The 72,089-nt window shown below is 23.9% G+C and overlaps 5 protein-coding genes and 1 long non-coding RNA gene across 6 annotated transcripts; 3 read left to right on the top strand and 3 right to left on the bottom strand.

Annotated features, from left to right (window-relative positions):
* Positions 1–5,547: 5,547 nt before the first annotated feature.
* On the bottom strand, positions 5,548–8,032 carry cactin (cactin, spliceosome C complex subunit). The gene is made up of 5 exons (XM_011504000.1): positions 7,231–8,032; positions 6,926–7,102; positions 6,650–6,851; positions 6,004–6,457; positions 5,548–5,768 (listed from the first exon to the last, which is right to left on the bottom strand). Exons 1-5 carry the CDS (start codon positions 7,922–7,924, stop codon positions 5,580–5,582), a joined length of 1,716 nt encoding a protein of 571 aa, XP_011502302.1. The 5' UTR covers positions 7,925–8,032; the 3' UTR covers positions 5,548–5,579.
* Positions 8,033–10,234: 2,202 nt separating this feature from the next.
* On the top strand, positions 10,235–46,176 carry Pgant2 (polypeptide N-acetylgalactosaminyltransferase 2). The gene is made up of 10 exons (XM_011504001.1): positions 10,235–10,920; positions 32,987–33,156; positions 33,645–33,764; positions 37,685–37,783; positions 39,587–39,654; positions 39,866–40,117; positions 41,614–41,829; positions 44,378–44,597; positions 45,094–45,304; positions 45,786–46,176. Exons 1-10 carry the CDS (start codon positions 10,831–10,833, stop codon positions 46,053–46,055), a joined length of 1,716 nt encoding a protein of 571 aa, XP_011502303.1. The 5' UTR covers positions 10,235–10,830; the 3' UTR covers positions 46,056–46,176.
* A 3,608-nt stretch (positions 46,177–49,784) lies between these two features.
* On the bottom strand, positions 49,785–50,814 carry dbe (KRR1 small subunit processome component homolog dbe). Its single transcript, XM_011504002.1, has one exon. It carries the CDS (start codon positions 50,805–50,807, stop codon positions 49,785–49,787), a length of 1,023 nt encoding a protein of 340 aa, XP_011502304.1. The 5' UTR covers positions 50,808–50,814.
* Positions 50,815–59,065: 8,251 nt separating this feature from the next.
* LOC105365765 (leucine-rich repeat protein shoc-2) lies at positions 59,066–62,644 on the top strand. Its single transcript, XM_011504003.1, has 2 exons — positions 59,066–59,303; positions 60,900–62,644. The coding sequence occupies exons 1-2, from the start codon at positions 59,196–59,198 to the stop codon at positions 62,523–62,525; spliced, it is 1,734 nt and encodes a 577-aa protein (XP_011502305.1). The 5' UTR covers positions 59,066–59,195; the 3' UTR covers positions 62,526–62,644.
* Positions 62,645–66,237: 3,593 nt separating this feature from the next.
* On the top strand, positions 66,238–66,879 carry LOC105365766 (uncharacterized). Its single transcript, XR_912979.1, has 2 exons — positions 66,238–66,418; positions 66,638–66,879. It is a non-coding gene; the product is annotated as an uncharacterized LOC105365766 (long non-coding RNA).
* A 769-nt stretch (positions 66,880–67,648) lies between these two features.
* Mcm2 (DNA replication licensing factor Mcm2) lies at positions 67,649–72,081 on the bottom strand. The gene is made up of 15 exons (XM_011504078.1): positions 72,031–72,081; positions 71,511–71,671; positions 71,137–71,300; positions 70,914–70,993; positions 70,661–70,843; positions 70,390–70,601; positions 70,115–70,307; positions 69,778–69,981; positions 69,367–69,598; positions 69,051–69,301; positions 68,790–68,954; positions 68,399–68,719; positions 68,134–68,316; positions 67,902–68,057; positions 67,649–67,793 (listed from the first exon to the last, which is right to left on the bottom strand). Exons 1-15 carry the CDS (start codon positions 72,079–72,081, stop codon positions 67,665–67,667), a joined length of 2,685 nt encoding a protein of 894 aa, XP_011502380.1. The 3' UTR covers positions 67,649–67,664.
* Positions 72,082–72,089: the final 8 nt, after the last annotated feature.

Consider the following 72,089-nt stretch of genomic DNA (forward strand, 5'->3'; position numbering starts at 1 on the left):
CTGATGTTTGTTACCATGACGATATTGGTCGTGACGTCATCATGACATAGTCAAGAACGTTCGTTGCTAGTATTTTGTTTAACAACTGAATTGCGCTTTCATACCTCTCCCACTTTTGACTTTCAATTTTTTTGTCCGTAACACAAATGTATTTATTGTTACTTCTTTAGTTCATTGTTTATACGTTGTCAATATGAGTTCGTTCTCAATTTTTGAAATCTCTTAAATTAATTTTTAAATAAATTGCAACTTTAAATTAATAAAAATCATTTTTTAATAATTAAATAAAGACTTTATAAATTTTTTTTCTTCTACATATGTTCGGGTTTTGAGCAATTTATAAATTTAAAAAAAAAGAAACAAACTCTCTGACTCTTATTACTATACGCTTATACTATACGTTATATTACTTGGCCATTATCATCAACCTCCAATCGTGATTACTTCACTAAGAGTGCATTTGGTGAAGAACTACAGTGCTACACCATAGCAAAAACAATTATCAAGAGGCTATGTTATGACTTGGGTGAGCCAACAAAGACTGCAATTAGATCAGATGAGCCACCTCCAACTGTAGGAGAATCCAGGGAGATGGCCTGTCTCCCTGACATCCCAATCCCAAAATTTTCAGGAAATCATTCAGCCTGGCCAATGTACAAGTTATCTGTTTCAATCTATAATTCTAAAGAGCAGCAAATTAAGTGATGCACAAAAACTACATTATTTATGAACATCACTTGAAGGTCTAGCAGCAAGAATTATATCAAGCATATCTTTATAGAACCCTCCCTCGCCATTGCCTTGAAAAAATTGACAAAGAAGTACAACTCCCCTCGACTGACTCTTAAATCCCACCTACAACTACTCCTCACCACCTCAACACCAATCATAAAAACAGCCCCTGAAATTGAAAAATTAGTGAACAAGATAAGTGATATACTGGAAGCATTGATGTTATTTGATATCCCGAATGCATGGGACTACATGGCAGTCCGCCTAGCTTTGAGACAATTTGATAACAACACAAGAACTGAGTGGGAACGATCACTCTGTGACTCCATCTCGTATCAAAAATTTGCACAATTAAAATCCTTCTTGATGGCGCAAGTGACTGCACTAAACTATGTAGATGAACTTAAGGAGCCATGGGGTCCATCCCAGACTCAACCATCAATCTATAAACCGGTAAGGGTGTGTCAGTCCTTCATAAGGACTGACTACAAGAGCACTCACACTCCAACCAACCTATACTAGAAAAATGCAACAACTGCCAGAAAGACCGTGCACTAACGGCATGTAAAAAATTTGAAGAATTGTGAATTAACGAATGGAAGGTCTTTGCAATGGAACGCCGTTTGTGTTTCAACTGTCTGAAGACCCACTTCTGGAGATTATGCACGAACTAACCATGTTGCCTGAATGATCAGAAACGGTACCACTCAATGTACACGAGGAATAATGCCTTACTTCAACAAATTGCAATTCATCATCGTCATCACACATAAAATGACTAAACCGAGCAATCGTCAACTCACTCAGGCGAGGATCATTAGCAACTCTATTGGTCGCTGTCTTGGTTAAATTGATGGCATCATCAACCACATTACAAGTCGTCTCCTAATCGTCACTGGTTCGGAAATCACGCTCGTTACTGAGAATTTGGTAAGTAAGCTTAACACAACACAACAATCTACCGTCCTTATCTATGGAATTGGAGGATCCTTATCAACTCAGGTACAAGGTTCTGTATATCTTACTCTTCAGTCAACTTATTCAACTTCCTCAATCACAGTCACTGTTCATATCCTTAAGTCATTGACAATACTACTTCCGTCCTACAACACACCGCGACGTACTTGACCACACCTACAGGTTCTAACCTTAGCTGACCCAGAATTATACTAAACCAAGACCAGTGGACAATGTCCTTGGAGCGGACCAATATGGACAAATTATTAAACCCAACATTATTAAAAACTCCTCATCCATGCCCATAGTTCAACTATCCATCTTCGGATGGCGAGTGGTTGGCCCTATCAGTGAGAAAACCACGACAACAGCATCAGTTCTCACGTCCACCCAGGAACAAGAAGACCTATCCAAATTATATACCTGTCAATTCTCAACTCCATTAACAAGAATGTTGCCTTTGTGTGCTCCAAAACCAAGGTAAATCCACTCAAGTAAATCAGTGTCCCCAGGTTGGAGTGGCAGCCGCCCTACTACTATCCAAACTTACGTTATATGTCAAGACCACACGGAGCATGAATGTAAAGGCAATATACTTATGGACGGATCCTCGGATAATCCTAACATGGATTAAATCTCATGCATCAAGATGGAAGGAATTCGTTTGCAATAGGGTCACTCAAATTCAGGAACTTACTTAAGATGCATAATGGAAATATGTGCTCGGCACATCGAACCCTGCAGATTGCGCCTTCCGAGGCTAACGACTAGTCAACTTCAAGATCACTCACTATGGTGGACTGAACCACTATGGATAAATTCACCTCTGACTCTTGGCCAACACAGCCTAAACAAAGTGATGAACAATGCGAACAAGAAACTCACCTTGGCGTTTCATTAATGGCCACAATTCACAAGTCAGACTATCACTGGGACATTATTCGCAAATACTCATCACTCAAGAAGTTATTGAGGCTAACTGCCCTATATTTCAGATTCCTTGCACGGCTGAGAAGAAAGCATGAGTCACCTTCAATCGACCAATTAATCCAAATGGACTTAGAACAAGCAAGAAATTATTGGATAAAGGAAACTCAAGCCGTCTACTTTTCCCATAAATTAAAATTACTATACGCTTCCCACCACACATACATTTCATCGACTTACAGCATACATCGATGCACAAGGAATCATTAGAGTCGATGGAAGACTAATGAACGCATCGATAATGAGAGAATACAAGCACCCGGCCATCTTGCCAAGAAAATCACAATTTTCCAATCTTATCATTGCTCACGCCCATCTCAGAACCCTTCACGGAGGTACCCAACTCACACTAGCAAACACCTGCCAACTGTATTGGATTGTTGGAGGACGGTCATCTATGAAATCTTATATATTACGATGTATTATTTGTTCTCGACAAAGAGGAATCCGTGCTCGCCAATTAATGGGTCAACTACTTCTTGCTCAAGTCACGCCTTCTCGACCATTCACCACACTAGTATTGAATACCGGCCCTTTAATCATAAAAACCTGGAAGGGGCGAGATGAAAAGACTCACAAAGCCTGGATTTGCGTTTTTGTGTGCTTAGCTTCAACCACTGTACACTTCGAAGTAGTTAACGACCACACATCAGAAGGATTCATCGCAGCATACCGAAGGTTCTCGATTCGCAGAGGCTTTCCCAATATATTACACTCATATTGTGGTACAACCTTCATCGGCGCGGACAAAGACATAAAGAAGTTATTTTCACAAGGCACAGTAGAATATCATCGAACTGCTATACTAGTCTCTGAAGATAGCGCACGATGGGAATTTAATCCACCTGCGGTACCTCACATGGGAGGAAAATAGGAAGCTGTAAAGAAATCCATGAAATTCTATGTGAAAGACTCAATTGTGGAGACCCTGCTTACCCTCGAAGAAATTATTACTCTACTGTCTCAGATTGAGGCCATCTTAAACTCACGACCCCTAGAGTCATTAATCGATGATCCAGATGACTGCTCCACTCTAATACCAGGCAATTTCCTCACTGGAGATTCTCTTACGACATTACCAGATTCTTCCCTAAATGACTTAGCAATCTCGAGACTATCCAGATGGCAATTTATACAACAGCAGTACAACAATTTTGTTCACAATAGTCAAAACACTACTTACAACAACTAACAACTTCCAAGTGGCATCATCCAGGGAATGATGTTAAGATCGGATCATTAATGCTTATCACGGACCAGCGACTTCATACTTGCAATTGGCCTCATGCCCGAGTTACTGAAATCTATCCTCGTAAGGATGAACTGACAAGAGTGGTCACACTAAAAACAGCTTCAACTACTATTATTAGGCGGTACTGCCAATCCGTGAATAAGAGAATATAAGAAACTGATCATCAAATAAATTGATGATGGCAGGCAGTATGTTCGGGATTAGAACAATTCGAAGAATTTAAAAAAAAAGCTTCCGGACGCTTATGTTTGTAAATATTGATTCTGCGAATTCTTGTAAATTCTCTTCTTGAAAATTCTCGAACCTTTCAAGATAGTGTCCTTTTGGACTTCTCGAACCTTCTGGAGCTTAGTTTCTGACGTCATCAAGACTTTCGACCTAGCAATAAACCCAAGCACTGTTGTCAGCGTTGTCAGCTGCCACACACCTGGGCTCACTGTATCTTTATCTATCATTCAGTCATCAGTTATTGCTCACTGTATTTTTATCAATCATTCAGTCATCAGTTATTGCTCACTGTATTTTTATCAATCATTCAGTCATCAGTTATTGCTCACTGTATTTTTATTAATCATTCAGACATCAGTTATTGCTCACTATATTTTTTCTCAGTTATTATTCAAACTGCCACGAAACTCCGCCCTATAACGGTCTATCAGTTTTACTAATATACCAAACATACTTCCGTCAGACTCAGCAATAATAAAATCGTAAACCAACAGCGTAGCCAAATAATTTATAACTAAGTTAAGTGTCACGGTTAAGCAGTCAAGAGTGGTAACTGCATTTCAAGAATAATTATTAAATACGAAGCGCACCACCTACGCACACCACACACGTGGGTAGGACATTGAACCTCTGTATTTACTATTCAAAAATTGAAAGTAAAAATTGAAACTTGGCAGTATGTGTATTTGCATTCGAAATTTAAACTTTGAAAATTAAATCTTGAAAATGTGAAACGTGACACTTAACATTGAAACTTGAAAATTATAGTTGACACTCGAAGTTGGTGCTATAGGCACTCGAAGAGTCAAACTTGAAACTTGAAAATTAAAACTTCTATATTAAACGTCGCTGTATTCGGGGCTGCTGTCTAGATTCAAGCACTAAGACGTTACTGTTATTGGAGCTGTACTCCAGAATAAGGGTCATACATGGCACTATACAAGGAATGTCAAGGATTTACGTCCTTGCATTTCTCAGTGTAGGAATTTGCACCAAGCGCACTTCAACAAGAGGACCCGGAGCTTTATAACCTTCACCTTGACTTGCAGTGAACGCTATCTCCACGTGAAATCACACAGGAACAGAGATGCCACAAGGTCTCAACACCATCTTTAAAACATATTATTGTGTAGTTTGCATATAAATACAGAGAAAAAATACCAAGTTACATTATGTGTTAAATATTGAATAAAAGCGCCATCCCCTACCACTTTCAACAATTCTCCCAGCGAACATCACTCGGAGTTTTTAGTCTAATCATAGATAATATATTATAATATTTTTATCATCAAAAATTTTAATTTTAGTATTTATACAATTATCGAAAACTTAAACTAGAATACTTATATTCATTACATAATTAATTTTATCTAATCATTTATATTTTTATGAATGAAATTTCTTATATTAAAAATATATAAAATTATCGACGATATCGGTATCTCTTGAAATGAAACCACAACTGGAAAATATTGTTATGAAATTGACAACGAAATCCTCGTTTATATGAATATTCCCATTCACGATTAACAATTTTGAATGCTATGTCTTCATATGGAGGTCCAGCTTTAAATCTAAGAATAGCAAAATCTTTATTATCTGTACATGGAGTCTGAAATAAAAAGTTTATTATGATTATTACCAACTGTGAAAATATCGAGTCATTAAACAATTATATAAATTCAAAATATTATTTCGTTTCTATAAAATAATTTAGAAAAGTTATGTTTAAAAACAAACTTAATTACAGTTAATTATATTCAAAATAAAGATGTATTTCATATTAACATATTAAATATAATTTCAATATTAAATCGAAACAGGACGTTACTTAAAAAAAATCGTACTAGAAAATATTCAGGAGTCACATTTTTATCTATTAAGTCTGGGTAGAAGATATTGAATTTATAGCCTTGTACGATTTTTGGTGGTGGATTGTCCATATCGTAATGAGTTTGATTATATTTGTTCCACTCAAAACCAGTATGTACTCTATTAAAGTAACGTGGTTTTCTCGGTCTGTATTTATCTGACCATAAATATATTTGAGCCTCAAGAGATGATTCAACACTAAATTGAGCTTCATCCAAGCCCATGTTTTTACTAACTTCTCTGCGCATTGCCTGTTCTTCTACAGTTAAAACATTTTGTATTTTATGACCAGTACTAACGACTTGATTCCTAGCAAATTCTAGACGTTGAGTATCTTCCTCTTCTAAAGTTATAATTGTTCCTGGTTCTAGTTCTGACTGCGGTATATACATGGGTGAATATGTTCCTAATTCGATATATTGTTCATCTCTAAAATAAATAATATAAATTCAATATTAATTGATTGTTTATCATTTATTAATGTGATTGACAAAATGTTATTTGAATCAAATGAAATCATTTGTGTATTTCAACATTAAATAATTCATTTAGTAAAAAACTTTTAAAAAATCATATAATGGTAGTATTTGTAAATCTAATTTATAATAAAATGGGTCTTACTCTGATTGATTTTCATCACTTCTTAAACAAGTTGCACTTGTAGATGGTTGTTGATCAGTTTGTACTTTAGTCTCATTAATAATTTGTGATTCGCATATTTCATTTTCTGTTTTTGCCACTCCTTGTTCAGCCATTAAAATGTTTAATTTCTTTTTTAAATTTTCTTGATGGCGATCCCTTAGTCGTGCTCTAGCCATATGTGCTATGGGTTTAGAACATTTTTTATCATTTTATTTCATAAAGATATTTCCTTAATTTTGTAATTTATTGTTTTACCTTTTAATTGAGAAAGTAAACTCTCCCAGTATCCAATATCAACACCTTCAGCTTTACCATTAATTTTTGATTCAATTCTTGATTGCAATGTTTCTAATTGAGTTGCAGATTTGCCTTTAAAAACTGCTGTTACATCTCTTGCTACAGACTCATGAATTCCTTCTCGTCTTCCAAGAGCTAAAATTATTAAATTTTCATGTTTAGACATTAGTATTTATTTAAAAATATTTTTAGATATGTACTTTTAAATAATAAAATATAAAATTTAATTTATATGTTAAATTAATTTTTAATAATTTACTTACCAACTTGATACTCGGTTTGTTGCATTTTTCTAAGTTTGTGAAGTTCATCTTCAACTATTATAGTTATATCATTCCAATAATCAAGATTTTTACCCCTTTCAAGTTCTTTATATACTTTAATATCAACAATAAGATCTTCTAAATCTTTTATGTGTAATCCCCTTAAATAGGTGTATGGTTCATGCATTTCAACTGCATCTACTTCATCTTCGGCACCAATATATTTAGCCAAAAGATCAATAGGTTTAGCTCTTCCATCTTGTATTCTAATACGAGATCTTAATCTAGCTTGTTCAAGATGAAACTGATCTTCTTGACGATGCCATTGTTCTAACTGTGCAGCCTCTTTACCTCTTTGCTGTAAAGCAGCTTCCTCTTCACGTTGTTGTCTTTGCAATTCTCGCTCTTGTCTACGCTTTTTTACTTTCTCTAATTCTCTCTTATTTTCTTCTTGTTTATATCTATTTCGCATTTCTATTTGTTCTCTACTAACTTCTAATAAACCTTCTTTTTCTAATTTCTTACCCCAAATAAAAGGTTGAAGTAAATGAGCATCACCAAAAGGATTGTCAGTATTTGTATAATGTAAATAATCATTATCCCAACCCATTCTTTCTTTGCGTTTACGTTCTTTTACTTCTTTTTTTTTCAATCTTCTTAGTCTCTTTTCTTCAGGAGTTTCTTTAGCTTTCATTAATTCCTTCAGATTTTTTTTTTCTTTCGCTTGTTTCAATCTTTGCTTATGCAACTTTTTTTGTAACTTAATAGATTTATTAGAAGAATTTGAAGATGATGAACAGGATGATGATCTGTATAATAAATGATTTATTATTAAAAATAAAAATAAATTAAATAATGAGACAGTAATATTTACCTTTTAGGTTTTTTATGGTTTAATAATGATCTAGGAAGTGACATTAATTGTTTTGGGTATTTTGATTTTTTTTTTTTCTTATTATTTTTATGTTTACAATTGTAAGAATATTCTAGTTTTTTGTCAATAGTTTTTTTTAAATGTTGACTTTTATCTTTGTCTCTATTCATATTTTATAAGTATTAAATATTACAAGTTTCTTGATTTATCGATATGAATTATAATACATATCAAAATATTTAGTTAAATAACTATGATTTGTGGAAAACTAATAAGCATTCTAAAAATAAACAAATTCATTTACATTATACAATTAGATATTATTATGTAAAATATTTGATCATTTATAATTTCAAATTTAACAATGAGATCAATTTAAATTTGTTTAAATATAATTTTATTTATATTCTTATACATAAATAATAATACTAAAAAAATGTATTTATATCAGTAAAAATAAAAATAAAAATAAACCAAATGAAATAATATGCTATCAAAATTTAAATGCCAAAAAATATTCTGATCAAAATATCTGAATCTTACTATTATTATTATTAAAAATATCCTAAAGCCTTTTTAAAATAAATAATAAAATTAATCCATAAATAGATAGGCGTTAATTACAAAAAGTACAAAGAACGGAATTATGTTATACCTAAGAATAAGAAACTAATAGAAAATATGGAAAAAAATTATTTTTGGCAATTTAATAAATAAAATGACAGGGTGGGCAATCATAATAACTATTTAATTACAAAATATGAGTAATTTACTCTTTTAATTACCGCACAAAAACACATTTAAGAAGATAAGCCAACTGATACTCATACTCAGTTTTTAATATCGAAATTTATATGCGAAATTGTAAAAATAATGTACGTAATTGGCCAACAAGTATGAAATACTTATATCTGTACTCAATGAAATATCGAAAATTGAATTATTTTGTCTGCGTGCTGAAAAAATTTAACGAGAACAATACAGGATAATGTATAATCAACTCGAAACTTCTTGTGGATTGTAATTTGTAACCTGAATTATATCCAAAAAAATATGTAGAATAAATTATAAAAATAAATAACAATGTAAATGCTACTACTTTTATGATATTCTCTGGTTTTTTAGAACATATTACAGTTGCATATAAAGATTAGAATGTGAAGGAAGTAAAATTTATATCTGTATAGGTTATGCTGGTGTTGAATTTTTTAAAATTTCTAAATTTGTTGTTGGCTATCAAATGTCATTAGCTAATGCCAAAATAACTATATGTAAACCATCGATAACATCATTTGCTTAAAGCGGAAAAAAAGTTTTTAATTTAGAAGAAACTCTGTTTAATGTAGTTGTAAGTGAATACGAATGTTCTAATTTAATAACGCTTATCTACTTACTTTTCTTTTATGTCATACAAGGCATGATAATAGGTATTCTAAAGTTTTTTTAATTTACGTCAGTAGTACAGAAAGTGATCGTAATAACCAATTGCTGCTAATCAGCTGTGCCATCATAGTCGGTTTTAATTTTAAAAGGCATTTCTAAGTTAACTACTCAGTAAAACATGCTCTTGTCACATTACTTTTTTATTAATATTTCTTATATTTATTATATGTTATTTCAAATTTTTTTTGTATTTTTAAAATTTTGTATCTTTTCAAAAGATATTGTATATAACATATTTTAGATTATTAAATTAGTTATGCTGAACACGAATATTAAAAAATTTAATATATTTTATATTTTTAATTAAAACAAATATATTTAATTTATTAAATAATTTATCTTATTAAAAAAAATAATAATATGAAAATACGAAATATTTAAAAATAAAAACTCAAATTTGTCACCACATTTTGTAAAAGTAGGTGGATTGTATTAAGTAGTTTTTAAGTAATTAATTTTATACTGTATATAAATATAATACGTTATTAATATTGTATTTCTGTATATTTTTGAATACTACTTTATATTTCAATACATATATTTTTCGTTAACAAAACAAATATATTTTAAATGTATTTAGTAAATATATCACCAATTAAATAATTAAGTAAATTAAAAATTGAAATAGAAAGAATATGACTAAAGGTGGGTCAGTATAATACGAAACAACTAGACCAATATAAATGTATACATTAGTTAATATTTTAGAAAGGCCGTACAAGACGAAAAAGCAAGAAAGAAAATTATCAGAAAATGGGATAATGACGCAATGACACTTGAAATTGGAATTCAGATTGATTGCTAACCTAATAGATGGTTGTACCATTTCAAAAATTAAATATACGGTGGCGTTTGAAAAGCTGCTTGATCGATAACGAAGAAACTTATATAAGAGCGAGAAAAAAAGAAAAAGTGAGAGAGAAAGAAGATATGCGCAGTCTCGCTGCAAAAGTTGGACTATGGTAGACAAACGGAAGGATCCTTCTATTCATCTCAGAATTCGCATTCCAGTATTTAGTGTAACTTCGCCTGCTGGCGGTTAATTAGTCTATGTTTCTCTGCTCTATTCGTGGAACTATCACGGTTATTGAGTGTATAAGAAATTATTACGGGCGCGTCATTGTTTCTCGAAAAAAATCGTATATTGGGGTAAGTCAAGGGCGATGTATGCATGAAATTCGTGGGTTTGCGAGACAGCCCCCATAAAAGCTGATTCCAGACGTTAAAAGACAGCGGAAACCGCGCGCATCAAATAAGGGCCTGAGAGTTGGCCTACTATAGACATGCGCAGAAATGTGAAAATAGTGCTACTGTTTTCGTGCGTTTGGATGTCTGGTTTTGTTTATTATTATCACAGCATCAAAGACAATAAGGTAAGGGTGTCACGTAATTGCCAGCGAGGAGTGGAGTGAAGAGATAAATGTATTTAAGGTCTTGAGGGTCAAACTTTTATTTAAAACTGAAACAGCTGGCATTATTTCCAAACTTATTTGAATACTTGCTTTTTGTTAGGGTCCAAGCTTAGTCAGTAGAATACTGCAATTATCTAATAGTTTTCTCATTCACTCTAAAGTTATTTTCTTTTATAAGACAATATGAAAATTATTACATTTTTTACAAATTAGTTTCGAGTTAATTAATAATGTTCGTTTATTTTTTTTTCAAAATAATATTAATTTAAAAATTATTATTGAAATACATACTGATAACTTCGTTTAATGATAAATATGTTTTTGAAAATCCATGTAAAAGGCATTAAAATAAAATTATTATTTATTTATTTTTATTATAATTTATTGAAATAATTATGTATATGATAAACTTACATAATTTATTTCTTAATATAGGGTAATATTCCATTTAAACCTATTAAATCTATTAAATCTTTATTATAATATTTTAAATAACATTTTAAACTGTATGTTTCAATTATATTATTATTAAAAATATAATAAATACAATGCTATTGTACTTTATAAATTATTTAATAAGTTTTAACTTCCATATTTGACGTAAGAATATAGTTTTATTTTAATGTTTCTTCAAAATCAGATTTTTCAATTAAAATTTTAAATTGAATCATACATATTTTATATAATGAAATTAAAATATGATTGTCAAGTTATCAAACTTAGAACGACAACAAATTTTAATAACATGTTAAATTTTATAATGGAAACAATATGAAATAAAATTTAAATAAGTATGAAGAATACAGGCTTAACAGTCATCTAATGTTTTATTCTCTGCTAAATAAGAAATTAATTATAATAGTCCAACAGGTTTATATTATTAATTCTTAAGACTTGTTCTAAATGAATGATTAATGTATTCTTTTGCAAAAATCAATGACTAATATCTAGTAAAAATTTGGATTATACAAATAAATTCCTGCCCATATTATTTTTGAGATTTAGGATATTTAAATTTGTTAAACTCTTTGGTTGTTACATGGTATTAGATGGCATGAATGAATGTTCGTATAATGATAGATGAATATATATATATATATATATATATATATATACATTTAGTTGTATGTAATAATGCGAACATTCACGGTAGGTAAATTTTATGCAATGCAATAATATTAATCGTTCGATTATTTTGTTAAAATACTAATGAAAGAGGAAAGCAAAACTAGGTTGGTTTTCTTATGATACTTGAAGTTCAAGTTATAAATTCAGATTACACAAATTTAGTTTTATTGTTGATATGTAGTATTTATTTAATTATGTATGTGATTCGATTATTATTTATGAAAAAATATTTTACTGTATATCTATAATGTTTTAAAGACAAGATATTGATTATTGTTACAATTATTAAACCAATCAATATTTCAAATTATATTTTAAGTTTAATATTATAATAAAATATTTATTATGATATCTTATGATTATTTCTATTCTTCACAAGTATATTATTTATAAACAACAATCTTCTATTACTATATTATAACTACTAACTATTTATATATAATTTCTTAAAATAAATAATTATTAGTAAACAAATTTTTTACATAAAACATTTTTTTGTTAAAATAAAAATTTCAAGTTATTTGTAATTTTATAAAGTATTTTAGAAAATTTTGTATAGAGTAAGAATATAATGCAATAGTAGAAAAATTTATGTTTTAATCAATTATTATATTTAATATAGCTTTTTATAATATTTCTATTATATTTAATATTATTTTTAATATAGGTAATATTAATTTTTATATATATAAAAATTCTATAACATTTATTTGTATTTATAACAAAAATTAATTTACCCTTTAATATTACATAAATAACAATGTACTCTATAATCTACTGTATCATACTATAATATAATGTTCGTAATATACTGAATAAATATGAACATTTTATAAATTAATATATGTATCCCCTACATATATTTTTATGTAACATATGTTTGATCCTACCAACAACATTTTTAATTAGTAATGTAGAAGGTATGAAAATTTTGGTTTCGTAAATTTCAGATTAATTTGACAAATTATAATTAATTTTATGTTTTCAATCGACTATCTCTATATTTTTTCTGCATCTTGATTTATTAACTAGACTCATTATCTGTGCGAAATTAACATTTGTGCATCCACACATATGTAAATACGTGCTACGCAGGACCATAAGTGCTACATTTGCTTGTATATTGTAACTGTGAGAAAATCATATCTACAATCTATGAAATCACATAATCACGATATTTATAAAAAAAGTTACTGAAATATGATACAAAAAGTAATTTTTATGATTTTATAGAAAATATTGGGAAGCAAAAACACGTAGATTAATATACAGATCCATATTAATACATTTAAAATTAAATAAAATACGCCTAATGCAAATGATTCAATTAATATCAAGAAGATATATAATAAAGTATTAAGCAGTAAATTTCAAAATCTGAATATAAATATATGGATGAATTATGGACATTATATTTTATTTTAATTATATTTTCTTTCCTAAAGATTACATGATATCGCAAAAGAATAATCGGGTAGCAGAAAATGTAAATATTCATATTTTTATGAAGGTTTTACAAAAATATTTCCTTATCTCATATAATTTATTTTTAAAAAAGAATAGATTGCATTGAACATTATTAAAAATAATTTTAATTACTTTAAATTAACCACAAACTATTACAGTTTTTAATTATAAAAAGGGAATAGTTATTTCAATAAAGTTATTAAATCTCTCCATACTGTTTAACATTATACTTCGGCAAAATATAATTATTTAATACAACAGTTTGTAAGTATAATATAAAAAGTTAAAAATTTTGTATATACTATAGTTATTGAAAGCAAAAACTTACTATTACGTTATTTGTGATTTCGTCTTATTTTTGTATTATATATATATTTTTATTTATTTGTTTATTTCGTGTTTTAATATTATTAATTTTTGTTATATTAATGATTAATACATTATATATTATTGATCAATGCATATTATAGTGTAAAAGTAATAAATTAATAACGTTTAGTTTCTTAATTTATGATATTTAGTTATTAAATTTGTATTTCGAACAATTTAAAATTTATACTGTAGTATATCTAAAGAATATTTTAATTAAACTTTCATATATATTTATTTCTTTTCTCTCCCGTATATAAAAAATTATAAAACAATTTTTAAACAGTAGTCATCAATTAAATTATTTTAATATACGTATTTCTAAATATATGTAATATATTTTATAAATTTAGAAATTCTAATATTCACTACAATTTGCTAAGATTGATATTTGATTTAATTTAAGAATTCTATTGAATTAGATATTAACTAATTAATTCATTGAATTTCAAAGAACAAATTTTTTTTTAATTAAATTATAGATGGAATAAAATAATTTACCGATAAACATTTGAAATGTAAAAGAAAATTTGTTTCATAATAAATCATTTTATACATAATCATTATATATTATGAGTTTGTAGCTATTTCACTTATACTTAAATGATGTTTCTATTATCTATTAAAAATTACTAATAAACTACAATTATGTTGGAAATTTAGATCAAATATATTTTAATGAAATATTTATTATTGTGTGAGTTTTGTAAAGAAAATTGTATTATATGAATTCAATTATGAATAGATTATTAAGCAAATGTAAAAGAAATTGAATGCCAATCACACATAAAAATGTAAATAAATACTATAAATAAAACTATTTTATCAAAATAAACATTATTTTTATTAACAAGATAATATAGTTTATTTTAGCTTGATTTTGCGAATAATTTCTTTATATATTTGATTATAGATTTGATTAATAATTTGATTATATGAAATAGATTTATAAATTTTGAATTATTTTAAAGTTTTTATCGGTCAACGTAAATATGAATATGTGAATTCGATTAAACTGTTAATAAAACTTGTTAATAAAATTTGTTTATTTAACTTGTTAAGTAGTACGGGCTTCGGCTAAGCTTTTATTGATTGTCATTTGTTGATCGACATTCAAAATTGAACTTGATATTATAACTTTTATTCATTTTGTTATTATATTGAAAAGTCGTTAAAAAATGGTTAGAATAAATTTTTTCGTGCATTATATATTCTCAGTAATTTGGTTGTACAATTATACATTTCATTTCATTTAATTACTAGCTAAATTGTTAAGATATTAATATGGATTGTAGTACATATTTGAAGTATTATTGAATTTGTATATTAAGGTACTAATACCGATACGCAAGTAATAGTTAAGTAAGACTTAATATTATGATTTTATAGATAGCTGAAAAATGATAATTGATATTTAATTATAATATTATATTTATTATTAAAATTATAAGTACTGTAGAAAACCGCTTGATTTTAACAAAAGATTAATTGAATTAAAAATTGTATTTATGAACTAACTCTAATTACTCTAATTACCACAGTTGCCGATTAAAAAGTAAAAATTTTTCTTATATAGACCTTATAGTCTAATATTAACTATTTTAGGTTGGCTATTGTATTTTCTTAATTCAGTTTATAAATTTAAATTATCAGTTAAAATTATCCAACATTTAATATCTAGTTTTTGTTGTATTTAGAATAAAACTAGTTTTGATTTTTTTTTTAATCTAAAGTATTTAATTCATTTTTATATCATGATCGCTAATGCTAAAATTTAACTTTAAACAATTTTTCTAGCCTCATAATTTTGTGTATTAATTTATATTTATACATATCTAAGTAATTACAATTATTATATGTCAAATGACTACGTATTCCATGAAGACCGTTATACATTAATCAAATACAAATTTCCTTATCTTTTTGTAAATTTATTAATGTTATGTTAATATAAATTTATTTATTATTATTGAAAATATACTTAAATATATTCATTGTAATTTTGATATTATTAGTTACACACGGGAAAGTATTAAATAAAAATCATATAAAAAGTTTCAAATATTAATTATATTTTTTATACGTTATATTATATTTTTCATTAGTCAGATTATTTATATATGAATTTTTATAATAAAACTTGGAAATGTTCTATAATAACATATCTTGTTTAATACTTTTAAAATTACAAATTGTTTTTATTGATTTAAAATTATTAAAATAATGTGAACTCACTTGTCGAAAATTATACATTAGTATAATCATTTCTTTAAACTTATTTATATAAAACTAGTATGAATGTAATACTTATAACATAGAGATTATAAAAGTAAAAAATGAAAAATGCGAAATTCTGTTTGATTAGTTTAATTATTTTTATATATCTTCATAAACGTTAAGAATAAATCTTTTTATACATTCTTGAATAAATATATTATATTTTGTACTTCAAGTATTATGTACTTCAACTGGCAGAAATTTTTGTACCAAAATAAAAATGAAAATTATAATAATTGAAATAATTTTATTTTAAATTATATGTATTATTGCCTCATTACATCTATATATATATGTTCGTTATTAAAATTTTCAACTTAAAATTTATAACATAGTGATAATTATTTAATCAATTAAAAATAGTAAAATCATACAAATGTATTACTTTTACTTTATTTATATATTTTAAAAATTATGTAAAATTAAAATTCAGCTAAATATTAGTTTTGTAATATCTAAAGTTTGCTGTATTCTTTGTGAACTAAATGTTATAAATGTATTTCCATATTATTTATAATTAAAGTAGAAATTGTTTCTTTATTTAAAAACAAGCTATAGAATAAACTCAAACTTAAAATTAGGTATTAAAAAAAAAGGAAGTTGTTTTGAAAATTTAGAAAATATTTTTATTTTATCTTTAACACGAAAAACATATAATATAATATAATTTATTATCATATTCTACGATTTACAAAATATTCATATAGTAGAGTTTAAAATAATATATTGTGCTATGAATAAAAATAATTTTTAAGTGTAATCTATTTCCAGACAACAACACAGAAAACACTATGATTGTAAGTATATAGACATGTAATATCAGTATTAAATCCTATAATCATAGGTTATTACATTATAATAATAAATACTACCGATTAAATAGGTTCTAATTCAATTTAAAAATGGATATGTATAGCAGTATATTACATGAATTATAAGATATGAATTACATAACTTTGCCGTTTCAAATTCACGTTTCTTTCTATAATTCTAAATGTAAGCGCATATATGGTTTAAAGGGTCCAAGAATTTTTATGAAAAAATCTCTATAAATTTTAATTTATTATTTAATATTGATGATTTGTTTTCTTGCTTAATTAATTTCAGTTTCAATGTAAGCTAAATTTTGCATTACTAAATTCCGATTTTTATATTAATTTGAAAGGATTTGTTTTACAATAAAACTTTTTATAAAAAAACAATAAAAACTAAAAAATAATAAAAATTTTAATCGTAATACCTTTTAATAAGTATATTTTCAATGTTATTTAAAACGTTGAATCAAATAGTAGATTTTTCTAATATCTACGTATATCATATCGTATTTCATTTATGCAATAAAATATTGAAAAACTTTTATTCAACCTAGAAATAAAAATATATATATATATCTTCTTTAAAAATAATTGATTCTGTATTATTATTTATATCAAGAGTTTATTTAATATAAAGTTCTAAAATTAATTAGAGATTAAATAATTTTTGTCAATTAAAATTTTATTTCCCTTGAAATGTATGTAATCGATTTTGAAAATCATAATCATTAAAATTATTTTCCATTTATATTTTAAAAAATCCTTCTACAAAAAATTAAAAAACTATTTTAAATATAAATAACTGGTTTATACTTTACTTCCTCTTTATAGCTGCTTTATGGTGTTTTAAGAAAATCTGTGTACTATATGACATGCACAGTTCGATTGTCTTTTTAATATTACATTAAATTATTTTTCTTTTATTTGTGATACCAAGTCGTCCAATTATTATTATAGTACAGTATCAAAAATGGGTTATGTTATGAGTTCTCATATGTATCCTCCACGGTAGTCGAGCAATTAAAGTATTATACTTGTAGTATTGTATATGCATGATTAAATAAAAATCTTTTATTGTATAACATTTATAATGTCTAATCTTCTGCTCAAACATTAATGATTACAATTGCGAATATAATAAAGAGAAATGTATATTTTATTACTTCAAAGGATATGCAAATATAAGAGAGAAAGCACTCAAATAACTATAACATTAAAAAAATTGGAATTCAAACAAATTTGTTAACTTCATATGGTTACTTTTCGTTATTTAAATGTTATTGAATTATTGAATACTACAATTGTTAATGTAAACTGAAAATAATCTGAAAAGCGAAAGTAAAACTACCTTTTATTTAGATAAAATTAGATTGAAATCAATTTAATATTCTGTATGTAAACAAACATCTTGTGAGATAGTACAAGTTATAGAATGTTTACGATTGAATCAAAATATGTGGAATTATATTGTTAGTAATTGTACAATTCGAAATTCATTTAATTGTTTAAAATTTTATTCTTATAAAAGTCACTCATTCTTTTCTTTCTCAGAATGAAGATTCTTTGTAAGAATGAAGCGTATTAAAGAAATTTCCATCTTAGATACTACCCATCCTATTTGAATTTATGAACATTTCATAAAATTAAATATTTTTTCCAGATTATTCTTCCATCCTTTTTTCATTTTATTTTCTATTCATATATTGGCATTATATTTTATTATGATTTATTATACTGCAATTAATTCATAATAAATTAGTTGTTGTTAAGTACAAATATTTTCAAATTAACGTTGCATTAGAAAAGCATTAAATATTGATTTTGATAATACAAAACTTTTGATAATTTTTATTCTAATGAAAATTTTTTATTATTTTCGGTTACTGTGTAATGATAAATAAATCATATTTTATGTTATTGAAAATAATTTTACGAATAATCTAAAATATCTTTCTTTATTGTATATTTTTTTAGTCACGTAATTTGTTTTAAATTGAAATTTGTTATAAGTATTACAACCATATAAAAATTAAACATATATTATAAGTACTAATTCGTAGTTTTCTAGAAAAAATATTTTGTATACTATTACATTATATTAATATTAATTTATTTATTGAATTTAAAATATATACAAATTTCTTTATTTAAAAAAGTAACTGGTTTTTTATTAATATGAAATAATTGAATTATTAAATTATTTCATTAATAAAGTATATTTTCAGGTGTAAATTTTTTACATTCTAAACAATACAAAACAGACAACAGTTTTAAAAGGGAAGTGCCTATATTCTTTATCATGATACATTTTTAATAGACTCTATTGTTCTTTCTATTTATATATTCTGATAGAAAAGAACTGTATTGTGAAATAATGTATACTTTATTATAATAAGTATCCTATAAAGTACAAGTATTGATGATAATTTCAGAATTCATTTTTAATTGTAAAAAATATTTTGTTTTTATATATTGACAGTTACAGTGAGTTAGTAATTTTTATTAATAAAATATTTGCAATATTGTAAAATGTTTTGACACTTACTATAGTACAATTTTATTAATAAAATAATATATAATTAATTTATTTTCAATGAATTATTTAAACTTAACTTAATATACAATTTTGAATTGAAATACATTTTTAAATATTTTGTACTGATTGATTTCCTATTTATTGATTTTTTTATTACATTATGTATTATATTAAATAGAATTCGTTGAAGAATATAATAATTGACTTTTGATATGTATTTTATTTATTTTTTTGTTACAGATGAGATTCATTTGAAAGGAATTCTTTAATGCACGCCTTCGTATTAAATATTATTAAATACAATAAGAATATTGTACTATAGCATACAACTCGAAACACGAAGATATGTTTAAAATGCAAATGTTTTAAGTTATAATATTTTTGTAATTTAAAAATTTCAAAAATACATAAATAAAATATTGACAAACTCGCTCACATTATGTTATATTCTTTTTAAGTATTATTCAAAATTTAAAACAACTTTTTATAACAATATAATCAATTCATTATTATTTTATGATATGATTAAATTTTTAATTATTACTTTTCAAAATAAAAATACATATTTTTTTAATACAGATTTTAATTATGCGTATATTTTTTATATACAATATAAATAATAGTTGAATATTTATAGTTTAACCGTAGTTATATATTAAAATTTAAATAGTATTAAAATTTATTATAGTTTTATAAAAAAAATCAATGCATTATCTGAGGTAAGAATATTAAAATATTATTATAAAAAAATTGATTTTTATGTTTGGTATATATATCATCGAAATGAAAATGAAAATATATTTAAATTTTTATCATTTAGAGTAGCTTCAGTGCTGTTGAATATTAAAAGTTATTATTTATTTAGATATTGTATTAAGATTTTTCGTATTTTAAATTTGCATTTTATCATAATTTTCAGATTTGAAATAATAAATATTTAATTATATTTATAGATACATTATTAGTATGATAAAATTTTTGGCACTGTAATTCGTTTGATTTAAAACATAAATATATTGTTTTAAAATCATAAAAAATGCAAACCTTAATACCAAATACAGTATTCTAAATTAAATTATAATAATAATTTAGTTGTCGATAAATTAATCTTACAATTTTCAAGATTTCATTTATATATAAAAACGAAATATAGCCAAAATTAAACAAGTATCTAATTCTATGTTTAATTTTATTATTCGAAAGTATAAATTCTATGATTATATGTTTAAAACTAGTTTAAAATAATATGAGAGTTTTTAAATTTTGTAATAACAACAAATTTAAATACAGTTTTACAATTTTCATCGGTATCACTTGAAAACTGAATTTAAAAAATTTTTATTATGTTCTCAAATCTATAGTGGTATATTTAAAATTTTAAAAGTAATACAAAATTTTGGAAATCATTACACAATTTTATCAAATGAATGTATATAGCTTATAGGTAAAGGGAAAATGTGGAACGGAAAACCGAACAATATTCGAAATATATACTATATATACTATATATATTCTTAATTACAAACTTAAAACTACTTTTGCTTTTTATTATACTTCCAAATAAAAGTATTGCAAATAGTCTTTGCGCGCATGACATTGTAAGCAGCCAAAGAATAACATTTACCCAATAACATTTACGCAATAACATTTACCCAGAAGTTAATAAACTGATCAAATATCAAAAATGACGAATCAAATTGTTAATTAATACAGAGACACGTCTATATTTATTCTTATATTTTTTAATTTTTTGCATTATTAGAATGTAGGTGTGTGTCCTTACCAATATTCAGTCGAACTCGAGTTGAATACTTGTATATAACTGATAATGTCTACTATTTAATCAACATAACATTTTATATTTAATACATAACGAAGTATCAAAAGCATTTATGGTACACCAGAAGAAGATACTTTTCATGAGAAACAATTTATTTATTTCTAAATGAATCTTATTTTACGACATCCTTAAAACATAAAAAGAAAAGATAAATAAAGTAAAGAGGCATGATGTAATATATGTATGTAAAAAATTTGATCACATTTAGGCTTATAAGTTTGTATTAGAGAAGTTGCCGATATATTCATGCGATAAAAGTAATATTTAAAATAATAAATTTTTTATATCAATTATTAATTTCTTTAATAAAAGCAACTGTTTTATAAAAAGAATGTAACTTTAATAAGCTTTTTTAAGTGTTATAGTTACAATGGGAATAGTTGTCAATCAAGTAATATAATAAATGAATATTGTGAAATAAGAATTAAATATCTAATGAATTTTTTATTTAAATTAATTACGCAATTTATTTACTAAACAATCTTAATGAGTATTATCACATTATATCAATAGCATTCTTTTACTTTGTATATTTTTTGTTCAAGATAAAAAGTGATTAAGTAATCAAATGTAAGATTTATCGCCTTCTTCATGATTATTTTTTCATTATTCATTTCGTTTACTATTTTATTAAGTGATACAAATACCTTGTAGACATAAATGAGCACACGAGAAATTTTAATGTTTCTAAAACTTCTAAAAGTATTCATTGTTTTTAATGATATATGTAAAAGCTGATATAAGAATTGTACATTAGGTTTTTTTAGTATCCTGTTACTTTGTTTTTGGATTAATATAAATTGTGCTTAAGGGGGGGGGGTCGTAATTTAGTTAACACAGATCAAAAAATTCCAATATAGGTGTTGTAAAGTAGTCGCCGTCTGAAAGTGTGATCGGATATTCTAAAATAAAAATAAAAATTGGCACAAATATATATATATCTATATATATATATTGGTAATAATAAATAATAAGTGATTAGTAATGAACATTAACATTCATCGCTAATAAAAAAAATTTATACAGACACAATAGAAGTTGCTGATTTTTTTATCATACTCACTTTATCTTCACACACCTAAAACGGCTGATTGTACCATATGCTTTTACATATAATAGAAAATTCATTTACTGTATCATTCTTTGTAGTTATTTCTTTCTCCTATTTAGAGTGGCTAAGGATAAATTTTTGGATAATATTCTTTTCAAGGTTATTCACACAAATAAATACTCTATCGAGGTGACAAATGATAATTTCCCTAGGAGTGCAGTACAAATGTTTTTGAAGAATCGTCGTTCTCGGTAGTTTATAATTTTATTATTAAAATTTTTGTTATTAATTTTTTAAATTTTATAAATGTAATATTTTATAAATCCCAAGGACTAAAATAAAATTATATTGATATTAATATCATTTATCTATAAAAGAAATTAAAAAAGTATAGATCGATCATTGTTACAAACTCTGTGAAGCGAAATTAATATAGATTCAAAATGATTCGAAATTTATTTACAGACATCAGAAAACATGATTTCACTATTGAAATGTTGAAAGAACTGTGAACGAAAGGTAAATGCTGTAATATCTGTATAAACATTTTACATGCAGATTTTTAAGAACTATCATCTATGAACCTTCATATTTTATCAATTTTAGAAAGAAAGTCAGATTAGTTTGTATTGTAAATATTTGTAAGTTTTCCAATATTGTAATAATGGTTTACTCAAAAAGTAATCGAGTATCATGAAAACCCTGCAAATGATTAGAAAATGATTTTACCAACTAGAAGTTCGGATCTATAGGTTAAAATCACCTTTGTTTCAATTATTCATCTTTTATATAGAACCTACTTGATTTGCTCAGTATTTTGTAATCGTTTAATGTACGCACAAATATTTAAGTAATATGATTCGCAAAATACATCATTAATTGTATTTCATTAATTATACTCGTTGCAGGTCATTAAATATTTTGTCGTTAAGATTTGGTTCTAATGATTTGCTTTCTTAGTTATTAATTTTTTTATTTAGTTAGAAATTATACCAAAATTAAGACTGACACCGAATATTATATTGATAAATTGTCTATAAGAATGGTATTTTTTTATTATTTATATTACTATTACACTTTGTTATATTAAATATTATACTATTAAATTCATATTATCGATTAACAACATTTCATCATTAAAAATAATGATAAGAAAATTATTAACCAAAATCATTAAAAAAAATTAATACTTAATATTTGCTTACTTTATACTAAGATAACCTGCCTAATTTTATAATCTATCATCTACCTAAGATTTGTATGATTAATATTAAAATTCATCTTCGATACTCTTTACATGTACAAACGTAAATATTTATCATAAATTATTTATAGATTTTTAAACTTTTGTAAAGAATTAAGTATATATATTTATAATCATTGTAAATTTAATTTAAATGATTACATTTTACAACTGTAAATATTAACTTAATTAAGTAAATGGTTTTACTACATACAAATTTATGATAGTGACATTTTATTTATTTAATCCCTTCGAATCTCAACATTCGAATATTGAAAAAAACTGTTATTTAATATAAAATAAATTAATGTTTAAATTAATATTAATAACATTTTTAAACTGTGTATACATAATAACAATCTTTGATATTTAATTGTAGTTGTAAATATTAAATATTAGTGAATAAATCATAAGTTTTTTGTATACAACAAATAAATAAACTTGAAAAATTTGCATGTACAGCATACTTCATTAAATATAAATAAATTATACTATAAATATTTGTTTATGAGTTCTAAAAGATCGTTTTATTATTAAGACTATATTAAATGAATTCAGTTTTAATATTAAAATATTTAAAGGAATGAAGTGAATTTTTCACTTCATTAATTTTATATTATCTATGATGTCATAATACTAGCGATAAATGATATTTTTTATAACATAATTTAGGTCTCAATGAAAAAATTTGTTACTAGGGAATTGAATCGGTTCACTCATCGCCAAGCATTATTGAAAATCTTTAAATTCGATCATTTACATGTACGATTTCATAATTCACAAAGAATTTTATTTACCTAAACTTATCAATTCAGTTCAGTGATATTCGTTATTATAACCTATTCGCTCAAGTCATTATTTAAAAAAAGTATTTCATTTGACAATATCATACTGTCTTAGTTATACATGAATATAATATTAAGAAATTTACATTTCATTTTATGGATCTATTTCTTATTTATTACCAGACAGTTTTTGTTTTTAAATTATCTTCCGCATATTGTAACCATGAGTATATCTCTATTAAATTAAGTGTCAAAGTGAATCTGTACTGAAAATTAGAAGTCATTTAAATGGTCTTATACAACAATTAATGAGTCAATTCATTATGTATCAATTTGTATAAGGTCAGTACTTTAAATTGGTATCTTATATTTCTTAATTGATTGAAGCAAATTAAACAATATAATGTGATATAATTTCTATTCAGGTTAATATTGTAATTCGAACTATCCCAAATTCAAGTCATATTTGATTTATCACAAAGAATATTTGGAACATAAAAAATTAATAATTGGATATTGCTAAAAAATTTTAATCAATAACATCACAGTCGACGTCACAAACTTGTTTTCTCGAAAAAGAATTTATTTTATTTTTACTTAATAAAATGTTAGTAAATTTCAATCATATATTTCAAAGCAATATTAATTATTTCTTATCACAATGATAATTGAAATTCTGAAATATTACTATTTCAAAATAATTTGGTTATCAATTTCATTTCCTTTAATAATACTTGATTACTGATATTATTGGAGGGGTGATCCGTCAAGTGTCAAGACAATATATTACCCATTGTATTTCATATTATTATCAATAAAATTTATAATATCCTAGATAAGTAATTTTACAAAAGCATAGAATCAAATAAAATCATCACTGATAGACATTTGCAATTAATATATGATAAATGGAAGTATGAAGAACATTATAAAGATTTTGTTTTACCAGATTCAAATGGATATTATATAGTATATTAATCTCTTCAATTGTCACCTTATGACTTAAATTACTTATATTAAACTTTTCGAATATAACTCATATATATCCTTTAGATAGAGAAACTAATGTATAAATGATTGCAATAATATTATTTATTTTACCATACAGTTGTTAAGCGTGACATTTTAACTAAATTAATCGTCCAGTTTAAATTTATCAGATTTATTGGTTTATTCATTAAATTATCTCAAATACACATATATAAGTTGAATACCTTGTATCGTTGATTTGCTTATTTAGATTTGATGTTATAGAAATATAATGAATATAATGAATAATATAATGAAGATGTATTATTAATATAATAAATATTATCGTGGCCAATGAGTAATGATTCAAGACATTGTATTATATCACACCCTAATATTCTTATGTTATACTAAAAATGGAAATATCCCGTTTCATATTGTTCATATTTTTTGTAAAATAGGTTTAATATTAGGTTTATTATTATAATTTATATTTATATTTACGAAATTTTACTCGATATTAGTGTAGTACAAAATATTAGTGTTTGTCTTATAGATTGATAAAGCAAGTATAATAATCTCATTTGATAATTGTATAATGGAAGTACTGGTTTCACGATAAATACTTGAAGATCTGCTGATGTTATTCAATGGATGATAAAGAAAACGTTAAAAATACTTTTACAAATACTTTGCTACTTTTAAAAATAGCATAAATGTTGGATTGTATTTGATGGAACTGTATTCGAGTGAATGAAATTAGATGAATTAGATTGAATTTATCTACAATCACATTATCTTTTTCAATTTTTGAAAAATCTTAGTACCATAACAAATTATAGATGTCTGATTAGATAATAAACATTAATGTAATTTAGTATTGTAAACATGATGGTAGAACTTTCTTTTTATTAAATAATTTATTTTTAAAGATTTAATCAATTTACTTAAAATTTAAGATTACTCTGTTTGAAAGGTCGTGGTTTGAAATTCACAGCATCATTAGTCTCAAAATTTATGACATAACGTATATTTAATATTCTATATGTATATACATAATTTAATACACAAAATTTATATGTATTAACTGATAATACAAAATAGAAACATAATACTGTCCTACATAATTTATAATGCTTCATTTAATATATACTACGATTTACTAATAAATACAGAATTGTATTTTATAAAAAATTAAATTAAAAGTTTAAAACGTTTATTATATAAAATATATACCTGGTAGATTACCATCAAATAAGTCATAAATCTAGTGTTTAAAAAAATCATTGATTGAGTTTCTTTACCGATTAAGTAAATAATCCTTTTGATAGTACATAGCGCTGTTATCTACAAATATTTGTTATTATTTAGTCAATGAAAAAATTAATTTAACAGATATAAACTAACTTCATATTAATAAAAATGTATACAAAAACTTTAAGAAATTAAAAAATGAATGATAGTTGTTTATTTTCATCATTGAATACCTATAATTTGATTTCCTTTCCAAAAATACTGTTTGAGAAAAAATGTATGTTATGTATTTAAATACTCTATTAATATTATAATACAATATTTACTAAAAAAATTATTTTTTAAAAATCATATTACTATTAATATGATTATTAATTATTCTTACTTTCTCAGTATCTTTAATGTTCTTAATATGTAGTTTAATGCATAGTATATTGTACAGCATATAATACAATATATTCGATTTTCCATTATTTTATTCTTTCATTTAGAATCTCTCTTTCTCATTCACTCTCGCTAACATTTATACAATAACATTATTAATTGAATATTTAATTTAAATTTTATGCAATGGACATAATTAAAATCTTATAGTTTTTAACGTTTTATATCTACTTTTTAAATATAATATTGAATAAGAGGCAAAATTCACTAATTTTAAATCGTTAGTAATAAATTGCTGATTATCATACATTAAAAGGTTTTCTCTCAATTAATTTATTATTATTATAAGAGAAAATGATAAATAATCTTGTACATAGCAATAAATGATAACGTTTATAATTTTAAACCCCAAATTTTCATGAATAATTGAGGAATATTTATTCTGAATAATAGTAGTTGTTTATTGTTTATATAATAATGAATTTATTATAATACTTTGTAAGTTTTTCATAGGATTCTTAAATTCATTTTGAGAAATTTAAATCACATAACATTTATAGTAAATAACGATTTATAGTATATATATAGTATAGTAGTTATAGTAAAAACGATTATATATATTTTTTGGAGATGTTCTTTCTTTTTTCGTTTTTTTTATTTCATTTTTACATCTTTTTATAAAAATTGTTTTAAATACACGAGTCATACCATTATGGTATAAACATAATACTCCTACGATTATACGAAGTGTATGATTATCATTCTTGCTTTTTTAAAATATAATTTAACTAGTTTTATTAAATATAAGGCACTCTGTAGTAAAGCTTATGCATAACAGCATTTCTTTAACATATACTTTGAAATTTATTTATACGTATACTAATGTTATTATGTTCCATATATTGTGAGGCAATAATGAATAATAAATATTAAAATATTAAATATTCAAATATTACAAACAATACATCAATTATGAATAGACTCTAGTATTATAATATTTGAACAAAATATACATTTAATATACATATTTATAGTTTGGTATTTCACAATTATTTTCATTAGTAATAGTAGAGATTAAATATACTTGATGACTTATAAATATCTTTACATTATTTCAGTTATATGTAACTACATATTAGTTTTTAGTTATTTTGCAATACAGTAAAAAGTGAAGGTTTATTTCACAAACACAAGTTACATTTGACCTTTTTTTCCCTATTATCTTCATATTCATATTCAGTTAAGATCTTCCTAATTTTAATGTAGACAAAAGGATAAATCTCTACAAAATTTTACATGATTCTCTAAAAAGTTTAAAATTAAATTAATGTGACTTAATTGATTTGACACTTATTTTAGAAAATAATTTATTTTCATTGCTCAATTAAAATTTGTTAATCTTATTTAAAACAATACACATTTTTTTTAGCTTATTACAATATAATCATTTCAAATACAACAATCACTCATAATTTTTATAAAAATGATGATGTGCACCTATATTCACTATTTAATTAAATGTAAAATAAAAAAATATTAAATATAAATGTGATAATAAAATATTTAAATAATATAAATTAATAAAAAGTCATAAATTTAATTGCTAATTTAAAATTCTAAATTATGAAGTAGGTGTAAATATATAAATAGTACAAAATTAATAACACATGAAAAAGAAATTATTATATGCAAATGTTGTTTTTATTTAAAAATTAATTAAATCATTTGTTATTATTTTAATAATTATTAGAAAATGCTAGTACCTTTATAATTATAGTCCTTATTACCTATATAAATCTTAATTAATATTTTTAAAAATAACATGTAAATAATTTCTTATTTCAGACATATATTTTAGAAACTACTTGAAATACTTGAAAACGATAAATGTATAATACAAATATAAAAAATAAATATCTATAAATAATGAATACATGTATAAATAATAAATGAATGCATCTATATATAAAAATACATGTATAATAAATAAAAGTGAAAAGAATCGAATAATAGTATCGTTGAAATCAATGACTAATATCTGGCGGATATAGTGTAAAGAACCATTTTTAATATATCATTTTTATTAATAAATTAAATTTATTTTATTTTTCTAGAGAATGTAATTAATTATTTATATGTATAATAAGTTCAACAAAAATATCTTATACTCCACTCCATTTTGAAACTTATATCAATGTATACATTCTTGAGTGGGCTATTATATCGTATATCTTAAAATTTTTAGTAAATATTTTTTTACTCATAAACTAAACACTTCATTATTAATGTTTTTTTATTTTGTCTCACTACATTGTAGTGTGTATTATCCATTTCATAATTTAAAACATAATTAACAATTTAATTATTAAATTATATACTTTGAATTTTTATAGTTATTAAAAAACATAATAAAATGCCTTTAATAAGAATGACAGGATATATTGCTGTTTATATTCTTCATTTCTCTATAAAACCTATTACTTATTTTTTTTAATAAATTGCGTGAACTATTTCTTTTATCATATTACTATATTACACATATGTATATTGGATCAAGTATATTTTGTAATTTAAATATTTTAGATAAATATTTATAAAATATAATTTAGAGGATGTAATTTTGAATAATTTTTTTTTTAATAACCATATATAAAAACTACATAAAATACTAAATTAATAAGGATGTTTTAATAAGCAAATAGTATACAAAAAAATCTGAAATATTTAAATAAATAATTAAATAAAATTTAATATATTGTAAATTAAATATAATATAAAAAGTAGATTAATGGATATTCTAACTATCTCCGCTTCCCAAAAATAAAAATTTAATTACTTACATATTTATTATCCCTTTAGAGTTTTGTGTATGATTTTAACACTTCAACTAATTTATAGCTATAAGTTTTAATAAAAATAATAATATTTAAACAAAATTAGTGACTTAAGATTATACAGACTTTAGTACTGAAACATAATTTTTCTATATTTTCAAAATAAAAATGTATTAAATTGGTAATTTAATATGTTAAAGTAATGTGTAAAATAATGAAATAAGTATAGAATATAAAATTTAATTTTAGATATATTATACTAAAGCTTCATTCATGAAGAGTATAAAATTATTCGTAATTCAGTATGACCAACTCTTGACGATAAATCGTAATCTTGTTAGTACATTAATGCATGATACATTTCTCGATATTTAATCAAACTTTTGTATAAGTTCTGATTAACCATATATTTAATTTAAGTAATAAAATAAAAAATTTATATTTCCAATTCAAACTTCAACTATGTATTTATATAATATAATATTTAATATAATATAGAATATATAATATAATATTTAATATAATATATAATATATAATATAATAATTAATATAATAGAGCAAAACATCTATGTTCTTAAACTTTTAAATATTCTAGATAAAACAATATTGTATATGTTACATATATAATTATTCATTTCTCATTTTGTTAGAAAAGATAAGTAATACATAATTAAAATGTATATAAGTAAATGTACATAAGTAAACATACATTAAAATGATTAAAGAATTTTATTTTATTTTTTAAAATAAATTCTAAATTTCTATTAATTCTATTAATATTTTTAAAAGCTTTTTTTTCTTGATAGCTTATAATTACAAAAAATTTTATTAAGCATAAAGATGTGAAGATTTATGTTTGAAAACAATTAACTACTGAAATCATTAGTACTATCACACAAACAACGATTAATTCGGTTAAGTTTAAAAAATATCATTTAATCAATTTCACTTTTTACTATAGAAAATTAATAAAGAGAATTATGTAGAGTTTAATGAAAAAAATAGCATATGTGAAATTATTAAAAATCTGAATCTATTTATTTAAAATTGTTAATTTAAAAGTAATGGAAACAATAGAAATAATAAAATATTATATTTAATAATAAATGTTAATAGGTAAGTATTAATTATTTTTATTATTTTTTTAATTACATCTTATAATAATAAGTTATATAATACTCTTTCTTTATAATTTTAATTTTATTTTACTTAATGAAAAATTTAATAAATATAAAATAAGTATTTAATTATTTAATAAAGAATGGTGCTTACAATTAAATATCAAATCAGGAAAAATGCCATGTGTATCATTTCATCTGACAGAATGCATGCATATAAACAGAATTACATAATTTTATGAATAATAAAATTTAAAATTATGTATTTTCATATAATATTACTTAGATATCTGTGTATATCGTAAATTATATCAAAACGATATATATTCGATTATTATAATATTATATATGTTTATATTCTTTATCATTCTAAACAATATTTTAATGAAAAAATACATTATAATATATTTTTGTGTTCTAGTAAAGGTAATCTTGCGAAAAAATTTGTTTTTCTTCCACAAGTGCTAAGCGTATATCGTATTATGAAAACCTTTCATAATACATTGTAAAACGTTTTTCTATCAAAAACTAACATTAGTACACCCTGCTCTAACGTAGGTGGCTGAGAGTATAACACTTAATTGCTAAAATAGTAAGAAATATAATAATATATAACATAAATTACAAAATCTAACTAAATAATAAATAATAAAATTAAAAAAAAAAGATTATTTAGTTAGATTTTGTAATTTAATTTTAAAAGAAATCAAATTAATTAATTGCAACAACTATTAAAAAACTTATAAAATATTTATTGTTAAAATACACTGAATTAATGCAACAAATATAGAAAATTCGACATATAGTAAAGTATATCTAGAATTCAATAATAAATTGGTTATAAATATTTATAAATTTAAAAATTGAATCTTTACTTATTTTAATATAATTAGTAATATTTATTAACGAAACATTATTATTAAAAAAAATTTATAAAAAATTTATAAAAATTTATCATTTCATATCCACAGGGAAATATGTATATACAATATGTCGAAGGCCAAATAATCAAAACTCATTATATTTGAAATAAAAATAGTTTTATTTATAAAATGAAAAATTAAATATAGTATTTTGCATTGATTACTTTTTTTACATACAATGCTTAATATTGGGTGAAGGCATTTCAAAATATTTTATATTGTATGTTTAAATGACGAATATATATACATAAGAAATTACAATAAAATATAAATATAAATATAAAATATAAATACATAAGAAAAAACTAGTTAAAAATACAAATAATTAATTACTTTTCTTATTTTGTGTGATTCTTCTAGTTCATATAATCAATAATGTATTTTCAATTATAATTATGAATACAAATTTTTATTTGAGAATGGATATAAAATCAATGATTCCATGATTAATATTAGACCCATAATGTTCCAATACTATATATATATTTTTAATATTTTAATAACTCAATTTTTACTTTTTCGAATTAAATCGTTGGTAATAAAAAAATTATATCATTAAAAAATTTTATACTTAAACAAATTTATACAGAACTAGAATAAAATGAAATAGACTTTTCAAACAGAATTGAATATATATTAGAGTATGAGATTGTACAGTTATTATTTTTTCTGAAAAATTAATGAATGAATAATCATAAAAATATAATAACAAGATAATGCAAAGACTATAAAATAGAAGAAAATATTAATTTTTTTCTGTATTAGTTATTTCAATAGTAGTTAGATATTTATCATCGACTTTAATCAAATAACGTATTAAATTTTTGTTTAAAAAAAATTTAACAAAAATGAAAATTTCTCACTCATTTCAGGAACATTTTAATTAAAAATAATTAAAAATAATAATTAAAAATACTTTGAAGTTTCTCTTTTTTAATGATTTACGTACGATGGCTTTCAATCGCTTCAGCTGCAAATTTCCACATTAATGTTCATATCTGTACTACCGTATTTTTATTTTGTATGTCACAGAATGAAAATAGAGCCTTGCGATTAAAAGAACCTGCTTCTTTGGAATTTTTAATTGAAAATTCTGGCGACTTCGCAGATCTAGGCCGAACCACCATTATTGTGTCCTCTGAACTTTTATTTTCACCTTCTGTCGACCCCCAACTAAGTTGGAATTATTTTGATGAACAAGGGTAAGTTACAACCAACACAATAGGAATAAAAATTTCATAATTTCTTTAGATTTTAAAAATCGTTCAGATCATTATTTTTTTACTTACATAAATTTTAATTAAAAATGTTGATTTAATTTGAACTTAAGTATCAATTTCTTGAACATTCTGTTTTTTCATTAGTGATTTATTATTTTAAAACATTTTTAATCAACTTATTTTAATTTAATTATATAAATTTAAATAATTTTTCTTAATTTTAAATGACTTTTATTTTTCATAATTTAAAGTTGATATATAGGTTTACTAAAACTCTGAAGAGTATTTTTTAATATTATACTTTTTATTTTTTGTATATTTTATTTTTCGCTTATTAAGTTGATTATTTTAAAATTACAGTAAAGCAATATTGGCAAATATAAAAAGTAGTATAATATATTGTTATTATAATTCCAATAAACTAAGCAATATTTACAGTAGATTGCTCATAAAAATTAATATTGCGATAGATATATCTCAAGAGGTGGCTTAAAAGCTGGAGAAGATCCATACGCTAGAAACAAATTTAATCAAGAAGCCTCAGATAGCCTTCCAAGTAATCGTAATATTCCTGATACACGTAGCCCAATGTAAGTTTTAAAGTAAAAAAATTTTTTATACGTCTTTTAATATATATTTATTTTTTGAAATTTGCATATAAAATCTTTCGATATATAGCTTGAAAACAAGCATATTATTTTCAACTATATATAGCTATAACAATATTAATATTTTATGGAAACTTCAATAATAATAACTCTGTAGTAAAGAATTATTCAGACACAATGATTTTCATCGTGAAAAATATTTTATATATTTTAAAAAGATGAAAAATAATACGAAACCAATTGATAATAATAAATTACTTATTTTTTTCAGTTGTTTAGTAAAGATCATATTCTATCGTTATATCATATAGGATCACTTGAGGTTAAACTTTCTTCCGAGGGTTTATAAATTAACATTAAATTACAGTGAAATTCAAATGACTTATTTATCAATTATTTATTATTAATTATACAAAATATTCAGATAAATAATTTGGTATACTATTACTAAAATACAATTAATAATATATTTTATTTTAAATCTAATCTTTTCTCTTACAAATTTTAATTTAAATTATGTATGAGCATGATATGTTTACAAGGCGAGAAAACGTACGAGGCCACATGTTCAGAAAGGATATAAAGTATATAAAAATGTTTTTGAGAGTGGAAAAATACGCCATACAGTGAATTCAAGAAACAAATAAAGATGGGATGGAAAAGGTATGTTATGTACCTGAAAAGAAATGATTGATGTAGTTTAACTATATCAATTTTGCGCTCGTTACGGCTTATAAAATTGCGTCCATATTTCTTTTCCTCGCGAATTAGTATTCACATTGACTGGAATACCTCACATACTTCGAATAAGAAATTCCTGCCCAAGTACGTATATACACATAAACATGTTTCCATTCGTTTCAAACCTATACATTCGCTATGACACTTTCATTTTCGTATGCACAATAAACGTGTACATTAATTGCATACCATACATTTACGGCTCAAACATTTATTACGATCATAGGCATTGATTACGCATCCATAATATACATATAATAAATAAATCTTCATTCTTACACAATTTCATAATCTCGTCACAAATTTCAATTTAAAACCAATCGATTAGACTTTTAACATATTCTAAAAATAATAAAAAATAACAAAATATATATTATTTTTATTATATTATTAAATGCTTTAAAACTAGAACTAATATAATTATATATTTCTTGTATCTCTAAAAACTTTCATTTGTAACATAGAAATTAAAATAAATTATTAAAAATCTGAATAAAATATTCTATTATTTATAATAATACAAGATGACATTCAAAGTGTTAATTTAAGCTCTTCGACGCTCATATGGCTGTATAGTTTTTATGTATAATTTATTATTCGAATGAATTAGAACATTTTTCACAAGAACAATATCAATCATATTAAGGGCATGGCTTAGAAGATCGCGTCTCCTTCCTGTAATATGTAGGAGTCGAGAGTGAGCATGAAAACGAATAGATTGATTTAGTTCAACTTGTAAATTGTTATTACAAATCATCGAATCAATTTATATATATTTAATATTATAGTAAATAGAAGGTATATTAAAAATCTAAGACTTTTTTTATTTTAAGTATTTTTATTTTAATTTAGATTTTGTAGGAAAATGAGCAATGACAATGCCAATCGAAAAATAGAGAAATAAAACTAAATGAATAACCCAAACAAGAGTTTTAAAAATTAAAGTTCCTCACCATTATACGAAATTAATGGGAAAAGGAATATACAAAAATGAAAAGTGACAGAGTGAGAAAAAAAAATCAAGAGAAAAAGAGAAAAAAGATCGAGGATAGATAAAAAGAATGAAGAATTAAATGAATGAGACAATAATAAAATGTAAATCAATTTAAGAAGATGGCAATACATATATTTAAGAAGTTCTCTTTATTTAATTAGAGATAGTTCCAATCTTTCGTAGTACAATGTTTTTATAAATAATATGTAAGAATTTTCATAAATAAACATGTAATTTGGTTCCTTATGAATCTCTATTGAAATATTTACTGCTCATAACAATTTTTTAATTTAATTTTTAATGTAATATAAAACTATTTGCATTACTGATTTAATAGATTAATCAATCTATAATCCCTAATCGATTCAGATTATGGTACTTTAATACCCTCCTGACTTTCATAAACTACAGTATTCTTTGTTCTTATATTATTTTAGTATATTTTTCAAATCATTATCGTATCCTTTGCCCCTTAATTATCTCATCGTAATTTTTAAAAATTGTAGTTTAATCGTTACTGCCTTTTCATCTTCATATCCCTTTAAAAATAAAGAAATCCAATTTTTTTATTTTTTCGTGATCGAACTATCTGTATTTAAAATACGTTTAAAACTTATAGTTTGTAAATATTTTTGTTATATATGTGATAATAATTGAAAAATAATAATTGATTTATATAGATAAATTGTACAACACATCATTATAAATATTGATTAAACATTTATATATAAGCTCTTTTTATATTTATAGCATAATATTAGCATAATTTATAGCATATTATTATATTATCGAATAATATACAGATATTACAGAGTCCCAATTATAATTAGATTAATTTGATATGTTGTATAACAAAAAATATAAATAGTAATATTACCTATATCTAAAACAAACTCAATTTACGACACTACATAAGATAATACTTATAATGTCTACAAAAATTATAGTTTTTTTATAATAGATTATTTCTTTTTCTTTCGCATATAATACTATATTTGTGTTTTCTATATTATATTAAAAACAATTAAATAATTAGCAATATATATTTAATTGAATATCAGTTTTATTGTAACCGGAAGAAATTTACAATTAAGATACTAATTAACAGTTATCTTTTATATGATTTATTTATTCTTTAATCAACATATTTAATAATCATTTTACTTGATTGGAATAAACAATTTGCATTTAAAAAGAAAATTTCTTTTGAATTCTACATATTTACAACTTTTTAATGTTTTAAACCTTATTTTTATTACTTTCATAATATAATTTTGGAATTTTTTTCTTTTGGTTACAATATTTTCACATTTAAAATAAATTACATTCTAAAACAATAAAAATTTAGAAATGTATTTAAATGTTTAATCTCCAATATATGATTTTTAAAAAATCAACAGTTTTCAATTTAATGTTTTTTTTTCATTTATTTGTTATTTAATAAAAAATACATAAATTTATCACGACTATATAATTTAACTTAAAATATAATCAAAATGTAGTTAATATTTTTTTTAAATGTTCGATTGTAATTGCAACGGCAAACCCCTGAAGTATCGTACTTTGTAAAAAATAGTATGATACTTGTCTGTGAAACAAACTTTATTAAACGCGTATTAACACATAATAATAATACGGTAATATTACATACACAATATATTTATAACAGTGATTAGCAACTACGTTGTTTTTAATTTATATTAAACACATCATCATAAACATAATATAAGAATGTTAAATATCAAGTAAAAGAAAGTTATATATTACATTTTACAGATTAATGTAAGTAATAAAAATAATAATAGTATGTTATGCTAAAATATTATTGAGAACAGATATAAAAATGTTTAATTAGTTAATGTTTAATTATTAAGCTATACATCATTGTTGAAAAATCTCATTTCTTTCCATTAACTATTTTTCTAATTATAATTTTACGGCATGTATATTTAAATTAAAGACTTACAATAAATTTTATAAAAATGAAAATTTTGAAAAATAAATGATATAGATAATATATTTGATAAATTATTTAAAACTAAGCATATATACAATTGTTTTTTAATCTATTTATGCTTTATTATCTATATTATATAGCCTTATTAAGAGGCTTTAAAAGGCTTTAAACTATAATTTATAATTATCAATACTTCATTTATAACTAAAGGTGTCGACTAAAGCAATGGAGAAAGGATCTTCCACCAACTTCTGTGATTATTACTTTTCATAATGAAGCTCGTTCGACTCTTCTACGTACAGTTGTTAGGTGAGCAGTTAATAGTAATTATTTAAAATTATATATAATAAGACAAAAATTATAAATTCGCAAAAGGAAATTTAATTCAATTTAATTTCTGAACTCAAGTTATAAAAATTTTATATAAATTAACCATAAATAATTTATGTATACTATTACTTTAGAAATATTAGTAATCAATAATACAGTTTTTTGAATATAAACAAAATCCAAGTCTACATGATATATACTAATTCTTTATTTAAAATTACAATTAAATATGCTGTTATGTATTGTTTTCTGTTTGTGTAAATAAAAATTTATTTAATTATTAATTTATTGTTATGTAATAAAATTTTAAATAATTTTTAAGTTGAATTTATTTGTTATTATTGTATATATTATTGTATTATTCATAAAAAATATATGTTTGTTATTTAGTGAATTTATCGAATAAAGTCTTCAACTAATGTATGTACATATTAGTTATTTAGTTCGGTCAATCAAGTAAAAGTATTAATAAATAAATAAAGCAACCATTAAAATATTGAAATTGAAATGCAGTCCAACTGAAATGAAAAACATAAGAACAATAAAATTTGTCCTTGAATATATAGAATGATAGATTTTCTTCGGATTTATAATTAAGTAGATCCAAAAAGAAAATTTTCGAAATATTTTAACTCAGGAAGATGCAGTTTTATCGTAACTAAGAATTGAGAATCGTATACATCCTCTATAAATGTTATTCAATTGAAACAGTATTCAATGGAAAATTCTGAAGAACTCATTATCGTATCAATAATTTGGTTTTAAGATATTATGAAATATTATTTAATAAGTTGCAAATGCTATATGTGCACGTTATTATTTCCTATCACTTCTACAAAATTTGCATTTCCATAATCAAGCTATTTTCTACATTGACTTCTACTGCCTTTCACTAGAAGCTTTTCCGTATATAAGAAAATATAAGAAAATATAAGAAAACGAAAAAATGAATAGATTATACAGTAATATTACATTACGGAATACTTTAGTTAATATTATATTATTGACATAGTTTTTAATTGTACAAGGTCCTTTTAGTTGAAATCAAGTGCTTTTTGCTTTGTTTGCAACAGATTGTACTGTTCTCTCTTATATATCCTTGTAATATTTTACGCTTATTGGTTGATAACTTAATTGTTGCAAGACACTAATTTAACACTATATGCTTATTTGTGTTTATATAAATGAATTCATCGATACAAATTTTTAACTTATTAGAGATGTATATATTTCATCATTTAAGCATGAATACGAAATTATAGTTTAGAGAAAGTAAAACCAAATATTATAAATTTATATTACTTTGAATTAGAGTTATATATCTGTTTTAAGATATTATAAAGATGTTTTAATGATTTTATAATTATTAAAAATTTGATAATTATATATTTGATATTAAATCTATTTATTTTAATATTATCTATTACATCTCTTAATATTTTATTTTGAATAAAGTAAATAGCATTTTAATTTTTAACGTTTTTTAATTTTTTTTAACTATATGAGCAAATATATTGCATATAGTAGTATTATATGTATATTATAATTTTAATATTTCATTTGAATTATAATAAACCATAAGAAACGTAGATTTTTATTTAGAATTTATATGGTTTTTATGTAAGAAATACATTTTACAATGTATCAAATGCTAAACAAGATGATATTTCAATAAATCAATAGCAAGTAAATATAATTAATAAAGTATATCGAAGTTCGACTTACCTAGGAATGATTTGTAAATAACTCATTATTACCACATCCTATTTTCTCGGTTGTCAGCGTATTGAATAGAAGCCCAGAACGCTTAATTAAAGAGATTATCTTGGTAGATGACTTTAGCGATCATGGTAAGTACGAAAATACTTATATATTTTTTGCATGTTTAATTAATATTTTATAATACATTTCATATTTTATTTATAGAATTCTGTACATTAATTTATATTTGTTTTATTTTCTTGATTTTTTGTTTTAATACCCATTTTCTCGTAAAGAAATATAATTACGTATTACATAACATAAAAATAAACTTGTTTTTTGTATCATTAAATACTACAGCAACAGATGGCGAAGAGTTAGCAAAGATTCATAAAGTACGTGTAATCAGGAATGATAGACGTGAAGGCTTGATGAGGTCAAGAGTAAGAGGAGCAGATTCCGCAACGGCGAACGTACTGACATTTCTGGATTCACACTGCGAATGCAATGCTAATTGGTTGGAGCCTCTCCTCGAAAGGGTCGCTGAGAATCCAAGTAGAGTTGTCTGTCCTGTTATTGATGTTATTAGCATGGACAACTTCCAATATATCGGTAAATTTGACCAGTGTATAAATTTATTTTTTAATTCAATATTTTAGTTTCATCTATATAATTTCTTAATAATTTATTGAAAGTATTTCACTACAAACTCCTCGAATTGTTTTATACGCTTCTTACGTAATAAATGTTTTGTAATATCCTAAAATACATAATAGACAATTTATTACTTGGCACTTTAAGTGATTAAAATATATCAGAAATCTTAACCTTAATTTTGAATAATTGATATTCATTTATTATTTTATAAGAATGTGTTTGATATTCCATAAATTAATAATATATTCAAAAAAAATAAAAGTAGTTTTCTTAAGCAACAATTCTCTTATATTCAATTTTAAATAATATCTCACATTGTAACTTTTTAATCCAATCAAATGATAATTACATATTATATATACAGATAATTAACTTATAAAATCACAGCCATAGAATCTATTGAATAATATAATTATTAATTTATGGGTTATAAAATTGAAATAACACAATAACCCTCAAAACTACCCTAATAGGGAGTTAACAAGTTTCCAAGTAAATTAATAATCAAGGGTACATTTTATTATTTAAACTTTTGTTGTATTTTCTTAAGCGACATATAATAAGACAAATAGAAAAAATGAATTGAGAAATTATAGAATTCAAATTTTAACAGTTTTAACATAATAAAGATAAATATGTACGTAGATATTTTTAACAAAAAAATTGTTACTTTCCATTTTTTATTGATGAATTGTTTACAATGTTTTTTTACAAATTTTAATTTATTAATAATTATTAATATTAGTACAGAGATTCATTATAAAAATCCTAAAAAATTGAAATTTAATTATATAAAGTTCGAATATGATTGTATACAACTTTTTTTAAATTAAAATTTGTTAATGTTAAAGTATTTATGTTAGTATAACATGTTATACTTATTATAAAATAGTCAAAGGATTAGATAAAAAATAATAGCACTATTTGTATTTTATATTTATATTTCATTAATCGTTGCGAAACTTGGTATTTTTAACACCGTTAATACGAAAAATATATAAGCAAAAATTTAACACGAAAAGGGGGTAAAATAATTAGTAGTTGCAAAATTACATAAATATTAAAAAAATTTTAGTTTACAAACAAATTTGAAGGAATTAAATAAAATTTCAATATTTACAAATATTTTTATTTTTTATAGTAATGCAAAACCTAAGTAAAATTGATTTTGCTATATTATCATATGATAGTCAAACAGTACGATTCTTTACAAAGTATGGAATGAGTGTAAAATACGTTTGCTTTGCATCTTTCTTTTATATCTTATAATTAAGTTTATTTTTATTTAAAGTAATTATTATAATTAAATTAATCATTAATTGAATTATTAGCAAAATATAGTCCTACATTAATAAATAATTTTTAATTCCCAATAGTTTTATAGACAATGGTTTACAGTTTAAGTACAAATAATTTATATAAAAAATCTAATGTTTAATAAAACTACATAGGTGCCTCGGCAGATTTAAGGGGTGGTTTCGATTGGAGTCTCGTATTCAAATGGGAATACCTCAGTCATATTGAGCGTCAAGCACGCCAAAAAGATCCGACTCAAGCGATAAGAACACCAATGATAGCCGGCGGACTTTTTGTTATAAATAAAAAGTATTTCGAAAAATTAGGAAAATATGATACACAAATGGATGTGTGGGGAGGTGAAAATTTAGGTGAGCACCTTATTAGTTTAAGATTGTAAGAGTGTTATATATTTGTATATAATATAAATATAAATAAATATAAATATAAATATAATATAAATTTGTATTATAAACTTGTCATAAAAAAATATATATGAACTTTTATTACATATTAAAATAGTAAATTAAAAATCAATTCACGGTTTATTCGAATGAATGTAAGTACTAATCATTTTTAATGATATTTCTAATAAATCTTTAATAGTCTATTTTTTATTTATATAATATAACTTGATACTAATATATATGTATATAAAAGTTTTTTCACGTTGAAATTCATACTATATCATAGTATCGCAGTTTCAATAGGCCTGACTTAACGCTTAGCTTTTCTACAACAAACTTATACTTATTATTTAGTCCTATTTGTTATTATTCACGATCACCTGTATTTAAATATTATTGAGCTGAACCAATATTAAATATAATTTTATGTGCTTTATACACATAACTCTAATTTAATAAATTACTATTTGATACTTATTCGTATATTTTCAAATATATCTAAATTAATAAATTTTTTAATTTTAACTAAAGCATTCATGTATATTATGAAATTTTATATTCATTTTATAATTTGTATCAGAAAGCAAATTATTGAAATTGTTCAAATAAGATTATATACATATTTGTTGTCAATAAATTATTTGTTTTAAAATAAAATCTCACTAAAATTCGATTGCATTCTAAATAGAATTTTTATATGTATATACAATTTTTATATCTATATACAAATCTAAATATTTTTTAAATTTGAAAAATTAATTTTCATATTTTAATCAATCAATATTGTCTTATACTAATTAGATAAAAAAATTTTGATAGTACTTTTATTTAACTCATGAACGCTTGTGAAAAATAGAAAATCATCATCTTTTTTATACACTAGTACAATCAGATAAATAAAGCAAATCATTTATTTTTCAAACAGATAATCTATAATTTTTTGAAGTTTGTTTTTATCGATGAAAGGTAAACATTGTAATTGAAAATTAATTAGTTTGTGTTTTTTTTTATATATATTTTTCTTGACATCATTTTTAAAAGATTGAATATTGAAATCTGTAATAGATTTGCGTATTATATTTTTTCTAATCTTTGATTGAATCTAAATATACATTTATTTTTATTGACGTATCAATATAATTAATATTCATACTAGCATATGTTCTATTAAATATTTCTGAATTATGATATATTTTGCGGATTATCATATTTGTGAAGCGAGGGAAAAGCCTGATTTAATTTTAATCTGTTTGGTATTTAATTTTACAATACATTTTGTTTCTTATTTGTTATTACTACATGTAGAGGTAGGAGGTCGTAAATCTCCAGATCCTCTTGATGTAATACGCTTGATGGTGAAATACTAAACTGAAAATGAAAGGTCGTAAGTCTCTTGATACTTCTTCGTGTGGTGCCACATAGTGGTAACTTGATTGCTGGTCTCCTCCAAACTGTCTTGTAGTGTGAAAGGATGAGGAGGGCCATCCGTAGCGGCTCTGCCGATAGTGTATGCAATGGCTGCACCTAGTATAAGAAGGGCCTTCCGTAGCGACTCTGTATGAGAAAGGCCTTAGATGGCCTCACGCTAGACTCACTAGTATTGGAAAGGCTTGTGACTGCTTCCGTGACTCGGTTTGGCTGACTGCCTTCTTGGTCGACTAGGTCATGACTGAGTAGCCGCTATGATCGATTAGCTCATCACTGAGTAGTACTTATCTCATGGTGCGCTTGCCTTAAATATCTACGCGACAGCTTTGTTAGCTGAGAACAAAGGGCCGATCATAGCGCTAGAAATAATGGAGGTGATTGAGCACTCATTTCGGATGTACCGGCTTTTCCGAATTTTCTTAGAAGTTATGACTGTTGAATTATTTACTCGAAATGATAACCGTTAAGGGTTTTCCTTGAAACGATAGTCGTTTTTCCCCAAATGATAAAATTCCAGAGATTCTCTGAATCTCGAACAGCTATAATATATCATTTTCACGTCACACACTTGCCTTTCCATTTCATCCTCTATTTCTTTTTATTAATTTTATTAACTATTTCAAGATTTGTATGTTGTTGAATTTTCGAGATTAAGAAAAGTCTTTATATTTAAAATATTAACAATATATTAAAATAATATATTATGTTTAAAATATTACAGTTTAAATATTAACAAAATTCTAATTTTCATTAAAGAAATACACAAAAAAGGTACATATATATTTTATTCTAATAGGTAAAGAATTACAAATTTTTTCTAATTGCTAAATTACCAATTTTGTATAAAACAAAATTTTTTTGTTTGTTGTTAAAATAATACATTTATTTTAACGTTCTTAAAATAGTTTATTTTTAATGTATGCTGAAGAACCTGTAAACATAGATTAAAAATTTTAAATAATCATTGCATAATTGATAGGAATATTTAAAATGGGATAAATTATAATCTATATTTATTTAGTATGTTAATACAAAAATTATCATTAATTTGAATCAGTAAAATCTATCTTATCTTTGATTTCAGAAATTTCATTTCGAGTATGGCAATGCGGAGGGAGTTTGGAGATCATTCCGTGCTCAAGAGTTGGTCATGTATTTCGTAAACGTCATCCATATTCCTTCCCTGGCGGAAGTGGAAACGTATTTGCGCGCAATACTAGACGTGCAGCCGAAGTTTGGATGGATGACTACAAACAGTTTTATTATAATGCTGTGCCCTTAGCGCGTAACATTCCATATGGCAAGTGAGTACACATAAATTAATACGAATAAAAATCTATGTTCTATTATAATTATCACTATTTGTTGTATTTATTGTAAAAATATTAAATTATAAAGTAAAATTGTAATAGGAATGTTATTTTAATATTTATATTGTAGCGTAATAATTTATATTTCCGATACATTTAAAAACGTAAATTAATAAAGTATTATAATATTTATAATAACTTGTAATATGTTTTATTAGGTTTTTAGTAGAAATACACAAATAACTTCTATATTCTACACTACATTTCTAATATAAATTTGTACAGATTATAATAACTTATAAATACTTATAAGAAACTACATTTTCAATAAATTTTTTTAAGTAAAAAATTCTTTTTTAATTCATTTAATTAATTAATTGATTACTTACACTATAACAGATACTAATAATAAATATTAATAAGAATACATTAACTATATTAAATAAATGTTGATTTTAAAAGTATTGCAAAACGTAATAATTTTTTTCAGTATACATGACAGAATGGAGTTGAAAAATAAATTGCATTGCAAGTCATTTAATTGGTATTTAATGAATGTTTATCCAGAATTAATCATTCCAACGAGTGAAGAAAGATTAAGTAGTTCTTTTAAACAAGGAACGGCCTGTTTAGATAGCATGGGTCATCTTCTTGATGGTAGCGTCAATCTTTATCCTTGTCATAATACGGGTGGTAATCAGGTAAGTTTTGCTCAGTGTACAATAATAAATGAATTTGCAAACCAAAAAAATGATTTTTGACATATATTATATTATATTTTAAAATAAAATAAAATTATTTAAAATATATTAAACTAAATTTAATAATTGTATGAAATAACGACAAGAAATTTACAAGCTGATTTTTGACAATAACTTTTTAATTTAATTTGAAACCTAATTCAGTAAACTTTTAAAAATTATCTAGTTGAAATAATACACATATTTATAGATTGTTAAAATTAATTATCAAATTATTCATTATACAATAACTGTATTTTTACTATAAAAGTTCTCCTTGAATATTATTTGTAATAAATCATTTTTTCAATGTTTAAACTTCATTGATACAATACAAAATTTTCGTTTTAATAAAATAAACAAAGAACATATAATCAATGAAAATCAATTATTAAGTTATTATAAAAAGTCTGATAATTTGTATTTAATAATGGAACTATAGGAATGGGGTTTAACGAAGGAGGGGCTTATAAAGCATCACAATTTCTGTCTGACGTTGCCGGTTTATGCCAAAGGCACCTCCTTACTTATGCAGATCTGCAACAATAGTGAGAACCAGAAGTGGCGTCATTTAGAGGGCGGTCTAATACGTCACGTCCGGATTCCAGTATGCATTGACTCGAAACATCATAAGCAGCGAAGTATTACTGTAGAGAAGTGTGACTCAAACGCTGAAAGTCAGAGATGGCATCTTTACGATCGCAGCCATTAGCGTAGCATTTATATTTCCAGTAATGCGAGTCTAACTTTAAACACAGATTTATGCTTTGGAAGATGTATAAAAGAGTGAAAATTAATTGAGATTTGTTTTAAATAAAAAATCTCATGTTATTCAAAAGGATAAATTTGTATGTTATTTGTGTATTTAGATTTTATTTTGTTTATTATCATGATCACCAAATATAAATTCTTTGGAAATAATCTTTACGTACTAAGTGTAAAATACAACTAAAATGGAAAATTAATGAAGATACTTGTACGTGTTCAATAAAATTTCAGTAATTTGAATTCCAGTATAAAAAACATTAATTTTTCTACGAATAAATATAGTTAATTTTTCCATTTATAAAATTTATTTACTAAAGTATTATAAATTTAATTAATCTTATGATTTATAGCTTGTAAATAAATTTCAAGTTATTCTTAATTTTATAAATGATCCTTTTGTGGTTTATCAATTGTATTTATGTGCATCTAAATATATTTGGAAATATAACAAAAATATTTAAAAATAAAATTTAGAAGTTCAAATTATTTTTTATTTAATTTTCTTCATTTAATAGAAATCTAACAACTTTAAAAATACAATCTATTAATAGATCCTAATTTTTGCTAGGAAGTTTTTAAATAGTATTATAAATTTATCATTTAATGTTAATAATTATGATATAAAAGTAATAAAAATAATTAAACATCAGGAATAAAAAATTAAGATTTTTAAAAATATTTTTGTAGATAACTTATTGCTAGTTTTAGCTAAATATATCAAAATTAATATATAGGTTTATAACAATAAATTTATTGTATACAAATTTATACTAAGAAAATATAAGATGTAAGTCTTATACATTCTAAAAATATATATAGCATTTTTTTGTTATGTAAATTGACATTAATTTGTAAATATTTTATTCATTTAAAATAAAGGACTTTTCTTTATTTCAAAAACTTGTATCTGTATGTACAGGTACATAAAATAAATTATTTATAAGTTTTTGCTGAATGTAAACTAAATATGTAAATATTATTTTTATATACATTATATGCAACAAAGATGCATAAGGGAAACATCAGTTTCAGTAATTTTCTCATAATTTCTTATAAATTCTTATATTTTATAAATTAAAAATTGTTAAATTTTAGTCAAAAAATAGTTATATATAATGGTTAATTAAATTATATAATTCTTTTATAATATCTAATATAAATTTATAAAAGTGAATTTTTTTTTCAATTGTTCAACTTAATTAGACAGTAAATTGAATAATTTCAAGAATCTATTCCAATTCATTATTATAATTAAAAAAACTTTCTGCACTCTTATTTCATTTATTTATTTTTATTTTTATGTTTAAAAAATTTATGAAATTATATAAAAATAATATTTTAATTTTTTTTCTTTATATGTATCGCTATTAGTTAAGTATTGTATTTTTAAATATATTTAAACATACTTTTTAATTTGTATTAAAAAAATTTAATTCGTCTTGTTAATGTTCTATTGACATTTATATTTTGTTTATCTTGTTAAATTTCATCCTAAAAATAAATCCTTAACTAAACCTAGAATTAAATGGAACTATATAAATATTACTTTAGTTATTAATTTGTTGTAATATAAGATAAAATGATGTGGCTATATTTAAAATTAAAAATTTTCGAAACATTTAAAAACTGGTACTAACATTACTTTTAGAAATAGTTATATGTATTTATAGTATAAATTTATAGGAAAATGTTTATATCGAATCTAGTCAAAATTTTTTTTAATCTCTTTTAAAGTTAACAATTACAGTGAGGGTTTAATATTATTATTTTATAATGGTTGATTTTTAGATTTTGCAAATAAAAATTAACCATTGACAGCCATTTTTCTTTTTAAATATTATATGTATAATAAATATAAAAATAAGAAAATAAATACGAGAATTATACTATAATTCTGCTATAAAAAATAGAAAAATTGTTATTAAAATAAAATTTGTTTGAAAACCTTTGAAAAGTACTAATGTTTAAATTAATTCTATAGTTTGTGTGAGTTTTATCTTTTTCTATATTATTTAGTAAATATAAAGCTTGTTTGATATAAACATTCATTTCTACTGTTTTTCAAAAATTGTCTAAAATTTCATTCTTTTGTAGTTTAATTTGAAATTTACATTAATTAGATATTATATTATTTATGTTTATAATTATGTAATTCATTTATTTTTAATTTAGATTTATATTTATAAAATCTAGAACTGTATTGTATTTTAAAATAAGAAAATAGAAGATAATAAATATAAATTGAAAAATAAAAATTAATTTTGAGAAATTTTCTATCTTCTCATAAAAGTTTATATTTCAGGATTAAAATAATTGTATGTTTCTGTAACAACTTAATAAGAACTAAATAATAATTTATTATATATTTAGTATATACTATGTGATAAAATGTATTTTGTAAAAGTGAATTATGTGTAGCAAACCAGTGTTAGCATGTTTCATGCATTTTATTTGACTGTGAATGTGTAAAATTTTTTTTTAAATACCTTTAGTAAATATATTATCAATATTCAAAATTTTCTACTACTTTCTGTATTTAAATATATTTAATCTTTAAACGAGTTGTGATTATTATTGATAAATTAAATATGAACAAATAAATAGCCAGTCAGCAATTTCTATTCTGCAATAAAAGTTAATTTTTATATAATAACACTTTGGTACAAAAGTTTCATTTTAATTGTTTGAGAAAGTATAACTTTTTTTTGCTTTTACAAGTAAATTATACTAAATAAGAATTCATTAATTCACAAGTAATTATGAAGTAATACTAGTATTAATTAATTTAAAGTAAATATGAATTTACATGTATACAAACACAAATATTTATATACATGCATAAAAAATATTTTATATTCAAATTTTTTAATTATTAAATATTATTTTATAAAAGTACTGGAATACTAATAATTTCATTAATGTCACTGAACTGAAACAGAATTTCAATTTAATATATAAATAAGTTGATAACTGATGTGACTATAAAATTATAAAATGAAAATAAATATATATTAAAATAAGTAATATATTACAAACAACTACAAACATTTTTATCCTAAATATAAAACTATCCAAAATTTTTTGTGAATAATACTTTAATAAAAAAATTGCTGTACTAGTAATTATAAAATATACTAGTTAAATAAATATTTGCTTGAAAACATCAATATATTAATTAAAAAATTTAAAATAAACATAGTAATACAAAGAAAATAATCACATTGATATAAAGTCGATAGATCTCAAAATTACATATATAGTATAAAAATGTTAAATTATGAATATAAAAAGTATTGTGTATATTAAATTGTAATAAATTATACTAAAAGATTATTAAATAAAATCTGTTAATTCAAAGAGTAATTATTTAATTATTAATTAATATTATTTAATCAAAATACATTTATAACTATTAAATATATATAATAATTTATAATATATTTTTAAAATAAAAAATTATCTTAATACAATTTTCATTTATTATATGATATTTGTTCTTTATACATTCTTTCATCTTTAAATAATCATAGTTTACAAATGTTTAATAATTATTCTATATAAATAATTTAATTAGACCTGGTAAAAAACAGTTTTTATAAAATACAAATTTTTAATAAAACAAGGTCATTTCTAATTATTATTACATAATGACAAATTTAATTTATCAATTTCATTATTTCTTTACTTTTCTTAAAAGTCCTTTTTTTATTTTATTTTTTAAATCAATCATATTAATATCATTTTTTTTACTTTTTACTTGTATTTTATTTTCTTCTGGAGGTATAAATACTTCGGCTCTAAGTTCTTCACGTTTTTTAGTAGCTTCTTGATGTTTAACTTCTCGCTCCTTATGTTTTCTAATTTGTTTTTGTTCTGCCTTGAGAAAGTATTCACCAGATGACAATTGCTTATCAAGTTTACTTTCTTTTTGTTGTGGGGGAAATGGCGTATACAGTTTTTGAATATTTTTATTTTTAGGTTGCTTACGTTGGTTGATATTTTTACTATTAAATTTGGGTAAAAATCGTTGCCAATTTTCATTTTTTAGTTTTGGATCTTTAGCTAATTCTCTTTTAATCATTAATGCCTTGATATTATAAATTGGATGAATGTTTTTCATTGTATCTTCAATAATCCGACGTACTTGTTGTAAACCTTTGTAAGGGCCTAGTACAGCTACTGTTTGACCTTGCACTAATACATAACAATTCGTTAATAATTCAATAGATTTTAATGTACAACCATTAGGACCAATAAGTCTTTGTCGTCTCTTGATAAATTTTTCTTTATTTCTTATAAAAGAAGAAATTTTTATAATGTCAGCACTAACTTCATCCTGAAGCACTCGAACTGCCTGTTCAAATGGTACGGAACGGGATAAAAGTTTTATCATATCACGAGCTTTAATGATAATATAAGGATCCCAAGTCTTTCTTGTAGTTTTTACTGTCATACTACCTTCAATAAGATCTAACTCTGCCTTGATTTGATACTCATTCAATGCTTTCTGTACAAGTGACCAACATTCTTTTAAATATTTTTCTCTATATTTAGGAAAAAGTGTTGCAAAAGAACTTTCTTCTAATAAACGATGTAAATTATCTTTTGGCTTGAATTCAGGAATTTTTAATGACCAAGCACTATCTATTGGTTCTCTTACTATTTCATCAATTTTATCATGTCTAAACATACTCATTGTTTCTAGGTTATATATCTATATATATATCTTAATATAATTAAAATTCGTGCGTTAGTACAAAACTGAATAAAAACCTTATCAACATTTGCTATAAAGAATTAAAAAATGTTTTGAATATTATTGTTATATTATTATAAATATTTGAATTTCTTATCAATTTCTTATTCTACTCAAATTAAGTTAATTTAATATGATTAATGAATTATTATAGATGAACTTTATACTTTATTATCTCAAATCTACATAAAAACTTATGAAATTTAATGTTTCTGCAAAGAATCGTTAGATGACGTTTAAAAATACTAAACAAAAGTATACTAAAGTTAACATATAATAAATGTAATATATTAATAATAGAATATAATAAAAAAAATTTTTTAAAAAATATAAAAATTTTTCTTTTAATGTATATAATAGTTATAAATAATAATCATAATTTTTGATAGAAATGTAAAATAAATTATTATAGTTTTTATTTTTTATATTTATTATTTTATTAATTTTTATTATTTAATAAAAATTTTCATTTTATACATAAAGAATATAATTGTCAATATACCGCTATAACACAATATAATACAATATGATTGAAACATACATAAATATTCTGTATTGATGATTTTTTACCAAACAAAATAAATAAAGCCGCCATGTTTTAAAACGCGATGTCTTACAAGTGTTTTTTTTATAACAATTTAATAACACTTTTATTTTATTTCGGATTACAATCAGAAATTCTATAAGTTTGTTTTAAATCACCTTTCTTTGAATTCTTCACATCCTTTACAAATATTTAAATTAAATTTGCAAAATTAAGAGTGAAAAGAAACTTAACAGAATAGTACAAAGTTAGTTGATCAACTTTTAAGTAGACTTGAAGAGCTAGTACATATTCATGAAATTTAATAAATTATTTGAACAAAAATACAGCCAAAATGTAATGCAATATAATTTATTGTATATGTATACTATCTAAAAATGTATAGTATATACATTTGCGTTATAAATCAATGCGTTCTAAATATTTACACAATTCGTGTTAACACAGGAATGTTGAATAAACCAGATCACAAATATGACAATTATAGTTAAGTATGCTAATACTTGTGGAGAGGAATATCTCGTATTAAAATTATAATTTATGTAGTACGGATAAAAAGAAAACTTGACTTCAAATAGATATAGTTATCAAATAATATGAACAATGAATAGTCATCACTTAGCGATTATCATTTATACTTGACTTATTAATTATCAATTCACTCTAGCTCATGTGATTATCTTTCAATATATTCTTCTATTTCTCAATCACATTTTTTACAAAACTTGCAATATACATTAATTATTATTTTTTAATTTATTCATTTTCGTTACAAACACCAGCTGATTTACTTAATTTATCATATTTTTTGTAAAAAATCCACGTTTTCTGTATTATTCTTTCTCCACTTTATTATTTGTTTTTCTTTTTAAATAGTTTTTGTTTGTAATCGGTGATGAAATTTAGAATTTATAAATTAACGAATATAATAAATACATAAATTTTAATATTTTTGAACATTGAAGCTACTTTGACACACAAAATTATAGTATAATTGATAGAAATATTATAAGAACTAATGTATTTTCTATGTATTTAATTGATAGAAAATACCTAAAAAATAGAAGAGTATATTATTATTTTTTATTTAAAAATATCGATATATACTATATATATCTATACATAAATAAAATTCAACGGTTTTTTTAATACTTATATATCATATTTTTATTAATACTTATAGTTCATACATCTTTAAATAATGGATGTTGTATAAAATGCAACTCGTCGTCCCGACTTGTTTTATCAAGGCCGGTTCGACGGATACAATTTCATGCCGTTGACAACTCAGAGACCACGGGTGTTGTGTGTTAGCGATGAAAGGTCACAAGTGGAAGGGATATTATAATAATACAATATAAATGTGACTGAAATATTTACTTTTTATTCTGTTATTTATTGTTGATAAGGTTGACTATTATTATTATTATTATTAATTATAGATCAACACTTGGGTTGAATTAATGTGTTGGGGAGGCAAACATACAGTAATCTATGCAGCTTGATTGTTGAATACGAATGCCGAAAGTTTCGTTCGTCGATACTAGCGCTGTTTGAATGAGCACGTGTGTGGTTGAGATTATGAATGCAGCGTAATGATCGAATGTTATCACAGAGTGGCGCGAAACTTGATTCGTCGACACTCGTGCTGTGTGTTGCTTAATTTCATAAGCTTCCGAACTTGAACTAAGGTGATGGTTGCCGAAATGGACGCCCTTTTTGCGGGCGCGAACTTGACGACGCTACTGAAATTTATTCCGCACTGTCGTTCTAGGAGGAGCTTCTTCGCCCTTAGTTACTTGTTGAGGTAATACTCTGAATCTCAATATATATGTAATTATTGTAGTAACAATACTACTTACGAAGACTAATCGTTGACTCGTCTCCCGACTCTGATGTGCGGATTGTCGTCGTTCTTCTGGGACGTGTAACTACTGTTGCTTGAACGTGTTAATGGACAATCCGAAGAAGTGTAAGTCGTCACTCCTTTTGAATATGTAACGACGGTTCTTGAACTGCGTTAATGGACATACGATGTATGTCGTCGTTCCTCCAGGACTTGTAACTACTGTTCCAGTAACAGTGTTAATGGACTTTCACTAAACTTAACTGAGTATGAAATATCTCAAGGGTATACTATATTGAGGGAGTACTACTAAAAGAGAAATATCAAGAGTATACTACTAAGAAAGAAATATCAAGAGTGATGAGTATTGAAAATTGCGCCCCTTAAATACATTTAATTTGACTTGAACCCCTTCTCTTATTTTTCGTCCAATCAGAGACTCCTCCCTTATAGTGCAAGGGCAGCGCCTCTTGTGGCTTCGGAGTTAATTAAGGGCCTAGTCGTCTCTTGGTCTTCATGACACGAAGACCTCTCGTTACTGCTGCCGCATGCGACAGCATGTTGGCAGCGGAAAGGAGGGGGGGGGGGCATCGCTGACGCATCTGGTGACAGCATTACAACTTGTGGACAGCGAAAAAGGGAAGGAAGGCCCGCTTGCAGTAATGCTTGAAGTAGTTACCGAGCGGAACGAAAATGCAGATGTCTAACTATGGGTTTTTCCCGTGTTTATTGTATTGTTTTTCCAGATGTTTTATGACACTAGTGCTTGATAATTTCGAGCAAGAAAGTTTTGAAATCTAAATACAAATTTTACGATGTTACTTGCCAGATGTTTTATTGCATTGACAAAAAAAAAGGAAAAGGTCTCGCATTCTCGAACAGATGTAAAAATAATTTATTAAAGAATGGCGTTTTGTTTTAATTTTCACTCTTATATCAATGTTCACATCGAAAATGCCTAATTTGTTTATATGAAATATTACACATTTACATTCCAAATTCAGTAGTAGTTCATAAAGTAAAAATATATATTCTTAGTAAAAATTTTATCAGATTTATATTCTTTTGTTAAATAAATTACCTTAAGCGGCGACATTTTCAATTCTAAAACATACTTCAAATATTAATATGCTCTTAATAATTATGTATCAACTATTAAAAAACATAAAAAATATAAAGCCTATATAACGTATATAAATATAGGAGAAAATAAAACTGGAGTAAACCACGAAATTGTTGTTCAAGTTAGTGTTCAAGAATGTAAGAAAACTCCCAGCTCATTAAACATCTGGAAAAATCGAGATAAGAGTTCCGAAAAGGGCAACTCTTGGCTACGCGAGTAATAACATTCAAAAACGCGCCTCGGATTAACTAAATCTAAACAATTCAGCAAAACTTCGAATATCTTAAGAAAATAAACTTCATAAACACATCTGGCGAGAACAAGGCTCCAAGTGTCCAGCAAAACAAGTCATAAAACTAATGCTACGAGACATTTGACACGGCCTCGTCATAAAGCATTTATCGACGACAAATTATAAAACATCTGGCGTACACAATCATGAAATTAGCCTGAAAAACACAAGCCAGATGATACACTCAAAAACAATGCTACACCTAAACTTCACAACACTGACCGATCGCAACGCGCATGATTATAAGAAATGCATGCAACAATACTAGGATAGAGAGGGAAAAGCGCGGCATCAAGACCCCCATCATGGAAGGGAGTTGAGCAAGACCCGCTCTCATTGGAGCCTCCACCTTGGAAAGACTCACTGGTGGGAGACCCCACCACTCGAAAGGCGCCGTGATTAGAATTACCATAAACTAAAGAAGAATTCTGATTGGGCACACTAATAAGACTAAATCTCATTGGCAACGCCATGATCGACAAGACAGCTCTGATTAGCGACACCAATAGAGTGGGAATTCTCACTGACCACCGCGTGGTCGAGAGAAGGCTTTAAAAATGGTAACGCCGGCATGGCACAATCACTTATCTTATCTTATCTAACAGAAAAAGAACAAGTCAATTAAACGAAAAAGTCCAAGATTAATCTATTCAACACAAGTACGAAATAATCAAATCATACACTCGCAGCAGTGCAATACAAAAAAAGGGAATCGAGAACTACGAATATTAGTCCGCACAGTATACACAATCAAACTATAAGAAGCCATACGAGACAACTCAAAGAATAAGACAAAACATAGCTATACACAACGTGCAGACTCACGAGGTAACGTTCCATTCCAAATTAATTCATAACTATATCAAGCTATAAACGCCAATCTGCAAATACGTAAATCTATCTGCTAAATATAATACAAGCAATTCAAGCAACGCCACGTGCTCATATACAAGGAAACGCGGGGGTTTACGACCTCGCTCTTCTGTGTGTATTATTTCATCTACACGTGTGTCACATATAGAGGACCAGCAAGGCATCAATTTCTTCCTGTGTATGCGACTTACGTGATAGCTCAGTGGCAATAAACATACAATTCAAGAAAAGTAAAAAAAAATCAATTATAAAAATAATACTAATTATAATTCAACTAGTGCAATCATAAATAAAACAAACTAAATAAAAAAACTGCTCTTTATTGAATACATGTACTATCTTGTCCACTAGCCTGCAATCCTCCTATCAACATCAGGAGCTCACATCTAATCTTAGTTACTTGGCCCTCCTCGCCTGGTACACTATTTTTAAACAGTTAGTTTATGTATTCGTTAATAATGTAATATCAAAACCATTATAAAATTAAACAAAATTATTTAAATATTAAAATTAATATTTTTAGTAAATAATTTTTATAATAAATAATAATATAGTTTTCGGTTGTATATAAAGGTCAAATTTTATATAATAACGTGTTTATGAGATATTGTACTTTTATTAATTACATATACAATATTATTACAATAGACTAAATAAATATACAAAAGAATAAATACAATATTATTTAAAACAAACAGATTCAAATTTATAGAAAAAGTTAAAATATTTTGTGCTTATTTTTTTTTTTTATTAATTTTATATTAATTAATTATACAAAAATCGTTTAAAAGTTTTTCATCAATTGATTAAATTTAATTATTTTATATAGAGATTACAGTTTACAGATATTTTAATTAAGAAATGTCTGGGATCAGACTTAAAAACCTCCTTAGATGTTGTGTGGAAGTTTTGTTGGCAAGTGAAAGGGCAGTGCAATTATTCAAGACTACTTTTAATGTTTATATTTGTTTCTTTATTAAATATAATAATAAATAATTAATTATAAAGTATAAATAATATAATACATTAAATATAAGTTTCCTTTATTGTTACTTATTATGTATGTATTCTTCTTTTGTTGTATAATGAATAAATGCTATCTTACATACATTAAATTGTTGATGCATGTGTTATATTTTGGTGCCGCGCCTATGATATGTCGGTCTTGTCTTATATATGAGTTGCTTCAATATATTTTATGTTTCACTATTGTTTTATAGTCACTAATATGTTATTAATAATTTTAGTAAATATCACTGTTTCCTTGTAGATTATTACTTAATTAATTATTAATTTTATTATTAAACTGTGGTCTATATATATGTGTTCGAATATATATAGTGTGTATTATAATGATTGTGTAATGTTAATAGATTGATGCAAACTGACTGCTGCGCGTGAAACGCAGCCCTTAAATATTATCGCACTAATTCGCCAAAGATGATGTTTGTTACCATGACGATATTGGTCGTGACGTCATCATGGCATAGCCTGGAAACGTTCGTTGCTAGTATTTTGTTTAAATAACTGAATTACGCTTTCATACCTCTCCCACTTTTGACATTCAATTTTTTATCCGTAACAAGAAAAATTAAATTAAATATTAGCGAAATATTCTCACATTCATAAATCATTTATTATTTGTTAATTTATCGATTATATAAATGTGTATAATGTTAATTACAAATGAGCATTTGTTCGAGATTATGAGAACCTTTCGCGAGTATTAGACATCTGGGAAAAATCCAAGTCATTAGACATCTGACAAACCCAAGTCGTTAGACATCTGGAAATAGTCGCTACATCCAAAAATTAAAACCTAACGGTACATAATTGCATACACTATTGTCATATCTAGCTATACTGTCGTTGGATACTGAAAGCAAGGACGCTTCAATCAGGGTTTCCTTTTAGCAGGGACGCCATAAGATAGACTACTCCCTCTAATTGACGACGCCGAAGCCAGAGGCGCTCCAAGTAGAGACACTAAAACCAAAGACGCTCTGATTGGAGACACCAAGGGAAGAGGCGGTCTGATTGGAGATGCCAAGGACTGGTCCGTCCCTAAGTGGGAACGCTGTGGTTAGAAGAGCGCTCTTGAGCGAGACGACCACGAGAAAGAGGTGCTCATTTATGGGTGACGCGGCAGAAGAAGAGGTGCTCTATAACAGTGGGAACGCTAAGGAAGAAGGATACTCTCAAGAGGAAGCAAAAAGAAGCAGCCGCGTCCTTCCCACAATAGTTGCCATCGCACATACTCTTAGCAGAACCGCTAAGGGAGGTAGACGCAACAGTTTCATACAGTTACTCAAGTAGAACCTCATAGTCAGTGCCACCGCATACTTCCTTGAGACCAGCAATCAAGTTACCACCATGTAGCAATATACGAAGAAGTGTCAAGAGATTTACGACCTCTTACTTCTCAGTGTAGTAATTTACCACCAAGCGTATTAGGTCAAGAGGATCCGGAGATTTACGATCTCCTACCTCTACATGTAGTGTATGCTAATACTACGAGGCAACCACACGGAACTGCAAGATCTCAACGATTCTCGTCATCAACTTAGAACCATTATAATGTAGTTTGTAAAATAAAACGCAATAAACAGTACGAAAAGCAGATTTATTAAATATTGAATCAATGCGCTACCCCTCCACTTTTCTACACTTTTCTCTCACCATTAAACTGATGGACATAGTTTAATTTTAAACAGCATTATATAATCATTTTAATTATTTATATACAAAATATATTACAATAAAGTAAATTTAATTTCACCTAAACAATTTTTTATTAATAATCAGATTCATATTATATTAATATTAAAAAATTTCTTCAAATTAATATTATTTTTTTATTATTTTAATCTATATAAACTAAATTAGATAAATTATAAAACAGAAATACATCAATATTTTTATTGGTTTATAGTTTAAAATTTTATTATTGTATGATTCGACAAACATTTTTCTCAATTATAGGAAATATAAAAAACATTTTATATTACAACGCCAATGTGGCCGCTGGTTCAACTAAAACATTGAAGTTAGCGATAGTATTAAAGAGCACTGGCTATTGAGAACGCAAATTATTTATATATAATAGAGCTATTAACATCTGATATACATATACACTGTCTTCATATCTCGATTGTTAAAAATGCTGTATAAAAATATCAACAAGGATAGTAAATTCCAAATAAAAATCTATGAATAAATAGAAATATTGTTTCGTCAAAAGAAAGATTCCAGACTACAGATGTGTATATAGGTGGTATATGTGCAGTGTACTATTACGCATTTGCACAAAAACGAAAAACCAAGTAATATTTATAGTTCTGAAAAAAATTTGTAATATTTCTAAACCAGTTTATAATATAAATACAATAATTGGTACAAAGATAGAAGGTATGTAAATATACAGTGATAGGGTGAAAAAGTAAAACACACCAGGCAAAGCAAATGTATGCATGTAAATAAAGTCAAGAAAATAAAAAATAGCAAAAAAGTGCCTGAATTTATTTATAATTATTTTTTACTTTCATCAATGGTTAAATTTGCATAAAGAAGAAAAGATAAATCAAGTTTAAGTGTGATACACTTAAACTAAAAATAGAAAGATCATTTAAATTAATTAAACGTATACTTACATGAAGGAGCAGGAAATTCCAGAGTATTTAGAGGGTTGTGGATTATTGGCTGCAGCTAGCAATAATATGCCTGAGGCATGCAATTTCATTAAAGAAACCTGTATCCAGGTGATATAAAAACTTCATTTTATATAGAAACTCATTATTTGCCATTAATTATATGTTAAATCATGATATTTAAGCATTTATGATTAATCTTTATAAATATAATTAAATTTTTTTATTATATTTATATTATATTTAATTAAAAATTTTTTAATAATATATATTCATACATATGTACACCGTTTACACAAATTTTTACAAATATACAATTATTAAGCAACTTATTAAAAGCATTGTACAAATCTATAATACATTTATTATAATAAGCAATTATTTATCTATATTTAAAATATCAATAAAAATGAATGAAATAATATTACATGGTTTATAATTTTTTATTAATAAGAATTATGAACATTTTGGTTAATATTATTATCAATTAAACTGAATATTTATTTTAAAAATTTAATATAATGAATTTAAGATAGTGTATTTGTAAATTAGTCAAGAATAACAATTTATAGGCATATTGAAATCTAAATAATTACAAGCTAATAATAGTATATCCTACAATGTGATTAATTTAATTTTATATAAAAATATTTATGTCATATTCAATATTTATTATAAGTATACTCCCAACATTTTCAAATAAATGTTATTTATTTATGGAATCAAATTTGAATTAGAATTGTTAATAACTACATACTTCTATTCTATATACAATAATCAAATAGTAAAACTTATTATTCTTCATAATTTTTAATAACTTAATAACTTTGAAATAGAAATTATAGAAATTGTTATTACCAATATTAAACATAAGAATATAATTTTCTTTATTATAAAAAGTAATATTAGAATTCAGAAAAAATCATTGATAAAATTATTTTAGATTAAAATTAAAATTTGTTTAAATAAATTTTATATTATAGTAAAATTAAGTTCATTTTCATATGGTTAATAAAAATATTTTTTATTCTCAATTATCTGAATTTATAAAGAAATAATATACTCAATTCAATATATAAAAAAATTATTTTAAAATATGTTTTTATATATGAATTCCTTGTATTTAAATAAAAACATTGATTGTCATAATATTTGATATTTATAATTTGAGAAATAATTTTAATATATAATCCAGTTATATTGAATACATAATTTAGAGATAATTATTTTATTGATAAAGACATTTTTCTTTCAAATTTAAGAGTTAATATTTTGTTTATTTTAGCCTTTAAAATTACATTTTATTTTAATTTTTTTATATGAAATACTATTTTTAATTTAAAATGTTTAAATCTATAAAAATAGAAGAAAATATTAAAACAGATACTATTATAAAAAATAAAATTGTTTAAAGAAAAGTGTTTTATTTTTGACTAATTTACAAAATTTTATTTTATTTTTAAACTTCAATAATCTACTTATTTTACTAACTACATAATTTATATTTTAGATTTTATTAAAAGTAATAGATTTTAAAAACTTTTTAAAATTTGTAATTTTTTATCATTTAGAAAGAAAAGTAACTAAAAGTGATTGGATTTTCATATCATTACTTTCAGATCATATTTTGAATGATGAAACTTATTTTAATTTATATATGTAACAGTATTATTGAAATTCCCTTGCTCATAATTTTTTTTCAATTAGGTTAAAGAGCAAACCAAAGAGAAGAAGTTTGCGAGTGCTTCAATATCAACTAGTGAGACGAAGAAAATTGTTACGGTCAAACACCCTGAGTCTAATAAACCTAAACCTACTACAAAAAAAGGAAAACCTATACAAGCTGACTTGGATGTCTCGAAAGAATTTTTAAAGTGTAGAGATGAGGGTTTCAAAAGGCTTGATCTGAGTAAATCTAGCATTACAAATCTTCCAAATAGTGTTAGAGATTTAGCACATCTTGTTGAATTCTATTTGTATGGTAATAAATTAGTAACCCTTCCTTCAGAAATAGGAAGCCTGAAAAATTTAAAAACTCTTGCATTGAGTGAGAATTCATTGACAAGTTTACCTAGTACTCTAGAGAACCTAAAGCTGCTCAAAGTTTTAGATCTAAGGCATAACAAACTCAGTGAGATTCCAGAAGTTGTTTATAAACTTACATCATTAACAACACTGTTTCTCCGCTTTAACAGAGTAAAATATGTTAGTGATAACATACGAAATTTGACGAACCTGACAATGTTGAGTTTAAGGGAAAATAAAATTAAGGAGCTTCCCGCTGGCATTGGAAAACTTATCAATCTTGTCACATTTGATGTCTCGCATAATCATTTGGAACACTTACCGAAAGAAATTGGCAAATGTATTCAGTTATCTACTCTTGATTTACAACACAATGAGCTTCTAGATATTCCAGAAACAATTGGAAATCTCGTATCTCTAACGAGATTAGGTTTAAGATATAATCGCCTTTCGAATATTCCCAAATCTTTGATTAATTGTAAACTTATGGATGAATTCAGTGTAGAAGGAAATCAAGTATCTCAGTTGCCCGATGGATTACTTTCAAGTTTATCAAATCTAAAAACGATTACACTATCAAGAAATACTTTCATGGCTTATCCATCTGGTGGGCCTTCACAATTTATAAATACTTATTCTATCAATCTGGAACATAACAAAATCGACAAGATTCCATATGGTATCTTCTCAAGAACTAAAAATCTTACAAAATTAAACATGAAGGAGAATCAATTAACTGCTTTGCCACTTGATACTGGGACTTGGATTAATATGGTAGAGTTAAATTTAGGCACAAATCAACTGACAAAGATTTCAGATGATATACAATATCTTCAAAATCTCGAAATACTCATTCTCTCAAATAATCTCTTAAAACGTATTCCTAGTAGTATTGCTAATTTACATAAGTTAAGAGTACTTGATCTTGAAGAAAATAAAATTGATTCATTACCAAATGAAATTGGTTTTCTTAAAGATCTACAAAAGTTAATTTTACAATCTAATCAAGTTACTTCATTACCACGAGCTATTGGTCATCTTACGAATCTCACACATCTCAGTATTGGAGAAAATAATTTAAATTATCTTCCAGAAGAAATTGGTACGCTGGAAAATTTAGATTCTCTTTACATCAATGACAACATAAACCTTCATAACTTACCATTTGAGCTGGCACTTTGCACTAGCCTTAGTATTATGTCAATTGAAAATTGTCCCTTATCGCAAATACCATCGGAAATAGTTGCTGGTGGACCCTCGCTAGTTATTCAATTCCTTAAGATGCAAGGACCCTATAGATCTATGTAACAGAATTATAAATATAATTTATTAATAAGTTCCAAAAAAATCTTTCATTTTTAATAAAATAATAAACAACAATCATATGGAACATTCAACAAACACTATTTTAAAAACAGACATTACATTTTACAAATTATTGTTAAAAATAAATAGTATTATTCTTGTATATAGTAAATTTCTCTCCAAAAAATAATAAAATTATTTTCATCAATACCTATCAAAATCATTCAAAATATAATTAGTTTTTTTGTTTATGTCTAATCTGAAATGTTTTATGCCATTCTCAATTTTGGTTATAGATATAAATGTTTCAAGTTACTATTATTCAACACCTATATTATAATAATATCGAAACAATAATTAAAATTTCAGATATATCTTTAGAACAAAAAGATAATCTCAAATTTAATAAATTATTTTAGAATCTATACAATCCTATAGCAAGTAATTTTTACTCAATAACATATTCGTTATTGTTTAAAAATTGTCCATAGTACGATGCTTGGTTAAAGAAGAATATTAATTATTTTTTAAGACTAGAAATAAAGCAACAACATATTAAAGTAATTTGTAAAGGGTATAAGATATACAAATCTATACTTACATAAATATATATATATATATATATATATATATATATATATGTACATGAGTGTGAACGTGTGTTATATTTGAACTTAAGTATACTGTATTAATTCAAATTAGTTGAATATTAACTTTCTTGTGTTAATAATTGTTACTACAATAACATACTATTGAATATCCTATGAGATTGAACAACAGTAGTTTTTAAAATACAAGTAAATTAAATTATTAAAATATTATATAGGGTATAAATGCCTTACAATAAGATGGACAATACGTATTTGTTATTAAGGTCTTGATGTTACAAAAAAATTTAAAGTTCAATACCTAAATAATCTAAATAAAAGAAAAAAATTAAATGTATTATATATGTAATACATAACATAGATTATGTTAACTTCATACGTTCCCTTGTTATTATATTTTTTGTAAATGTAAATACACATTAAAATAAATATAAAAATTCACAAATATATTAATTAAATGTTAATCTTAAATTTAAATATTAATATAAACATATAGAATAAAGTATCAAATTATTATTTATTTAAAGAATATTTTTAGCTAAGCAGTTATTAAATAATATTTTAGTTTATGATAAAAATAATTTTAAAAAAGTGACCATGTTGGTTAAATAATCAACTAAATATTAAATAAGGCCATTTTAATGATAGGCAAATCTAATAACTATATATTTACCTATAACTATAAATTGCATTAATTAAACATTACATATTTATTTTTATTTCTTCCATACTTACGATTAAAAATTTAATGACGTAATTTATAATTCACAATATTTAAAAAAAATCATTTATTTTAATTTAATACCTAAATAAAATAGTTAGTTATTAATAATAGTTGATTAAAATAGTAATTAAGTTATTATTAAAAATAATAATAATTAAAAAAAATCATTTTAATATTTTAAAATATTCACAAGATATTATGACAAAAATATCTTCGTTATAAAATGTCATTATCTTTTTATATGAACATATGTTGGAAAGTATTGAATAAAATAAATTTATTAAAACCCGAAATATTGAAAATTATTAATTTCTATTATTAAAATATAATTTTTTCTGTTTAAAGATCAATCGTAAAATTGAAACGTTTTTAATTCTTTTATTTTTATATTTATTTTTATGTGATTAAAAATTTCTAAAATAATGAGTGAAAAATGTAATTTTCAATAGTTAAATTGTTTTATAGTTTTTAATAATAAAATAACTAAAATACGACAAAAATTTAAAATTGGAAAAATCGCTAAAAACGTATTTTCAATTTTATTCATTTAATTTTTAAGCTTATTCAATTAGCTACAACAATATTAAAGTTGAATACCAACAAATAAATATGCAAGTTTTAAATCTTACATTAAATTACTTCATACTATATCTCATTTATATTATATTTCGTTACTCCATGTAAATGGTACTAATCAGTAAATATAAAATGTTTATAATCTAATTTTGAAATTATTGAAGTTATAAAATAATGTATCTAAATAATATTATTTATAATCTCTGTTATATACAAAATATATATATATATATATATATAGTCACGTACATAAATTATTATAATTTATATAAATTGAATGAAAATATTTTAAGATACAATTAATTTGGTTGGCTTTCTCTCCTGTCCATTCACTTATCGCGTCTCCTTATGCATGTATCTAAATGTACGATCAACACTGCCGTAATTACGAAATAAGCTGATAATATAAAATCCATATGTTAACCAACGTCCTTCTATTCTTACAAATTTTATCATTCCTATACATCATTTTTAATACATATCCTGTTTTTGTACGTGCGACAGCTGTAAAAAATTTGTAAAATTAAGAAAAATTAGGAATTAATCAAATCTCATATTGAACATTGATAGTAAATAAATATATTATAAATTGATTATCACATTTTAGCTGAAGAACATTTAATATTTAATTTATACTATAATCAGAGATTAATAACAATTTAACTAATAAACTAATATTTAAGTAGTACTTATATAAAATATAAAATAAACATAAATGAATAAATTTGTTTATATTTTATATAATTAAATAAAATATATAGAATTAAACGTTTCAGATATAAATTGTGAAATTTTTTATATTATAATTAGTTTTTGTTTATTTTAATATAGTTTTAAGAAATTAAGCATTTTCTGTATGAAGCAGAATAATAATGTAAAGAAAATAAAGAGGACTAATTTCAATATTATATCATTTAATTAAATAACAATTTTTAAGAATATTATTTAATAATTGCACTTGTAATGTTATAAATAATATAAATTATAAATAAAATTTAGACCATCGTCATCATACATTGGTTTCTTATTTGAAATTCTTGTTCTATTTTACCATTTTAAAAACTGTTTTTTAATATTCAAATATCACCTTCATAAAAATTTCTATTCTAGCAAGGGTATTTATTAAATGAAATAATTACTGATATTACATTAAATATCGTCGGAAATTAAAATCATTATATTTTTCATAAAATTAAAAATTAATACATTTAATAGAACATTTTTATGCAAAATAAACATTGAAATTAAGTTTATCTACTTCAGGTCTAACTTGACGTATAACCTTTTGTGATAAACTCATTCTGTAAAATAAATATTACAAATGAAATGTGGGTACGTTCTATGAGCATACAGCATATCAAACTTTAAACATTGTAAATATGAATAATATAATTAAGTTTAAAAGAAACAAAGATTTATGTTACATAGAGATAATAATTATTTCGCAAAAAAATTCTTATTCAATAAAATACTATAACTTTAATATATATGTAAAGTTTAATTTTTATAATTACTATAAAATTAATTGTAATGTAAAAATATTTTTTTTATAAAAGTTCCTCAATTATCAGTTTTAAAATCATATTCATTCTAGTAAAGTTATTAAGTGAGGTACTTTATAAAAAACAATGAATGCTAAAATAAAATTTGAAAAAAAACCGTAAGTTTCTTTTAAATATTCTATTCAATTTTATTTTTAATTATATTTTGTAACTTTATAAAGTCTATTTGAAGTTTTTATTGCATAAAAATGACGATGAAATATCATTAATAGGTTATGAAATGTACTATATTTATTAAAATTTCGTAAATAGATGTTTTATGAATTTCTGCTTCAGCAATCCATATCCCTTAGAAAAAGTGCGATGTCAAAAATGTCTTGAAATGGGTCATTGGAGTTATGATTGTAAAGGAAAAAGAAAATATCTGTATCGTACATCTCGAACAGTTCATTTGAAGAAAGCTATTGAATCAAATAAAATGACTATGTAAGTATTTAATATTCAAATATTAAATTAAAATACTAAAATAACTATTTAAATATATTTGATTAAGAAAAATAATATAGTTTCAATGTTATTTATATTTTGATAGTTAAATTGCATCGATTTTAATATTAATATTTATATATAAATAACATGTATATATATGAGAAATCAAATTTAATCAATTTTTTAATTTTTACTTTATAATTTATAAAAGGTTAGGAAGTAAAATTAACTCTATAGACGAATCAATAAGAAATAAATCAAAAGCTCAGAATGTTGATATAAACAGTCACAATATTAACATCAGTGGTAACAACAGGAACGAAAATATCAGTAATAGTAGCAGTTGTTTAGATAGTGAGTCATCTAATTCTAAAAGTATTTTAACTAGTAATACTAGTTGTATTGATTCTAGCAGTACTAATGAGCTTTTAAATAATTAAAATAAAAATAAACAAAAATGATAACTGTGTATTACATCAATTTTATGATTTTGCTTTATAATCTTGATAAGTTTAATGATGATTTATGCAAGTTTTAAATGCAACTATATAATTTCCATCTTAAATAGAAATAAATAATGTTATGCTAAAGACTGTTATTTAATTAATTAATATTTATTCTTATATCTGTAAATAATTTTAAATTATTCTAATATAACCTTGAAAATAAAATCTTAATTATACCTATTATTTCCCTGAACTAATAAATATGTAACAATAAATATTTCAATTAAGAGTATTATTTAATTATTCAAAATAAAAATAAAATTATATATATAATTGTGTAAAACACAAATTAGTTGTAAGATTAAATTTTATTAAATTATTAAATTATTATATATTATATATTATTATATATTATATATTAAATTATTTATTATATTATTAATTTATTAAATTTTTTTCATTTTAATTCGTGAATATTGTAACATTCTAATAAAAAATAAGTAAATCATGATTATATTAGACCTGTTTTACATATTTTTGTGTTAAAGTTAATGAATTACTTGTTAATAGAAATAAAAAGGTGAAAACACATATTTTTAATAGAAAGTCATGTTTGTATGTCATAAAATAAAACAGAATACATTTTTATTAAAAAATTAAGATATTTTTTTACTATGAAGTATACTACAAATAATAATTTTAAATTTACCATCTGTAAACAAACAATATAATGTATGAATATATGGGAACAATGAAATGAGTCTATGATAAATTAAGAAAAATGTTATAATTGAGTATTAATCTTCATCGATTGCTGGCAATGTTTGAATAATAATTTTACGTTTTGAATCGTAAATAAAATTATTCAATCTAAATAGATTACTCTTATAAAATGTTGAAAGATTGTATACATTAAACTGCTTGGCCTGAAATAAAATATTTTGATTAAAATAAACAACAAGAATGATTAAATATGTAATAATAAAATTGTTTTATATTTTAGCATAACACATTTTATTTTATTGTTTACATACCCTATCTAATAAATCTTTTTCAACAATTTCAACTGAAGTTATATGACCTCTGTATATTGCTTTTTGGAATGCCAAAGCATCTAATGTAAGACCCCGAAGTACAAAATATAATAACTCATTATGATTCTTTTCAAATGTTAAGTATTTATTAAATGCCTATAGTATATAAATTTCTTATTAAAATTAATGATAAATGATTTAAAATTATTTTAAATATAATTAAATTTTTTACCAGACGCATGTCTTTCATAACAGAATATTTTTGGGTTTCAACAAAACTTTCAAGTTCCATTCTAATAGCGAGGTTAATATCTTCTTCTCGCACAAATTCATGTAAATGCATTTTGGCATTGGCTTCAGCTATTCGTATAATACTTTCAATATGACGAACAGTAATTGGAAGACTTCCAGTTATCTTTTAAATACAATATAATTTTTATAAGGAACTTTTAAATAATACTGATCAAATTGAATTAATTTAAATAAAAAATAAATACCAAACTTTCCTGTCTTAATCGACTATATAATTTCCCAATTTTATCTTGATCTACATTATTAAGTTTTGGATGTATATTTTGTTTTGCATAAACAATGTATTTTTTCAAAATTTCTTGATCTAATGGTTCAAGTTCTTCTATATTTTTGTCTGCCCAGTTTTTTAACTGTGGTGGTATAATTTTCTCCGAGTTGGTTGGATGATGTTTAATATGAGAATTAACAACAAAATTTGCTAAATGCCTATCTTGCATGGGATCTACTTCATCTTTAACTATACATAATATGTCAAAACGTGATACAATTGGTTCAGATAAATCTACCTAAAAATTAAAAATTACTGTATAAACATATGATTTTGATAAATAAATACTTATGAAATACAAAATTTACATTTTCAGCAAATGTCATGCTTGCATCGTATCTACCACCAATTGGATTAGAAGCAGCAATTACTGCACATCTTGCATTCAACGATGTAACAATACCAGCTTTAGAAATTGAAATACTTTGTTGTTCCATAGCTTCATGAATAGATGTTCTATCTTGATCATTCATCTGATACATAATTAAAATACGTGTTAAAAATATTAAATATTTTAAGAAAAAATAATTAGTTTTGATAAACTTAGTTTTTAAAAACAATATTATTACCTTATCAAACTCATCAATTAGGCAGACGCCATTATCAGCAAGTACTAAAGCACCAGCTTCCAAAGTCCATTCCTGAGTGATAGGAGATCTTCTAACATAAGCCGTAAGACCAACAGCAGAAGCACCTTGTCCTGTTGTAAAAATTGCTCTAGGTGCAATTTTCTCTGTATACTTGAGAAATTGTGACTTAGCTGTTCCAGGATCTCCACATATTAAAATATTTATGTCACCTCTTACTTTATGTTTCATACCTATAAAATTAAAAGTATGTTTCAAAAGTTTTGTTACATAAAAAAAAAAAAAAAAAAAAACTTTCCAGGATTTTTAGAAACTCCACCAAATATTGAAAGAGCTAAAGATCTTTTAATAAATTTGTGGCCATAAATGGATGGTGCTATGCTAGTAATGATACGATCACCAATGTGAGGATCTTTACTCAATTTTAAAATATAATGTTTTTCTTCTTCTGTTAATGAATCTACAATATCTTTTGAATCTTTAACATATAAATGATTTGCCAAAAGAACTGTTGAAAAGATTGGGAATCCCTGGAATTAATATCGATCAATGAATTAGAATCAAATGTAGCTATATATAGTTCTTTTATCGAATCTATAAATATTATAATTTATTACTATTAAATATATATTTTTCTAACATTATAAAAAACAATGAGTTATTTATGCATCATATGCACACTCATCTTACAAAAAAATGTTTGTATTACCTCTTCTGTATTTAAAGATCCACTATAATTATTAGTGTAAATAGCGGTAATATCTACTTCATCTCCAGGTTTACAACGATCAACAAGGTCAGATAATAGAATACAATCTTTACTGCGAGGTATTCTGCCTGCAGGAATTTTTCCTGGTGATTCTTGAATTGTAATTTTTTGATAATTCCGATATATTGTTTGTTCCATATTAATCTACAGGAATAATTAAAACATTTACAATTAATAAATACTAGATATTAAACTTTATGTATGTTTAAAAAAATATTTAATATAATTTTATTATATTTAAACGTGAAATTATTTTATATAAATTTGGTAAATTTACTTGAAATGGGCCACTACTTTGACATTCAGGACATTTGTTAGGTTTAATTTCTTGACTTTGTGTCTGCGTATAAGGACCTAAGATATATCCACATCTATTACAATCATACCTTACAATACACAATTGTGGTAAAACTCCTGTTGTTGCTGTTACAACTCCTAATGTACGTACCAATTGATTTAAATGGAGTTTTCTAAAAATTATAATTAATAAATAATCGATAATGATAATAATAAACAAAACAAACTTGAAAATTAATATGTAGCCAAATTTACCTAAATGTTCTTAATTCTTCAATCAGAGGCAGTTCAGAAATTCTAACATGAATTTCAGTAGTAACTCTTTCATAACTTGGAAAAATAGTTAAAACGAAGTTTTTGGCAACTTCATCAAATATTTCTAACATTTGAAATGGAGCTTCTGGTAAAAAATAAGCAAGTACATGCTCTTTACTTGCAAGAACTGCGAATTCAACTATAAAACTAGACTATGAAATATATAAATAAATTTTACACATAATTTATGTATATTTTCATAAAAATTTACCTGATTATTTTCACACATATGTCGAATACGTTCTTTGTATACATATTGTCCTTTCGAATTTGTATATATTCTTAAAAAACTTTTAAATCTATTAGCAATTTCATTTCTAGGAGCCAACATAGTAACCCACTCTTTAACAGAGTGACCTTTAGTATCTTCTAAATTTTCAATTGATTCTATCATCTAAAATAGATTTTTATTCTAATTATATGTTATAAAAAGTACTTGTAATAAAATAAAGCTTGAAATCTACTTCATTATCATTGATTTCTCCAGCTGCAATCTTTTCAGCCATATTACGTTTACGAGAAAGATCTTCATCATCACTATCCTCTAAAATAAAAAATGAATAATTAAGTATAAGACACACTATCCACCCTAATAAAGCTTTTCGACAAATTTTTATATAAAACTGTATATAAAAAATTATATAAATTTAATTTAATAATTATTTAAATAATTATGAAAAAAGATACCATATAGCAAATCTCTATCATCTCTAATTATTCCAGCAACTTGATCTCTTCTCCGCATAGCAGCTTCAGCAGCAACACGTTCTCCTTGGGATAATTCTGAATAATGTTCATCATCAACTACATCATGTTCATATCTGTCAAGTGCTGATATAGGTTGATAGTCACTATACAAATAATTAAAAATAATACACTTATTAACAAAACAAATACAAGAATAGTTAATGATTAAACTAATTAAATTTAAAATTATTTGTAGCTCGAACATTTTTTTAATTTAAGAATTAACCTTTGATCTAGTATAAAGATATATGTTTGATTTTTTAATTTATTTTAAACTTTTTAAATTTACATATTTATTAATAAAATTAATATACATTTCCATATTTTCTCCAAACAATTCCTCTCCCTCTTCTTCTTGAATTTCATTTTCACCACTTAATAAATGATTTTCATCTGCAAATGGTTCATCAAAATCAGGAGCAGGAGATGTCAAGGAATCATGCCAATCTGAATTTGTTGGAGAACTTAACTGACTCTATAAATCAATATAAAAAGTAAAGGAATTTTTATAATATGTTAGAAATAAGTTTAGTAAATTTACCATAATCAGAATTTATAACAGCAATATAATTATAAAGTTTAAATTATATTTATATTTTACAATTTAACTTTAGATAAATAAATTTTACTTGTAAACTATAAAAATGAAAAGAAAATGAATTAATAATACTGAAGTAATGAAATTATACGTTAAAAAACAATCTAATGTAACTTGATTTCTAAGAGAATTACAACCATTAAACGTAAAAACGCGCGAAAATTTGGCGGTAACAACTAAAACTTGGTTATGAAATCATGATTTTTGAGTTAGGCATATACCGTTATAAGAATTACACTTGTAAGCCAATCATCGAAAATTAATTCAATCTTAATTTCCAAACACATTTCGTGTT

Source organism: Ceratosolen solmsi, unplaced genomic scaffold, assembly GCF_000503995.2.
Source record: "Ceratosolen solmsi marchali unplaced genomic scaffold, CerSol_1.0 scaffold26, whole genome shotgun sequence".
Taxonomy (NCBI): domain Eukaryota; kingdom Metazoa; phylum Arthropoda; class Insecta; order Hymenoptera; family Agaonidae; genus Ceratosolen; species Ceratosolen solmsi.

Coding starts and splice junctions, on each gene's coding strand:
- LOC105365765 (XM_011504003.1), top strand. CDS start 59,196: ATGAAGGAGCAGGAAATTCCAGAGTATTTAGAGGGTTGTGGATTATTG. Junction 59,304..60,899: donor TTAAAGAAACCTGTATCCAG/GTGATATAAAAA, acceptor TTTTTCAATTAG/GTTAAAGAGCAAACCAAAGA.
- cactin (XM_011504000.1), bottom strand. CDS start 7,924: ATGAAAGCTAAAGAAACTCCTGAAGAAAAGAGACTAAGAAGATTGAAA. Junction 7,103..7,230: donor ACAAACCGAGTATCAAGTTG/GTAAGTAAATTA, acceptor TAATAATTTTAG/CTCTTGGAAGACGAGAAGGA. Junction 6,458..6,649: donor AGTGATGAAAATCAATCAGA/GTAAGACCCATT, acceptor TATTTATTTTAG/AGATGAACAATATATCGAAT.
- Pgant2 (XM_011504001.1), top strand. CDS start 10,831: ATGCGCAGAAATGTGAAAATAGTGCTACTGTTTTCGTGCGTTTGGATG. Junction 10,921..32,986: donor ACAGCATCAAAGACAATAAG/GTAAGGGTGTCA, acceptor TGTATGTCACAG/AATGAAAATAGAGCCTTGCG. Junction 33,765..37,684: donor CCTGATACACGTAGCCCAAT/GTAAGTTTTAAA, acceptor TTATAACTAAAG/GTGTCGACTAAAGCAATGGA.
- dbe (XM_011504002.1), bottom strand. CDS start 50,807: ATGAGTATGTTTAGACATGATAAAATTGATGAAATAGTAAGAGAACCA.
- Mcm2 (XM_011504078.1), bottom strand. CDS start 72,081: ATGTGTTTGGAAATTAAGATTGAATTAATTTTCGATGATTGGCTTACA. Junction 70,602..70,660: donor ATATGTGTGAAAATAATCAG/GTAAATTTTTAT, acceptor TATATTTCATAG/TCTAGTTTTATAGTTGAATT. Junction 68,955..69,050: donor TAATTGATGAGTTTGATAAG/GTAATAATATTG, acceptor ATTATGTATCAG/ATGAATGATCAAGATAGAAC.